Raw genomic sequence first — 72,089 nt, 5'->3', positions numbered from 1 at the left:
AATTGTGTGGAAACCCAAGCCTCTGCCTATTGCTGAGTTGCACTTTCTCAGAGCCAAGCCAGACACCTTCCCCCTGTGCCTTTCTGTACTGTTCCTGAATTCACAGTTACAGCTTGCTGCACTACCTCAGACTGAGCAATGCCCACTCTTAACAAATAACTGTGAATGTTCTGGACTCTGCAGGGTTTGGACTTCTAGACTGGCAGGCTGAGGGAAGGGTGGACTGGGAGTTCAAAGTGGTGGGGAAAATATGTGTTCAACCTTCATGCCAGACAAGAGAATGCCCGGGGTTCACAGCAGGAACTCTCTAGAGAAGGAGTCCAAGCTTCCAGCAACTTGCTCCCATGGGTGGGTGAAGAGGACCTCTGTTCACCACTTACTAGAAGAGATCCCACAGCAAGCAAGTACGCAAATCTCTTGGGGGAGGGGATGGACGCGGGTCCTCTTTGGGGTGGGTTCTGTACCTGAAATTTGTTTTCTTGGAGTCACAGCTTGCTGAAGCAGAGAAGACGTGCAATTATCAATTTCTTCTCTCAGTTCAGTTCCCACCCTTCAGCTTTGTTGGATTCTTTCTTGCCATTATCTCTCTCTCTGGATGAGAGCTTCTGTTGAATGCTGGCTTCAGTTGGCTATCATCCTCCACTCCCCTTTGCTCTTGTTGAATGTAAAGATTGAAGTTAGGGAAAATAGCCAACCCAAGGATTTAGCAGAACACAAGGCAAATTGAAACAAAATGAACAAGTAAACAGAAAACAAACAGACACACAAACACACAAACAGAAATACACATTAAAAAAAAACCCAAAAAAAGACAAAGAAAAACAAAAACAACAAAAAAATTTGAATAGCCTGATGTAAGCATTCTCAGAAACCATAAGAGGAAGGGGAGGGCTCAGCGTCCACAGCCCAGCAATCAGGGCAACAGCCACACACACCAGAGCTGTTGGGCTCAAACCTGGCCCAGGGCCCACCAAATAACAATGACAATCACCAACGAAAAAAGCTATGTACCATGGTGGGTGCCTGCAGCCCCAGCCACTCAGGAGGCTGAGGCAAGAGAACCACTTGACCCAAGAGAGTTAGAGGTTGCCATGAGCTGCAATGCCCCAGCACTCCACCAAGGGTGACATAGTGAGACTCAGTCTAAAAAAAAAAAAGTGGGGGGGAGCAGAAAAAAATAATTAATTTTTTTTTAACAATAACTCTTACAAGAAAGAAAAAAGGAATAAAACACAAAAGAAAACAAAAAGAATGAGAAAAAAAGAAAAAAGAAACTATATATATATATATATATATATATATACATACGACTATATATATGCTATAGGGATCAACTTTAGTAGGAATATATTTATGTTGCAATATATTTTCTGGACACCAGGTGTTGCTGTAAGTGGTTCCCAGGCTTATACCTGTTTCCCCTCTTAGATTGTTCTTGGTGTCTGCCTGACCACCTGCCTAGCATCTAGACCCCGTCGAACTGTTGATTCCACCAATCTTAAAAAATCTTTACAGGTAGGTTCCACAAATTGTCCCTGCAGCAGTTCCCATGAAGTGCAGGACACCCTGGGCCAGTTCTGAGTGTAGGATGATTGTCTGCTAGTGAGACTCAAATTGCTGCTCCTGGCCCACGTGGAAAGGTGCCTGAGGCAACCACCATCTCCCAAATTTTAAAATCATGGCCTCTTCCTATCTGAGATCTTTCCCATCTGAGTGTCTCTCCTGCCCCTTAACTGTAGTGGTGCCACACCAGATCTTATCCAATTCTGGGAACCTAATTCCACTCAGGAGCCCACACTTCACCAATCTTTCCACACAACACTTAGTTTCTCCATGAACTGGAAACTGTAATCCTCTGTGGGGAGTGCTGGTTGCTGCTGCCATCAGCTGCAGCACAGAAACTTTCCTGGCAGTCTCTGCAGCTCCAGACTACCCCACAAGTCAGGTAGTCAAGTAATCTACTCCCTTGCTGCACACCTTGAACTGCCACTCCACACCAATATTCCATGCTGGGAATTTTCTAGCCCACTCACTCTCACCTGTTGCTCCAGGAGAGCTGAGCTAAACATCCTTCCCATCTGCCATCATGCTCTGTCCCTTCTTTTCTAAACATATTCCTAAAGATAACATTCTTCCATTATAGAATTTCCTTTCCATATATACTCCTTTTATTTGAGGTGTGGCATTTGGTGGCGAAACAAAAATATTTAATCCTTAAAAAGTTATGCCTATCGATCCACGAATGGATCAATAAATTGTGGTATATGTACACCATGGAATATTATGCAGCCTTAAAGAAAGATGGAAACTTTACCTCTTTCATGTTTACATAGATGGAGCTGGAACATATTCTTAGTAAAGTGTCTCAAGAATGGAAGAAAAAGTACCCAATGTACTCACCCTTATTATGAAACTAATGTAGGACCTTCACATGAAAGCTATAACCCAGTTATAACCTAAGAATAGGGAGAAAGGGGAAAGGGAGGGGAGGGAGGGGGGAGGGAGGGGGAAGGAGGGGGATTAATGGGATTACACCTGCAGTGCATCTTACAAGGGTATATGTGAATCCTAGTAAATGTGGAATGTAAAAGTCTTAGCACAATAACTAAGAAAATGCTACAAAAGCTCTGTTAACTAATGTGATGAAAATGTGTCAAACGATCTATGAACCAAGTGTATGGTGCCCCACGATCATACTAATGTACACAGCTATGGTTTAATAAAAATAAAAAAAAAGTTATGGATATTTTTACTATTACTTTATTAATATTATACATTTACCTCCTTACTTTGTGCTTTAAAACTAATTCTTGTGAAATATCAGAGAGCCTAAATGACAATGCCAGAATCTGAAAATGCAAAAATGTGCAGAATGTCCAAGGTTTGAAGTAAACTAATCCATCTGATCAAGAAAGAAAATATACATTCTAATTATACTGATTTTCCTCAAGAAATAATCATTAGTAATGTTTATCTTTTGACTTATACTATAATCAAAATTATATACTACTTTGGAGAAATACCTTAGTTCTAGAACATTTCTGTTAGAAACAAAAGTCTCTGTAATATATTTAAATTTAAACAGAAAAGATAAAGCTGGCACAAGAAATTCAAAGTGTATAAGAGGTCCTAGGATTTTTACTGTTGGCTACAGTATCCTGATTGTTGCTCCTCTTTTCTCCTTTTATTCTTTTCCATAATTTGTTTAAGTATTAACACTAGACTTTGGCTTCTTACACAGTCTTGAAACTGATTTTTTTTTTTTTTTTGAGACAAATTCTCACTCTGTCACCCAGGGTAGTGTTGCTGTCCACTGGGCTACTATCCGATGACGCAGAGACAGCACCACAGATGAAATGAATAATTTTAAAAGTGATGGCTGGTACTCGCTCAGGCAAATCCACAATCACTTGTCTTTATTCAATTTCTTATATACCCAAACCAATCAGATAAAAATAATCCAAGAATAAAGAAGACAAAAGGTAACAGAATGGTCATCAGGATTCCTTATCAGCATTAATACAGCAAAGTACATGCAAACCTTTCTAAACTAACAATATCCTGTTTGGAGATAAACAATGGAGATAAACCACAAAGGTGCTGGGTTGTCTGTTCTGTTTGCCCACTTCCCTATATGACTAACTGAAAGTTATTGTGTAAATAGAGGTAGGGAATTAAGTGCAATGGTCCATTGCCCCAGCCAGATGATCTGTCTACAGCTATGACTTGGTGAGGGCCCTCCAGCACATTCTTTCCTTTAAGGCATGACTGCCTACATTTTTCAGCAAAGCTGCATATGTGAGCTGGGGGAGAATATTTCCCAAAACTCATATCTAGCCCAAGTATTGGAAATATTCCTTCTCAGGGCTTCATACCTCAAGGAGCGAAAATGAGACTGATTCAACTCGCAAGGGTGCAGGGGATTATGCTCCTTCATTTTCCCTTTTCTAATTAATGACTATTTGCCTGCACTGCTGTCATAGCCAAAAAGACAGCAGCATTATGATCACTAGTTTTCTTTATCTGTTGGACTTTTTTGCAAATGATACAAAGTATAAAAATTATGAGGCAAAACAGGAACAGAGTACCCATGGAGGTTCCAAACAAGGCATAAATCTTATCTAATGAGTTAAGTTCAGCAATTCCATCAGAAATACCTCACAATATCTCATCTCCATTGATTTGTTCTAATTTTTGTTCAAACGTGCTGTATACCTGATGTTGTAATTCAATAATATAAGCAGTTAAATTTTCATGGTTTAGCAAATGTTTGCAGACTTTATGCCAAGGAAATATAGTTTCATTATAAAAAACAGGAGTAATACAATAAGAAAGAACATTCCAATCACATTTCAATTTCATTTGTTTTTCTAAACTATACAATTGATCTCCTAATAAAACTACTGTTTGTTCAAAATCAGCTAACTCACTATGAATTTCTGTGTCAATTTGTTTTTGAGTAAACCACAACCTTCCTGCATCTTTATGCCAATTTGATATGAATTTTTCCATCTTTACAGATTCAGTAAGGGCTATTCCAGCAGTGGTTGCCAAAGCAGTGATAGCTATAATCCCAAGAATTGCTGCTATCAGTAGACCAATAAACTACTTGGTCCTCCTCATCAGCTTCCGAGCCAGATTCATGAGAATTGAAATTGAGAGGAATTCTTCCCAAGACCTCATCATCTTCACTGGCAGCCAGACCCAAGGTCCTATCTCAGAAAAAATCAAATCTCATAGAAATGTTAAGACAAATAAACAATTGAGAAGTTCTTAACAATAGATTTCTACAGTTTTCTCATTCCATGAAATGTTGACCACAAGCCAAATGAAAGGCAGCTTTATGCAAGCCTGAGTAAAATGTACTTCTTGCCATTTAAAGTGAAAAGTATGTTGAGAATGATGGTGTGGTTCTTAAATATGGGAGCCCCTCCAGGCATGAAGGCCAAAGAGAGCTGGCCCAATTTTCTATAGATCAAGTTGGGATGGATATCCAGAAATGCCTGAGGCTGGTGGTGAAAAAAGCACTCTCCTCCCACACTAATTCCTTTGAGGATGAATATGTAATATCAATTGTGTTTCGCTGGTAACTAAGATAACTGGCACTAGGTTCAAGTCTTCCCCTAACATAAGCAGAAGGCCTCAAAATCAACAATAGATCCAAATTTAGTTTGCTGAAAGGCATACAAATGAGACCCTTGACATTTTGACCAATTAATCCAATCTGCAATATCAGTAAACACATGAAGCTTGCAGTGGGGCAGATGAGGCAACAAAGAATGCTGTGTCACCATTAATTTAGTAAAATTCATATAGAAAGCATATACATGTCTTTATTCTGGAAGTATTACTGAAACTGATGCATTTATGAGCCCCAAAAGACAAACAAGGGGGCTCAGGCCCAACACAAATAGGAGGTCCCATAACTCCTGTAGAGTAATTCTTAAGAGGTGTGCCTTCTTCCTCGGGTTTAAATGTACCAGGATCATCATTTGGCCCAGGAAGCCAAGAAGTTTCATAAACATAAATGGAAACAGAAGGCTCAAGCCAAGAGACCCCTCTAAGTAAAGGAGGGTCAGGGACATAGCTCCAATAAGTATAATTTGGGTTAGCACTTGCTTGAACATTACAAATGGCTATCATTGCATGATACAGTGCCTGGGGAGTTGCTGGATGGTTGCTCACCATCACTATTGCTCATGCTTCCCTGAATAGTTGAGAAAGTCCTCTTCATGTCATCTGAGGGAACAAGGTCTGCTTTCTCCTGTTCCACATCCTCTGGATAGGTCGTTGGCTTTGCTGGATCTCCCTGTCCTCTACTGTCAGGGAAGACATTCATACTGCCAAGTTCCTGGCCTGTCTCAGACGGCAGGACTGGATGGTCATGCCGGAGTTTGATGAATTTGTCCTGGAACCAGAACTCATTTTTTTCTGTAGAGAGAAGAGCACACCCTCTACCCCAAAACACTACCACTGCAGGCAGCCATTGATTAGAAGCCAAATCTTTATAATAAATAGGTTGATTATTCAGGGGGTGGGTGTGGCCATTTTACCCATAATTTATCGGCAGGTATATTGCCTTCAGTGTCAGAATAAGGTAAATAATGTTGAATGTAATCTATTTATAGGAGACTTATTATATATATACTGTTCCCTCTTTCTTTGAGAGCATGGTTATGTCCTTTAATAACTGCTTGACCTGTGCTATTTCCTGGTATTCCTGTTATATGTTTAATAGTATAACTTTGAAAAAATTGTTGACATTTTCGAGAAACATATGCAGACCCATTGTCTGTTTTAATAGTCAATGGCACACCCATTAAAGCAAATGCTTCTAATAAATGGGTAATAACAGAATCACCTTTTTCTGATGTAAGGGCAGTAGCCCATGAGAAACTAGAATAAGTATCAATTGAATGATGAATATATTTAGATTTACCAAATTCAGGAAATTGTGTTACATCCATTTGCCAAATTTCATTAGGTTTTTGTCCTCGGGGATTTACTCTGGGATGCAAATGGGGAATTGTAATTACCTGACAAGTGGGGCAAGAACGAATAATTTGTTTAGTATCTCTCTAAGTTATTGAATATCTCTGTTATAAGTATGAAGCATTATTATGACAGATTGTGTGTTCCTCTTGTGCCTTTTGAACAGTGCCAATTAAATGATCAATGGATTCATTACCGGGAGTTAAAAGACCAGGTAAATTACAATGAGCTCAAATATGGGTGACAAAAATTGGAACATTTGTATTATGAATTGAATTTTGAAGAATATACAAAAAGGTGAAATAATTCTGTATGATCATTGAACAAGGTGGTGGTTTCAATATTTTGAACAGCATAAGTTAAATAAACTGAGTCAGTAATAATGTTGAGAGGAATACTAGGGAAATCTTGTAATACTAATTAATATGACAGCATATGATTCTGCCTTTTGAACTGATTTAAAAGGGGATTTTTTTACTTTGTTAATATGACCATTAGTATATCCTGCCACACCGAGCTTATTAGCATCTTAAAAAATTCTGAGCATTAGGTATTGGATGAAGAGAAATATTTTTTGGGAGAATCCATGATGTCTTCTTTAAAAACTGTAAATATTTGTCTGGACGGAAATGATTATCTATAGAACCTAAATAGTCAGCTAAAGCTCTCCGCCAATCTTGGGATAGTACAAATAAATCTGAAATATGTTTATTCGTTGAAGGACCTACAATCTTTTCAGGATCTTGTCCAACTAATTGATGAAGTTGATGGTGACCTCAGATAATTAAACTAGCAATCTTTTGGACATAAGTTTGTAATTTCTTGGTAGCTTTATGGGGTAGAAAACATCATTCAATAAAAGCAGATTCTTGTGTTAGTAATCCTGTAGGGGAGTGGTCAGAAGGAAAGACATAGAAAATGAAGTTTTGATAAGTAACAGTTTGATCTAACTGTGCATCCTGAATATGTTTCAATAACCAGTGAAGCCCTTTTTCAGCTTCTATAGTCAATCTTTGAGGGCTGTTTAATTTAGGATTCCCTTACAATATAGAAAACAAATGTGTTAAAGAATTCTAATGAAGGGTGGACCCAATTGATATCACCTGAAAGTTTTTAAAAATCATTTAAAGTTTCTAAAGAATCCGTCCTAATTTGTATTTTTTGAGGTATTATTTTTTGAGCTGTTATTTTATAACCTAAATAACTCCATGTATCAGAATTCTGAATTTTCTCAGGTGCAACATGAAGCCCATAAGCATCAAAAATTTGACAAGCTTGTTTAACAATATCATTTAAAATGGACTGATATGGATGAGCAAATAATATATCATGCATATAGAGATAGAAAAGTCCATCAGGAAATTTCAAAGTTAATTTTTATAAGGATTGTTGTACATACATTTGACATAAAGTAGGACTATTTAACATTCCTTGTGGCAAAACCTGCCATGATAGAGGAATGTCAAAAAGTAATAAAATAATCACAAGGGATTAAAGATGGATTAGGGAGTCCCAACTGAAGTGGTCCCATAGCTTGGATAATTGAATTTAATTTTCTCAGGTCTGTTAACATCCTCCATCATCCTTATTTTTTCTTAAGGACAAAGATGGGTGAATTCCAGGAGCTTACAGATGGAATTATATGATTAAGTTTTAATTGCTCATCAACTAATTGATGAAGTGCCTCTAGCTTTTCCTTAGGGAGGGGCCACAGCTCAACCCAAATGGGGATATCAAATTTCCATGAAAATGGAATGGTGAGGCACTCTACAGTGGCCTCTATGGGAAATCCTCAAGGAACACAGGAAATCCAAGACTTGTACGATCTTTTCCCACTCTAACAGTTTCTGATGGTTTCGGAGTAACACTTTGAGAAGAATCAAATCCCATATCAAACATCATGTTCTTTGCAGCAGAACAGATTGTTGGGATAGATAACATGGCTCCCCACTGTTGTAATATGTCTCTTCCCCATAAAGTAATGGCAATGGGAGCCACATAAGGTTTTATTTTAGCTGGCAGTGCTTTGTTCAATATCTGACATTGTTCCAAGGCCAACAAAGGTAGCTCCAATGCATTGTTTTGGTCACTGTTGAGGCCCGGCAAAAGAAGCTGTTATAGATACATCAGCTCCAGTGTTGACTAGACCCTCTAATTTATTACCATCAAAAAATATAACCTGGCATCGGGACCGGGATTCATTTTAAAAGGCATGCCAAAAAACATGAGTTCCAGTGCTGCCTAAGCCACCCTCTCTTTTATTTTTTTATTTTTTTATTTTTATTTTTATTTATTTTTTATTTTTATTAAACCATAGCTGTGTACATTAGTATGATCGTGGGGCACCATACACTTGGTTCATAGATCGTTTGACATATTTTCATCACATTAGTTAACATAGCTTTTGTAGCATTTTCTTAGTTATTTTGCTAAGACCTTTACATTCCACATTTACTAGGATTCACATATACCCTTGTAAGATGCACCGCAGGTGTAATCCCATTAATCCCCCTCCTTCTCCCTCCCCTCCCTTTCCCCTTTCTCCCTATTCTTAGGTTATAACTGGGATATAGCTTTCATGTGAAGGTCCTGCATTAGTTTCATAATAAGGGTGAGTACATTGGGTACTTTTTCTTCCATTCTTGAGACACTTTACTAAGAAGAATATGTTCCAGCTCCACCCTCTCTTTTAATTGGTGCAGATTTTCCTTTGTGATAAGGTAAAATTAAAAGCTGGGCAATGTGCTGTCCAGGGGTCAAAGTCATTGGTTGAGTAACAGAGGCAATGATAGAAATTTCACCACGAAATTACAATTACATCAATTACACCTACATGGACTTAAAGTCCTTTTAAAGAGGAACTGCTTCATCCTAATATAATTCCAACAGTTCCCTCGGGGACAGGCCCATGCACCCCAGTAGCCAAAACATATGAGAGGTCATGGGGTACCAAAGAAACATTATTAACAAGTGGTAAATCAAAAGCTGTGCTATTACGAATAGCATGGAATAAGTCTGAAACAAGAAGTTTTTCAGTGTTTTCAGCTGGTGAAGTTTCAGGATTTTTTAGCTAGTGAATAATAGTTCCTAATTTTCCACACTTGTAACATTTTGGGGCACTGCGTTGTTTCATAGCAGCGGCCATGTGGACTCCAATCTGATCTCAAATTAAAGCTGCCTGAAAAGAACTAAAGCCTACATTTCTACAAGCTCGAATGAACTTATCAATAGATGCATTTTCTCCATGTCTAATACCAGCCAAAATGCAGCAATAGTCATCATTAGCATTTTCATATGCAAGGGAAAGCAAGAGCATGTTTTGTGTAACAGTTCCTGAATTGAATGTTTAATGGCAGAGCAGAGCCATGCAAGGAACTTGGCATATGGCTTGTATGCTCCTTGTAAAATTTTGGTAAAAAAATGTCCCCCTCAAGGCTCCTCAAGCTGAGCCCAAACATGCATGCAAATGTCTCGGATTTGAAGATAAACATGATCAGGAAGATTAATTTGCCTCTGGTGGCAGCGAAAGTTTTCTGTTCCAGTTAGCTGATCATAAGCAATATTGGGTTACTTTTATGTCGTTTATGTGCTTCATTTCTCCACCAAGAGCAAAACTGTAAATATTAAGCAGGGTATAAAGCAGTTTTGGCAATCCTTTCCCAATCTCTAGGAGTTAAAAGCCGATACTCACAATATGATTTTAAAGGTCCTTGAACATAAGAGTTGTATTTTAATATCTACATAGTTGAAAATAATACTTCTTACACATTAATATTTCTTCAAGATGAAGATACATTCAGGCTTTATAATGCAATGATCCTGTATCTTTTTAAATGAAATATCTGAATTTGAAAATTTATACTTTTGAACTGCAGATATTGCTTTCCTTAATAGTATATGCCTTTGTACCACAGAAGTGTTTTATGTCTTGAAAAGAAAGATTACTTGGAAAACAAATTGATCTTAGTAAAGAAGTAAAGTCAGTTTTTGACAACTGAGTAATAAAGGAGGACAAATGAGTGATATACCCACAAAGTCTCCTACTCTAACTTATACCCTCTTTTGATTAAAAACAGATAAAAATGGTACTACTTTTCGTTCTCTGTTAATGTAAATTTATGCATGAAAAAGTAAATAGTTTTACTTTGATTTTTTCAACTCACACAATGTACTCCATGTACTACAGTGTTCAACAGGATATTCCAAGAAGGCTTATTTGTGTGTGTATGTGTGTGTGTGTGTGTGCGCATATGCACATGCACACGTGTTTTAAGGAATATTTGTGTGCACTTTTAAGAAAATTATGAAGCTTAGAAAGTTTATTTTGCTGGCTAGTTACACAGTATATTACATAATTCCAACAACACAACATAAATCAGTCACTTACCCCTATTTTTTGTCCCTTAACATACCTGGCAAAAGCATGGATCTTTCTGTTGTGCTGAAATGGGCCCATTATGTTGGCAATCCTTGATGGCACAAAACTGCAGCTTTATGAACTTTTTATAAAATTAAGACTTTACTTTTGGAGCACTTTTACACTCTTGAAGAAGTTGACTGGAACATGCAGAGAGTAGGGCGGCGCCTGTAGCTCAAGGAGTAGGGTGCCGGTCCCATATGCTGGAGGTGGTGGGTTCAAACCCAGCCCCGGCCAAAAAAAAAAAAAAAAAAAAACATGCAGAGAGTACCACACACATTTTAGCCCCCAGGAAACACAACCTCTCTTGCATCAATATCCTGTAGCAGTGTGCTACATTTGTTACAATCAATGAACCAAAACTGACACATAATTATCAAAGTCCATTACACTCTTGTGTTATATATCCTATGGGTTTTGACAATATATATGGCATGCAAGCACCACTATAGTATCATTCAGAATAGTTTTTCTTTGGCCCAAGACCCTCTGATATCCACATATTCATCTTTCCTTCCCCTGAAAAACCTGGTGACCACTGATCTGTAACTGTCCCTTTAGTTTTGCCTTTTCCGGAGTGTCATATATTTTCCCATTCATTAACCATTTGTCTTTATCTTCCCCTCTCCACTACCCTTCCCAAACTCTGGTAATAATCATTTTATGCTCTGTCTTCATAAGATTAGGAAAATATTATATTGTCAGACTTCTCTGTCTCCATAATCGTGTGAGTCAATTTCCATAATAAATCTCCTCATATACTAATAGGAAATTATCTATCAAGCCATAAGAAGATAGGGAGGGACCTTAAATCCTTATTACTAAGGGAAAGATGCCAATCTGAAAAGGCTACATACTACGGGATTAAAATCATATGAAGACGAGACTTTCAAGCTAACCTTTCAATCATTTAAGGAGGCATAAAAGAAGAGGGAAAAGAAAAAGATAAATTATTTTGAAAGATATGTAAATACAAAAAATGTACAAACATGTAAGTCACATAAATATCCCTGAAGGAGAGTAAGAGTCTCAAAACCATGGATGCTCTACTTTTCAAGGCATGATAGTGGAAAATTATCCAAGCATTGCCAGAGACCCAGACATACGGATATCAGATAGCTATAGAACACTAGGATGACTCAGTTCTAACAATGGATATCCTAGACATATTATAATTCAATTGTCGAAAGTCAAGATGAAAGAGAAGATTATGCAAGTACCCAGGTATAAGCAGCAGTTCACCTACAAGGGCAAGAACATTAGGGTGACAGTGAACTTTTCTGTGGAAATGTTACAAGTCAGAAAAGAGTGGTCACTTGTCTTCATCTTCCCAAGCAAAACAACTTTCACCATAAGATTCTTCATCCTGCTAAAGTAAGTTTCATATTTGATTTAGAAACAATATATTTTACCAACAAGCCAATATTGAGGAATTTTGCCACTGCAAGATGAGCTTTGGAGAAAGTTCTTGGACCAGTATTTTATGCAAACCAATACAATGGACCACCAGCAAAGTAAAGATATTTGGAAACTAAAGAAAAAAGTCTAGCTTTTACAGAGGCCCAAAGCATAAAACAAGGCAATGGACCTCCATATAACAAGATGAAGAGAAACCCACACAATGTATCAATTTTCTCAATAAACATGAATAGCTTGAATTCCCCATTGAAAAGCCACAGTTTTGCTACTGTCTACAAAAGTACAAGCCAAGTCTATGCTGTCTTTAGGAACACACATCTAACGTCCAAGGACAAAGCAAGACTCTAGGTGAAGGATTGAATAACCATATTTCAGGTAAGTAGAAATCAGAAGAAAGCCGAAGTCACAATTATTTGTGTATACAATTGTCTTTAAAGCAACAAAAGTACAGAAAGACAAAGATGGACACTAAATACTGGTTAAAAGTACAATATAACAAGAAGTAATTTCAATCCTAAGTATTTATGCACCCTACTGAAATAGTCTAAGATTTATAAAAGAAACTCTAAGTGGTCTATATAATATGATATTCTACAAAACCATAACAGGAGAGCCCCCTCACCACACACTGGACCTAGCTTACTTCAACATTCCACTGATAGAACTTAACAGATCTGCTAAGCAGAAACAAAACAAAGAAACAATGGACATAAAATCAGTGTTAGAACAAATTGTCTTAACAGACATACAGAACATTCCACACCAATAATTCTGAGTATATATGTTTCTTATCATCTCAATGATAATACTCCAAACTTGACCATACCCCAGCACAGAAATCAAACCTCAAAAATTTAAAATAGTAGAAATTAGACTTTGTATTCTTTTTTGACCACAATGGAATAAAAGTAGAACTCCAACAGAAACCTTCATCCCCACACAAAGTCATGGAAATTAAACAACCTTTGGCTGAATGACAGTGGGGGTCAAGGAGATAAATAAAGTGTGGCACCTGTGGCTCAGTGAGTAGGGCGTCAGCCCCATATACCGAGGGTGGTGGGTTCAAACCCAGCCCTGGCTGAACTGCAACCAAAAAACAGCTGGGTGTTGTGGCGGGTGCCTATAGTCCCAGCTGCTTGGGAGGCTAAGGCAGGAGAATGCGGGAGCCCAAGAGCTAGAAGCTGCTGTGAGTCCTGTGACATCATGGCACTCTACTGAAGGCAGTAAAGTGAGACTCTGTCTCTACAAAAAAAAAAAAAAAAAGAAAAGAAAAGAAAAAGAAAAAGAAATCATAAAATTCCTCAAACAAAATAATGATGAAGGCACAAGCTATCGAAACCTGAGGAATCCTGCAAAAGCAATCCTAAAAAGAAAATTTATCTCATTAAAAGCCCACATTCAAAAACCAGGAAGAACACAAATACCCAATCTAATGAATTATCTCAATAAACTAGAAAAGAAAGAGAAATCCAATCCCAAACTTAACAGAAGAAAAGAAAAAAACACAACTTTTATCAGAATTAACTGAAATTAAAAATAAAACGAAAAATGGCAGATAAAATGAAAAGTTGATTCCTTGAAAAGATAAACAAAATCAATATACCTTTATCCAGATTAACTATAAAAAGCGAAATATCTAATAACCTTAATCACAAATAAAAAGGGAAATGAGAGATACAAGAGAGATACAAAAGATCATCACTGAATACTACAAAAAGCAGTATGCCCAGAAATTTGACAATGTGGAGGAAATGGACCAATAACTGGAAATATACTGCTTCCCTAGACTTAACCAGGAAGAAATAGAACTCTTGAAAATACCAATATCTAACACTAAATTGCAATAATAAAAGAAATTTCAACAGAACAAAGTCCTGGACCAGATATTTTTTATAACAAATTTCTACCAAACCTTCATACCTATTTTGGATAATCTATCCCAAAGCATTGAGAAAGAAGAAACACTTCACAAATCCTTCTATAAAGCAAATATCATCTTGATGTTAACATCAAGAAAGGACATAACAAAGACAAATAAAACTAAAGATCAATATTGTCAACGATTATCAGTGTTATAATATTCAATAAAGTACTAGCAAAAATAATATAGCTACACAATACAGATATACATTATGATCAAGTGAGCATCATCTCAGGGATACAAAGATGATTCAACACACACAATTCCTTAAATGTAATTCATCACATAAGTAGAAGCAAAAACAAAGATAATATGATCCTCTCAATAGATGTATAAGAATTATTTGACAAAATTCAGCATCCTTTTCTGATAAAGACACTTAAGAAAATAGGTATTGATAAGACATTTCTTAAACAGATTGAAGTCATCTACAACAAAAATACAACATCTTATGAAATGCAATAAAGCTTAAATAATTCACACTTAGTACTGGAACCAGACAAGGATGCCACAATTGCCATTACTATTCAATATGGGGCTGGAAGTCTTACCTGATGCAATCAGGCAAGAAAAGAAGATCAAGTGTATCCAAATAGGGACAGAGGAGGTCAAACTCTTGCTCTTTGATGATGATACCGTGTTATCCTTAGAAAACCCCAGGGACTCAAGCACAAGGCTCCTGGAAATGATCAAGGAATATAGTAATATCTCAGAATATAAAATCAATGTCCACTAGTTAATAGCCTTCATATACAACAACAAAAGTTAAGATGAGAATTAAATTAAAGACGCAATATCTTTTTCAGTATCTTCAAAGAAAATGAAATACTTTGGAATGTACTCAACAAAGGAAGTGAAGATTCTCTACAGACAGAGCTATTAAATCCAGAGGAAAAATAATCAGAAGATATTAACAAATGGAAGAACATGTCTTGCTTATGGCTAGGAAGAATCTATATGCTTAAAATCTCTCTATAGTTCAAAGCAATCTACACATTAAATGCAATAACCATTAAAATACCATTATGAACTTGAGTATTTCTTTGATTCATTTGGAACCAGAAAAAATATCTGAATCACTACCACATTCTATGAAACATAAGTATGAAACTAATTTGGGGCTTTCACATGAAAGCTATAACCCAGTTACAACCTAACAATAGGGGGAAGTGGGAAAGGGAGGGGAGGGAGGGGGGTGGTGGGTAGAGGGAGGGGGATTGGTGGGATTATACCTGTGGTGCATCTTACAGGGGTATTTGCAAAACTTGGTAAATGTAGAATGTAAATGTCTTGGCACAGTAACTGAGATAATGCCAGGAAGGCTATGTTAACCATTGTGATGAAAATGTGTCAAATGGTCTATGAATCGAGTGTATGATGCCCCATGATCATATCAACGTACACAGCTATGATTTAATAAAAAAAAGAAAAAAATAAATTAAAAAAACATAAGCAAATCAGGAGGCATCACGTTAACAGACTTAGAGTTATGCTACAAGTCTATAGTGATCAAAGCAGCATGATAATATCATAAAAAATAGAGACAAGGATCTATGGAAGAGAATTGTTTTCAATTCTGTTCCAATCCCATTGCTGGGTATTGACCCAGAAGAAAAATAAATCACTTTACCACATGGACATTTATGTTTGTTTATAACAGCTTAATTCATGATTGCAAGTGTTTGTAAACAACCCAAGTGCCCATGAACCCATGAATGGATTAATGAACTGTGGTATATGTATGCCACAGAATACTATTGAGCCATAAAAAAGATGGAGAATTTTCATCTTTTGTATTTACCTGTATGAATTTGTAGAACATTCTCCTTAGTAACAGAATGAAAAAACAAGCATCCTATGTACTCAGTACTAATGTGAAAATAGATCATATTAACAACAACAGGCTCACAGTAAAGAAAAACACAATTAAATTCAAGAAGACAGGAGTTTAGTAAGCTCCTTACTATCCAGTACAAGGTGGTGGTATATGGCACACTTTATAAGTGATAGACTCAATTATAACTCAGACTTGGGACTTTTTCTTACAAAAGCAAATAATGTAACCTAATCATATGCCCCCTCATATAAAAAACGCTGTTGTTCCTTTTTTGATATTTTTGTCTTTTAGTATTTCTAGTTAACATATGAATAGTTTATAAACTGCACTAACAGCAATAAAGTATTCTGTATTTGTGTACTTACTGTTACCAGTGAGTTGCATACTTTCAGAAGATTACTTATTGCTCATTAACGTACTTTACTTTCAGATTGAAGAACTTCTTTTGGCATTTCTTGTAGGACAGGTATAGTATTGATAAAATACGTTAGATTTGTTTTTCCAGGAAAGTCTTTATTTCTCCTTCAGATTTGAAGAATATTTCTGTTGGCTATGCAGTTCTAAGGTTAATTTATTTGTTTGTTGTTTTTCCCTTCAGCAGTTTGAATATGTTGGGTCACTCTTTTCTGGCCTGTAAGGTTTCCACTGAGAAGTCTGACACCAGACATATTGGAGCTCCTTTATATGTCTTTTTATTTTCCTTTTTCTTGCTTCTCTTAAGCCCCCTTTTTTTTTTACCCATGACCTTTGGAAACTTGATTAGAAAATGGCCTAAGGTAGTGTTGCACAGGCAAAATAGGCTTGCTGTTCTATGACTATTTTCTATCTGAATATTAATATTTTTCTATAGGTTTGGAGCACTCACTGTTATGTTTTCAATGAATGTTCCACTTCAACCTCTCTACCTGCTTTTTAGGTCAATAACTCTTAGATTTGCTCTCTTAAATCTATTTTCGGGATCTTATAAATGTACTTCATTCTTATTTATTCTTTTTTTTTTTCCTGTTTGACTGTGGATTTTGAAATAACCTCTCTTCAGATTCACTAATTTTTTCTTCTGCTTAGTAAATTCTACTTTTGAAAGAATCTGATGCATTCTTTAGTTTGTCAATTGAATCCTTAAGCTCTAGAATTTCTATTTCTTCTTTTTATTATTTCTATGTCTTTGGTAAATTTTTTTGATGAACTTCTGAATTATTTTCCTTTGTTGTTTTGAAGTTCATTGAGCTTCCTCAGGACAGGCAATTAGAATGCTTTTTATGAAGTTTTTTCTTTTTTTAATCTCTGTCACTCAAGGATTGGTCACTGGTACCTTATTTAGTTTGTTTGATGAGGTCATGTCTTTCTGGAATGTCTTGATACTTGTGGATATTTGTTAACGTTTTGGCATTGATGAGTTAGGTATTTATTTTAATCTTAATAGTCTGGGCTTACTTGAATCTATTCTCCTTCAGAAAGATTTCTGGACCCTCAAAGGGCATTGAGTGCTATGATCTAAGTCTCTGTTCACTGCAGCTGTAATGCTATGATTCTTGTAGACTCCTTGTGTTCCTGTCTTGGTGAGCTTGGGTAAGATACAAAATAATTTGCTGATTAACCAGGCAAGGTCTCTTACTCTTTTCTCTTACTTTCTGTGCTGGGCTTCTGAAGTTGGGGAGGAATGATGAGAATACACTCTGTGGCCAACAGCACAAGGTCACTCCTGACCAGTCTAGTCAGACCAAAAGCTACTGATGACTGTTGCCTGACTAACTCTGATATTTATGCAAAGCTCAAGAGTTCTCTAGTCAGAATGAGGTGGATCCCATCAAGATTAAGTTATTTCCTTCAAAGTAGCATTCTGTTCTCTGGCCTAGGGTTGGTTCAGAAATGCCATCCAGGATCTAAGTGTGGACTCAGAGACCTCAGGAGTTTAGTTAATAACTTTATTTTACCACAATTAATCTGGTACCCAAGTTGCAAAACACAGATTCTCCCTGAGCCACACTGCTTATGGTTAGAGGAGGTGAGAAACAGACAGCATAGCTTCTGTTACTGGTATTTTCCTGTATCATGTAGACTTTAAGTCCACTAGCTCTGAGCAGCACAACCACAGGAATTGCCCAAGGGCTATAGCTCTGTGGCCTGACTGCATTATGAATTTAGTCCAGGATCTAGACTGCTCTTTGTCTACCAGAAGTCAGGCTAATAGGTACTTGGGCTTTGGGACAGATGATTTTTCCCTCTGGTTGGACTGGTCCAAATACTCCCTCCATGGCACATATACTCTGTTATGTGTTCACTTGAGTCAGAGTGTTCCTGAGTTTCAATTTAAAGCTCCATAATCACTTCCCTCTTACTCATCCAAGTACACTGATTATCTGTCCACCTGGCAAACTAGTATGGCACTGCAAAGGGATGAGAGAAGGATGACATAGACAATGCAAGACTGTCTGCTCTGCTTTCTTCATTACCTTTTTTCTACATAAAATATTAAAACCAAGTAGAATGATTGGTCCCCTGATTTTTGATTCTTCTGGAGATGCTTCCTTGTGTGGATAGTTTTGAATTAAATGTAGAGGAATGATTGCTGTAGATTTCTTTTTGGCCATCTTGTTCTTCCTAATGTTTCCCTTTCATTTCTTTTTTTTTTCTCTCTCTCTTTTTTAATTTCAGATTAATGTGAGGGGAAATATAATTAGTTTACATTATTAGTGTTTGTTAGATAAAGTCCAAGTTATATTTGATCCCTTCGCCCAGGAGGTGTGCTGTATGCTCTTACATTGTGCCCATTAAATATGTTATTGCCAATTCCCCTTACTTTCCCCTCACTTCTTCATACTCCTCCCTACCCCCCCACTCAAATTATGTTTTTATTCCTTGTGGGTCTGCAATTGCTAATCTGCTGGTCTTATATTAGCAATGAGTACACTGGATACATGCTTTTCCATTCATGCAATACTTTACTAAGGAGAATGTTCTTCAACTCCATCCAGGTTAATAAAAATGTGGTAAAATTTTCAACTCTTTACGGATAAATAGCATTCCATGGTATACATATACCACATATTAATCCATTAATGGGTTGATGGGCACTTGGGTTGATCAACATCTTGGTGATTGTGAACTGAACTGTGATAAACATTCTAGTGCAAATGTTCGTATGATAAAACATTTTTTTTTTTCTGGGTAGATACATAGCAGTGAGATTGTGGAATAAAATCAAAGGTCTACTTTTAGTTCTTTGAGCATTCTCTATCCTTTCTTTAGAGGCTGTCTTAGTTCGCAAGCCCATCAGCAATATAAAAGTGTTTTGTCCTCTCCACAGCCATGCTAGCAACTGCTGCTTTGGGACCTTGTCATGTGGGCTACTCTCTCTGGAGTTATGTGATATCTCAAGGTGATTTTGATTTTCATTTGTCTGATGATTAGGGGCGATGAGCATTTTTTCATATTTGTCTATGGCTCATCTGTCTTCTTCAGAGAAGGATCTATCCAAGTCTCTTGCTCACTAATAAATGGGATTGCTTCCTCTTTTATTGTGGATTAGTATGTGTCCCTGTATATTCTAGTTATTAGCTCTTTTTAAAAACATTTTAGCACACAGATATCTTCCTTCGTTTTGAAAGTTGTGCGATTGTTTTAGTTGTTGTGCTTTTATCTGTGCAGATGCTTTTTAGCTTGACTATGGCCTATTTATTTATTTTGTGTTGGTGCAATTACCAATGAGGTCTTCTTTATAAAATATTTTCATATGGTGGGATTACACCAGTGGTGCATCTTACAAGGGTATATGTGAAACTTGGTAAACAGTCTGTGAAGCTAGTGAATGATGCCCCATGATTATATCAATGTACACAACTATGATTTAATAAAAAATAAATAAATAAAATAAAATATTTTCATAGCCAATATTGTCAAGAGTTTTTTTCCACACTTTCTTCTAGAGATTCTATAATTTTGTGCCTTATATTTCAATATTTTATCCAGCATGAGTCAATTTTTATAAGTTGTGAGAAGTATGGGTTCATTCAGTCTTTCAGTCTTCTACAATGGCTAACCAGTTCTCCCACAAACATTTTTTAATAGGATTTATTTCCCCCAAAGTATGAATTTTGTTGTTGTTGTTGTTGTTTATTAAAGTTCAAATGTCAACATATGGCTTGTTTCTTCCCTAGGTTCTCTATTGTATTCCATAGATCAGTGATTTTCAACCAGTGTGCCACCAGGACATACATTATTTTTTAGGCCTTTTTTGTTGATCATCATAATTTAAGTGTGCTACGGAAGATTAATTATAAGTTCAAGTGTGACCTGAGATAAAAATTTGGAAAAACACTGTTCTAGAACATTAGTAATCCTGCTTGGTATGAGTTGTTGTAGTATTATATTTACCTTAATTATAAGACATGTAATATTGTGCAATATCCTGTATTGCCAACATACTCTTTATTATTTCCATTGTGAAGAAGTCTAATTTCTCACTGGTAGTCATGATCAATAACCTAGTTAAGCTAGTATTTATTTTTTCTTTTCTTGTTTACTCAGAGATATGAGAAGCCCAATGTGGTCAGGTAGAAGACTTAATTTTTAGTCCAGTGAAATCATTGTCATATTTTTGGTGGTGATCCTTCTCCCTCTGGAACTATGACCTCTAAGACAGCAGAACATAAAGTTGTGGGAACATAAGTAAAATTTTTGCTAGTAGGTTACCCTAGGAAATTGTGAGTGGTGATACCCAAATTTTCATCACTTTATTCTTGGTCCTAGAAACCTTATATTTGGGGAAATTGCACTATATATTAAATGTTAATGCAGAGAATACAGAGGCCTCTGGAAATCTTGTCCAAACCTTACAAATAATTGCCACCTAGCTGGTTCTGAAAGTGATACATTAAGTGGCTATTTCATCAATACATTAAGCCAGATGCTGATTAATCAGAGTATGGTAAAACAAATGAACTCCATGAGAATGAATTAATTTTCACACTACAATCTCTCTGAAGTGGTTTCCTTGATAATCAGTGCTGTATAGAATTTTGTGATAATACCATGTTACTTGAGAAGACATTCGGTAGGTACAGGATGGTAGTTTCAGAAGAAGCATTGTATTCAGGGGAAAAAAGCACATATCTAATTTTTTCCATTTCAATAATAATGACGCACTTCTCTAGAGGATAAAAGGGATCTAAGGGAATCAGTCTACTATTGTAAGATAGAACATAGGGTTAAAAGTTCTAAGCATAGGGACAGAGTGATCTAGGAAAAAGCCAAGCATCATGACTGACCTTGAGTCCTAAAAGCAATACTCATGAGACACAGCATACTATTCCAGCCCTAAGTCATATATTAATGGTGATAAGAAAAAGGCAAGACAAAAGTGCAGTAACAGGATGTGTTAAGAATTCAATCATGCAGATAAAGATAAACTCCTTGTTATTTATTTATTTTTGTCGTTGTTGTCGTTGTTTGGCAGGCCTGGGCAAGGTTCGAACCACCAACCCCGATGAATGTGGCTGGCAACCTAGCCACTGAGCTACAGGCCCCAAGCCAACTCCTTGTTTTTTAAACTTTACTCTTGTTGAAGATTTCTGCTGTGCTGTATTTTCTCATGGCTGAGATTTCAATTAAAGGCACTGAGGAATGTTGGAGGTGGCTGCACCCTTGTGTTCCCTTGTGGAATGCTTGCTGTTGTTTGCTTTCCCAGATTCCTCAGTTCAATGCAAATGGACCAAATGGGCATTATTCATTTTGCATTGAGTCATACCAATAAGTGGTGCCCCATGTAAGGAAACATGAATGCTGCTCTGTGAAACAGATGTGAGAAATCTGTGAAGAAGATTCTGCAAGCTACTGACTTGATCTCACTAAACCCAGTAATGGGAAAAGGATGTCTACTCATCCCAGTAAAGGGATTGATGGAAGCCAAAAGAACTAGCCTTGTACTTGCTTGGTGAGATTGAATTTAGGGACTGACCCATGGGATATCTTTGCCTTGCCACATTGTTTTCACTTTCTTTCCTTTTTTCTATCTGACTAATTTTTCTGGCTGATTTTTGTTAATATGAGATAGTATGTCTTGTGTGACCAATATGTCCATGTTCCCATTATCTCCAGAAGGGGATCTGAGAGCATCAACCACTTTTTACCAAGGAAGGTAAACTTGGAAGTGGTATCCCCATGTAAAACCCATCAAAAAACTCAATTCAGCTGGGAATCCAGACAGGAGGAGGTATATTTCACTGATTTATTTTCAATGATTTCTTTTTATTGGTTGCCATGCTGAGATTTAAGATTGCTGGACTTTATGATCTACATTCTGCCTGCTCTCACCATTCTCACTTTTCTCATGTGTCTTTTTTAACTCATTCATTCCAAATTTAGATCCTGACACTAGGGAGGAACAATCTGTCCTTCGCAGTACAAGTCAGTTCCTGATACTTGTTAGAAACTCCAAAAGCTTGTAAAGGAGCCTCAGACTCCACAAGAGGAGTTCCAAACCTGACCTTTAATGGTCTTTGCTAACTAGATGGAAACAGAGAGAAGAGAGGGAGGAAACGGGGCTGGCTATAGGCCTCAGGGGCAGAAAAATTACTTTTCAAATGGTGACTAACACTGTGGTAGAAATGTATCAGAGACAGAGTTACTTTGGATGCTCAGGCAAGAAGACATCAAGAATGTGCCTTTCACTGGGGAATGCACCTTGCTTCCTCTGTAGCCAGCTGGATCACTGGAGAGAAATGCACCAGGGATTGAAACTTGCATCTGGAACTGCTGAAGCCCCTCCTGAGCCAATCTCCTCCACATGTATATACCCTTGAGGACTACTTCAATCAGATTGAGAGACCTCAGCCTCAGAACAAGCTCAACGTCATCACATCAGAATGGCTGAGACTCGAGTAACACTTTCTCTGTTGCAGGTAAGCAAAGTTATTTTAATAACACCAAAGCTATTTCCTCTGTTCTTCCTCAATTTTCGGACCTATTTTTTTCTCTCCTATCTACATCTTTAAAGAAGAAGATAAAATTCACCCTCCCCTGTGTATTCCACAGCTTCTCTGCCACTGGGAGATCAAGTCTAATTACTCTACCCCACTGTCTGAATGGAATCTTAACTAAATTGAAACCTAACTCCTTTAACATCACATGGTTTCTTTCTAAGATTCTTGGAGAAGCTTAACTGAGATTTTTATGTACACTCTTTATTTTTTTCTTTTTTTAAGCTTTATAGTTAATATAAAAGGAACAAGTAAGTAGGGAAGAAATTGATGCGTAGAAAGACATGGGCATAAACATGTACTTTTAGTAAGGAAGAATAAAAGAAAAGAATAGTCTTGTAAAGGAAAGAATGTTGTGTTAAAACTATTTGTCCTAAAGGAACAGGTGGTTTAAGAAGGAAAATTTAAGAAAAGAATGAAGGACTTAAAAATGTCAAAAGTTTAACTGTGTAAGTGGCAAAAATTCATAAAGGGGAACTTAGAAAGCATGTGGTTAAATTTGTTATAATGAAAAGGGAATCCCTAGTTAAAACAATGAAGATTTCTGTTCTCAGTTTAAAAGTCTTATGTTTGAAGTCTCTTAAATTTCTGTTCTTATACAAAAGTTTAAAGTAAGGGGAAAATGTATCAAAATTTCAGAACTCAAAGAGTGAATCTGTCATAGAGTTAAAAATGGAAAGTTTGTTGAATTGTTTCTCTTTTGTGCCTGCTAAAAACTGTGGTTGCTGTGTTATGAGTGTCCTTGAGATAAGTTACTAGCATTCAGTGAAAGACTTAAGGTCAGTTGCTAATATAGAACTAAAGGGAAAAAAGTCCACTTTACTTATTTATTTTTAATTTTTCAATTTTTTTATTGATAGAGATTCATTGAGGGTACATAGATTTAGGTTACACTGATCATATTTGTTAGATAAAGTCCATCTTATAATTGTGTCCTGCCCCCAAGAGGTGTGCCATTATACCATGATCTCCCAACCTTCCTCCTCCTATCCTCTCCCAATTTTCTCATTCCACTATACCATCCTTGTATTAGTTAATCTACTGCTTTCATGTTATAATAGAGTACATTGAATTATTTATTCATTATTGTGATGCTTTATTAAGAAGAAAGTGTTCCACCTCTATCCAGATTAATACAAAGATGTGAAGTCTCCATCCTCTTTAGTGGCTGCATAGTATTCCATGGTATGTGTGTGTGTGTATATATATATACATAGCTTGTTAATACATTCCTGTGGACATTTTAAGCTATTTCCACACTTTGGCATTTGTAAATTGAGCTGTGATAAACAGTCTAGTGCAAATGTCCTTTTATCCTTTATGATAAAATGATTTTTTTTTGCCTTCTTGGTAGTTGCCTAGTAATGGGACTGCAATACCAAACGGGAGGTCTAATTTGAATTCCTTAAGGAGTCTCCATACTTCCTTCCAAAAAGGTTGTATTCATTTTCAGTACAACTAGCAGTGTAAAAGTGTTCCCTTCTTTCCTCATCCGTGACAACACCTGCAGCTTTGAGATTTTGTGATGTGAGCCATTCTTATCGGGGTTAGGGTAGATTTGATTTGCATTTCTCTGATGATCAGGGGTGATGAGCAATTTCTTTATATGTTTGTTAGCCATTTGTCTGTCTTCTTTAGAGAAGGTTCTATTCATCTCTCTTGCCCAGAGATATATGGAATTGTTGGGTCTTTTTTTTTTTTTTTTTTGTTAATTTGAGTTCTCAACAGATCCTAGTTATCAACCTTTTGCCTAATTCATAATATGCAAATATCTTATCCTATTCTGAAAGTTGTCTGTTTGCTTTGGTTGTTCTTTCCTTAGCTCTACAGAAGCATTTCAGTTTAATTAAGTCCAATTTGTTTATTTTTATTGTTGTTGCAATTGCCATGGAAGTCTTCATACAATCTTTTCCCAAGCCAACACCTTCAAGTGTTTTCCCCACAATTTCTCCTAGGATTTTTATTGTTTCATGCCTTAGATTCAAATCTTTTCTCCATCTTGAATCAATTAATATAAGTGAAGAAAGGTGCGGGTCCAATTTCAGCCTTTTATGTGTGGTTATCCTGTCCTCCCAAAACCATTTATTGAATTGGTATTCTTTTCCTCATTGTATGTTCTTGTTTGTTTTATCAAAGATCAGGTAGCTGTAAGATGTTAGTTTCATCTCATGGTTTTCTATTCGGTTCCAAATGTCAATGTCTCTACTTTTGTGCAAGTAGCATGCTATTTTGATCACTATGGCCAAGTAGTATAGCCAAAAGACTGGTAATATAGCCAAAGCTGGGCTTTGTTTTTAATACCAAAAATTGCCTTTGCTATATGAGTTTTTTCCTGGTTCAGAACAAAACGAAGAATTACTTTTTTTCCAATCTTGAAAGTATGATGATGGTATTTTAATGGGGATTGCACTGAATCTGTACATTGCTTTGGGTAGTATAGACATTTTAATGATGTTGATTCTTCCCATCCACGAGCATGGCATGTTCTTCCATTTGTGAATAACTTCTGCTATTTCTTTTCTGAGTGTTCTGTAATTTTCACCTTTTTTGTTAGGTATATTCCTGGGCATTTCATTTTATTTAGATACTGTGAAGGGAATTTTGTCCTTGATTAGCATCTCGGCTGTTAGTGACATATAAAAAGGTTACTGATTTGTGGACATTGATTTTATATCCTGAGAAATTGATGTACTTTTTGATCATTTCCAGGAATCTGGGAGTTGAGTCTTGGGGTTCTCTAAGTATAGGATCACATCATCAGCAAAGAGCTCAAGTTTGACATCCTGTACACCCATTGAGATGCCCTTTATTTCCTTCTCTTGCATGATTGTATTGGCTAGAATATCCAGCACTATGTGGAATAGTAGTGATGATAGAGTATAACCTTGTCTGGTTCCAGATCTAAGCAGAAAAGGTTTCAGTTTTGCTCCATTAATTATAATATTAGTTGTGGGTTTATCATAGATGGCTTCTATTAGACTAAGAAATGTGCCACCTATGACTACATTCTTAAATTTTTTTAAGTAGCATTTTATTTTTATTTATTAAATAATAAACACATAGATCATGTATACATTAATGCACTTATGGGGTACAATATGCTGATTTTATATATAATTGGGAGCATTCAGATCACACTGGTTAATATATACCTCATCTTATTTACTTAATTATTGTGTTAAGACATTTGTACTCTACAATTAATAGATCCAACATGTACCCTTGAATTATGCACATAGGTGTGATCCCACTATTCACCCTCCATCTATCTGGAAAAGGATGCTGAATTTTTTTTTTTTTTTTAGGATGCTGAATTTTAACAAATGCTTTTCCTGCATCCATTGAGAAGATCATATGGTCTTTGTTTTTGCTTCTGTTAATATGGTGAATTACATGTATAGACTTGCATATGTTAAATCAGCCTTGCATCCCTGAAATGAAACCTACTTGATTGTGATAAATGATAGTTTTAATGTGTAGCTGTGATATAGTGCCTACAATTTTATTGAGAATTTTTGCATCTCTATTCATTAGTGAATTTGTTCTCAAATCTTCCTTTTTATTTGGGTCTTTTCCTGGTTTTAGTATCAGGGTGATGTTTGCTTATTACAACATGTTGGTGAAGATTTCTTCCTTCCCAATTTTTTAGAACAATTTCTGCAGTATGGGTATAAGTTCTTCTTTGAAGCTTTGATAGAATTCTAGTATGAAACCATATGGACCACGGATTTTTTTTATTATTGTTGTTGGGAAATTTTTTAAATTGTTTTTTTGATCTTTTTTCTTGCAATTGATCTGGTCAAGAGATTTATTTCTTCTTGATTAAGTCTAGGGAGAGAATGTGATTTCAGGTATTGATCCATTTCCTCCACATTGTCAAATTTGAGGGCATTGAGTTCTTTTAGTATTCAGAGAAGATCTTCTGTATGTCTGACAGTGGCATCTTTTGTTATATCCCTTTTATGATCTCTGATTAAGGTTATTAGAGATTTTACTTTTCTGTTTCTAGTTAATCTGGCTAAAGATTTCCCTATTTTATTTATTTTTTCAGAAAACCAACTTTTTGCTTTGTTAATTTACTGAATCATTCTTTTGTCTGCAATTTCATTAATCTCTGATTAAATTTTGGTTATTTATCTTCTGCTGGTTTTGGAATTAAATTGTTCTTCTTTCTCCAATTCTGTAAGATGGCTCATGAATTTGTTGAAGTGCTCTCTTTCTGTTTTTTGAAATTAGGTGTATAATGTGATAAATTTCTCTCTTTAAGACTGCTTTTGCTGTATTCAGGATTTAGGTTTTGGTAACTTGTGTCTTTATTGTTATGTTTAAGGAATTCAACAATTTCTTGTTTAATCTCTTCCTTAATCCAACTATCATTCAGCAAAACGTTGTTTAATTTCCAAGTCTTTTTGTGGGAACACACTTTTCTTTGGAGTTGAGTTCCACCTTTACTGCCTTGTGTTCTGAGAAGATAGAAGATATAATTTCTTTTCTTTTGGTTTTGCTGAGTTTTGATTTATATCTATCAATTTTGAAGCTTGATTTAGCAGGATACAGAATTATGGGCTGAAAATTGTTTTGTGTAAGAATGTTGTAGGGGGATGACCATACTCTTCTGGCTCAGAAGGTTTCAGTTGAAAAGTCTGCTGTCATCCTAATGGCTCTGCCTTTGTAGATCAGTTGGTGCTTACTCCTGGCTGCATTCAGAAGTTTTTCTTTCATCTTGACTTTGGATAGGTTTATTACAATGTGTCTTCAAGAAGCTCTGTTGAGTTGAAAATATCCAGAGCTGGACATTCATCAGAAAAGAGTGTGTCAGGATCTTTAGTACAACTTGGGAAGTTTTCATTTGTGATAGTATCCAGTAGGGCTTCCATTCCTTTGGGAAAATCTTCCCATTCAGGAATACCTATTATTCATATGTTTGAAACCTTCATGGTGTCTTGTCATTCTCTAAGCACCTGTTCTCCTTTCTCTTCTTTCCTGCCTCTTTAACTACCCAGATTAAATCGAAAACTTGATCCTCTAGCTCTAAGGTTATTTCTTCTCCTTGGTCTAACCTATTTTTTATATATTCCACAGCATCTTTACATTCCCTGGTTGTCTCCTTCATTTTCTTAAGCTCTGCCATATCTTTCTATATTCTACATATTTTTCGTCTGAATTTTGATTCTATCTTTCCTTTTTCTTGTCCATTCCTTTTATTGTCTTTGTCATCCATATTTTAAAGTTCCTTTCTGTCAAGTCCATTCTTTATGAGTAGAGTCTTCTGTAGTAGCTGCCTTATGGTTCCTTGGGGGAGTTCCTCTGTTTTTGTTTTTCATGTTGCCTGAATTTTTCTGTTGGTTCCTCCTTACATGTTCTTTCTTCTTGTTCACCTTCTTGTCCTTTTTCCTTCTTGCTACCTACCTTCTTTGCTTCAAATTACCTTGTCTCAGAGCTTAGGTCTTGAAGTAGCCTTAGCCTGAGCAAAACCAAACCCTTCCTGGTGGCTATGTAAACAGAAGTTCTTTCTCTTGATGACAGTATGTTGCAATATGTTGTCAGGACACCAAGTGATACTGTGGCTTTTTTAGAAGATAGACAGCACAGCCAGACACCTCTATGGTTCTTATTCCAAACTTAGTTGCCTTTAGTGATCTCCTGCTTGTTTCCTCAGCATTCATACCCTGCTTGTTTGGGAACTTAAAGCTCACAAAAATTCTTCAGTGACAGGTCTCACAATGTCCTCTGACTCCAGTTCCCATGGGGTGCAGAAGTCCCTCAGCCTGTCTCAAGAGTGGAGTTCTAATCCTGGTGGAACTCCACTTCTTTATTAAATTGTCAGTGTTCTGTGTGGCTCTTACAGTAACTGAGCATATTCTTAACATTCTTAATCCTGGGATTAATATCACTGTGCCTTAGGGCTCTGGTAAGACCTTTTCACAACCTGCCCACAATGGCATCCCTCTGGCCACTGAGATCTCAGTATGGCTGCCTCACCAGCCATCAAACCTATGGCAAATACACCCCAAATAGCATTCAGATCTGGTTACCATATACTGTTTGAGTCAATCCACTCTTCCAAGCTTTCCACTCTTCCAAGCTTTCCACTCAATGCAGTTTCCTCCAACAACTGAAAACTCAGGAAAGGAAAGGCTTCCTCCAATCCCGAACATCTGTGGGATGCCAGCCAATCTCAGCTGGTCACAATCACTTGCATAATTAATTAGATTTCCACCCCTCTGGATTATATGCTGTATCCAGCCCACCACCTCCTCACTGTGTTCCCTGAGCTATGACTCTGGGTAAGGTTCCCATGGCAGGTGTGACTGAGTTCTCTCTCTTCCCCCAGTCATTTTTGGAGAGCTCAGATGACTGATCCTTTTGGTCTGTCATCTTGTTCTGCCCACTCCAAGTACTCTTTACTTTTTAAAACAACAGCCAGTTTTTTGTGGCTCTTACAGTTCTCTGTTGGTTCTAGTTATCAAGTTTTTGTCTGATTCAAAATATGCAAATATCCTTTTCCATTGTGTAGGTTGTCTGTTTGCTTTGGTTGTTGTCGTCTTAGTTGTACAGAAGCTTTCAGTTTAATTAAGTCTCATTTGTTTTTGTTTTTGTTTTGTTATTATTTATTTATTTATTTATTTTGGTGGTGCAATTGTCACAAAAGTCTTTTTCATAAAGTATTTTCCCAGGATGATATCTTCAAATGTTTTTCCTATGCTTTCTTTGAGGATTTTTATCATTTCATGCCTTAAATTTAGGTCTTTTATTCATCTTTAATCAATTTTTGTTAGTGGAGAAAGATGCAGGTTCAATTTTAGTCTTTTACATGTGGATATTCACTTCTCCCAGCATCATTTATTTAATAGGGATTCTTCCCCCTAGCATACATTCTTGTTTGGTTTATCAAGGATTAGGTGGCTATAAGATGTTAGCTTCATTTCTTGGTTTTCTATTTGATACCAAATGTCTATGTCTAAATTTTTGTGTCAGTACCATGCTGTTTTGACCACTATTGCCTTGTAGTACAGCATAAAGTCTGGTAGACTGGTGCCTCTGGCTTTGTTTTTATTTATTAAAAATGGCCTTAGCTATACGAACTTTTTTTTCTGGTTCCATACAAAATGAAGAATTATTTTTTCCAAGTCTTGAAAGTATGATGTTGGTGTTTTAGTAGGGATAGCATTGACTCTGTAGATTGCTTTGGGAAGTATAGACATTTTAACAATGTTGATTCTTCGTAGCCATTAGCATGGTATGTGCTTTCATTTGTTAATGTCCTCTGCTATTTCTTTTCTTAGAGATTCATAATTTTCTTTATAGACGTCCTTCACCTCTTTTGTTAGGTATATTCCTAGGTATTTCATTTGCTTTGAAGCTATAATGAAGGGAGTTGTGTCCTTAATTAGGCTCTCATGTTGGCTATTATTCATGTATACAAAGGCTACTGACTTGTGGACATTGGTTTTGTATCCTGCGACATTACTATAATTTTGATCACTTCCAGGAGTCTTATGGTTGAGTCTTTGAGGTTCTCTAAGTATAAGATCATATAATCAGCAGAGAGGGAGAGTTTGAGCTACTCTGCTCCCATTTAGATGCCCTTTATTTCCTTCTCTTGCCTAACTGTATTGGCTAGAACTTCCAGCACTATGTTGAATAGTAGTGGCCACAGAGGAAAACCTTGTCTGGCTCCAGGTCCAAGTGGAAAAGCTTTCAGTTTAACTCCGTTCAGTAAATATTAGCTGTGTGTTTGTCATAGTTGGTTTCAATCAATTAAAGAAATGTGCTATCTATGCCTATACTATTCAGAGTTCTAATTAGAAAAGGATGCTGGATTTAATCAAATGCTTTTTTTGCATCAATTGAGAGGATCATATGGCCTTTGTTTTTGCTTCTGTTCATAATGTGAATAACATTTATAGACTTGTGTATGTTAAACCAGCCTTGTATCCCTGGGATGAAACCTATTTGGTCATGATGTATGACTTTTTTGATGATAAGCTGTAATCTATAAGGTAGGATTTTGCTGAGAATTTTTGCATCTATATTCATTAGTGAAATTGGTCTGAAGTTCTCCTTTTTATTTTTATTTTTCCCGGTTTTATTATCAGGGTTATGTTTGCTTCATAGAATGTGTTGGGGAAGATTCCTTCTTCCTCAGTTTTTTGGAATAATTTCTGCAGTATGAGAATAAGGTCTTCTTTGAAGGTTTAATAGAATTCTTGTGTGAAGCCTTCTGACCAGGGCTTTTTTTTATATTAGGAGAGTTGTATTGTTTCTTTGATCTCAGTGCTTGAAATTGGTTTATTCAAGAGATGTATTTTTTCCTGGCTAAGTCTAGGAAGAGGTTGTGATTCCAAATATTGATCCATTTCCTTCACATTGTCAAATTTCTGGGCATAGAGGAGTTTCTTGTAGTATTCAGAGATAATCTCTTGTATCTCTGTGGCATCTGCTATTACTTCTCCCTTATTATTTCTGATTGAGGTTACTAGAGATTTTACTCTTCTATTTCTAGTTGGTCTGATCAAAGGTTTATCTATTTTTTTTTTTTTTTTCAAAAAACCAACTTGTTTCATTGCTTTTCTGAATCTTTTTTTTTTTGTTTTCAATTTTTCATTAATCTCTGATTTAATTTTGGATATTACTTTTTTCTTCTGGGTTTAGACTTAGATTTTTCTTCCTTTTCCATTTCCATAAGATGGTGTGTGAAGTTGTTGATATGCTCTCCATCTGTTTTACAGATGTAGGCATCTAAAGCAATAAATTTTTCTCTCAGGACTGCTTTTGCTGTATTACACAGATTTCGGTAGCTTGTGTCTTCATTGTTGTTATGCTTTAAAGAAGGTAATTATTTCCTCTTTTATATCTTCCTGCACCCAACTGTCATTCAGCATAAGGTTGTTTAATTTCTATCCCTTTGTGTGGGGTTGAGCATTTTTGTTGGAATTGAGTTCCAAATTTAATGCCTCATGTGGCCTGAGAAGATACGTGATAAAATTTCTTTTTTTTTTTTTTTTTTATTCTGTTAAGGTTTGTTTTGTGTCCTAGGATATGATAAATTTTGGAGAATGTTCCCATGGGACAATGAAAAGAATGTATATTCTTTAGCATTGGTATCAAGTGTTCTATATACATCTATCAAGCACAGTTGTTCTAGAGTTTAATTTAAGTCCCTTATATCTTTGTTTAATTTTTGTTTAAAGATTTTTCCAGGGTGGCACCTGTGGCTCAATGAGCAGGGCGCTGGCCCCATATGCTGAGGGTGGCAGGTTCAAACCCAGCCCCGGCCAAACTGCAACAAAAAAATAGCCGGGCATTGTGGCGGGCGCCTGTAGTCCCAGCTACTTGGGAGGCTGAGGCAGGAGAATCGCCTAAGCCCAGGAGTTGGAGGTTGCTGTGAGCTGTGTGATGCCACGGCACTCTACCGAGGGCAATAAAGTGAAACTCTGTCTCTACAAAAAAAAAAAAAAGGATCTGTCCAGCTCTGTATGAGGAGTGTTAAAGTCCCCTGTTATTATGGTGTTAAAGGATATCAGATTGCTAAGACTAATTAAGGTTTGTTTCAAGAATCTGGGTGCATAATATTTAGAATTGAAATGTCTTCTTGTTGTATTTTTCCCTTGACCTATATGAAGTGTCACTTCCACCCTATATGAAGTGACCTATGTGAAGTGTCCATCCAAAAAAGTGTCTTTTTTTACTTTAGTTGCTTTAAATCCACTCGTATGTGAAAATACATTGCAATCACTCTTTGCTTCTGAGTTTTGTTTGCCTGAAAAATTGTCTTCCAACCCTTAACTCTGAGTTTTAATTTGTCTTTTGAGGGTAGGTGAGTTTCCTGCAAACAAAAAATGGATGGTTTGTGTTTTTTTATCCAATCATCCAATCTGTGCCTTTTCAGTGGGGAATTCAAGCCATTAACAGTTATTGAGATAATTGATAAGTGGGCTGGCATTCTATTAATCTTATTTTGTGAAAATCCATTTCTTAGTTTTATCTTTTGCATCATTGTGGAAGCTAGGTTCTGTCCTTTAATTTCTGGATGCTTACTTTGCTGGTTGTCTGTTGTGATGGTCAGTGTGTAGAAAAGGTTGAAATATTTCCTGTATATCTGTTCTTGTTTTAAGAATTTTCCTCAATGTTTGCATGTAAATAAAACATTTGATTTCTCTGGCAAACCATGGAATATTATGCAGCCTTAAAGAAAGATGGAGACTTTACCTCTTTCATGTTTACATGGATGGAGCTGGAACATATTCTTATTAGCAAAGTATCTCAGGAATGGAAGAAAAAGTATCCAATGTATTCAGCTCTACTATGAAGCTAAATTATAGCTTTCACATGAAGGCTATAACCCAATTATAGCACAAGACTATGGGGAAAGGGCCAAAGAAGCAGAAGGGAGGGGGGAGGTTATACTGGAGGGAGGGTAATGGGTGGGGCCACACCTACGGTACATCTTACAATGGGTACAGGCAAAACTTACTAAATGCAGAATACAAATGCCTACATACAGTAACTAAGAAAATTCCATGAAGGCTAAGTTGAACAGTTTGATGAAAATATTTCAGATTGTATATGAAATCAGCACATTGTACCCTTTGATTGCACTAATGTACACAGCTATGATTTAACAATAAAAATAAATAAATTGATAAAAAAGAAAATCTGACTAACAAAAAAATCCCTTTCTAGTAATTTAATTATTTTCCAAATGTTTCCTCTCCTAATACCATCATACTGACAGGATTTTGTAATGCTTTTCCTTCCCTCACTACTCCAAATTAATATGTTGGGATTCTGTCTTTTTTTTTTTTTGTAGAGACAGAGTCTCACTTTATGGCCCTCGGTAGAGTACCGTGGCCTCACACAGCTCACAGCAACCTCCAACTCCTGGGCTTAGGCGATTCTCTGGCCTCAGCCTCCCGAGTAGCTGGGACTACAGGAACCGGCCACAACGCCCAGCTATTTTTTGGTTGCAGTTCAGCCGGGGCTGGGTTTGAACCCGCCACCCTCGGTATGTGGGGCCGGCGCCTTACCGACTGAGCCACAGGCGCCACCCCAATATGTTGGGATTCTAATCATTGATAATATTAGGATATGGGTCTCTAAGCCCACATTTATATCATGAGAGTGGAACTTTCATGAATGGATTAGTTCATTTATAAAAGAAATTCCAGAAGGTTCTCTCACTCTCTTTCCACCATGTGGGGAGTCAGTGATAAAATAACCATCTGGAAACTAGAAACAGGAGCTCATCAGACTCTGAATCTGCTATTACCTTGTTGTTGGAGTTAACCAGCTTCTTAAACTGTGAGTAATAAAGTTGTTTAAGTCATGCAGTCTCTGGTAAACTGTTACAGCAGCCAGAACTTGGTTAATACAAATTTTAGTTCTAATAAGTGGGATTACTTCTAAAACAAATACTCAAAAATGTGTAAATGGCTTTGGAACTGTGTACAGAGTAGAAAATGACAGATTTGTGGGTGAATACTGGTAAGGTACTAGATTTTCCTGCATATATATTTTTTAATTTCAAAATGTTAGGGGATACACATGTTTCATTTGCATACTTTGTTGTTGTACAGATTGAGTCAAATTTATATGTGTGTCCTTCATCCAGATAGTGTGCACTGTACCTCACAGGCATGAATTTACCCATCTCCTCTTCCTTCCCTCCTCCACCCAAGTTGATTTTCATTGAGATTTCCTTCCATATGTGCACTTAAGTGTTTATTGATTAGTTGCAATTTGCTATTGTACATGTGTTTGTTTCTCTATTTTTGTAATGTTTCATTTAGAAGAATGGTTTTAAGTTCCATCTAGGTTGTCACAAAAGATACTATAGCACCACTTTTTATGGCTGAGTAGTACTCCAGAACATGCATATACCATATTTTATTGATGCATTCATGAATTGGTGGGCACTTAGGTTGTTTCCACACCTTTGGGACTGTGAATTGTGTTACTATAAACATTTGAGTGCAGGTTTTCTTTTTATGATATGTCCTTTCCCCTCCTTTGAATTGCTGAATCAAGTGGAGGTCCACTTTAAGGAACAACCCAACAACCCCATCAAAAAGTGGGCAAAAGATGTGAACAGAAATTCTTCAAATGAAGAGATATTAATGGCAAACTAGCTCATGAAAAATGTTTAACATCACTAATCATTGGGAATATGCAAATCAAAACCACCATGAAATATCATTTAACTCCAATGAGAATAGTTTATATTAAAAAGTCCAAAAACAACAGATGCTGCTGTCAATGCAGAGAGAAAGGAAATCTTATACACTATGGATGGGACTTCAAACTAGTACAACCTCTGTGGAATACTGTAGGGCAATACCTCAAAGAACGTACTGTAGATCTACCTTTCATCCAGGCCTGTATCAATTTATAGAGAAAATTATAATGGAAATTCAGGAAGAAAAAAGAATGCTCTACTGAAAGCTTTATTCTTTTGAAGAATACCTAAGAATTAAAAACACAATAGTGGTAAAAACATGAATATTAAAGACCATTTCCGTGAGATCTAAGTAAAGAGGAACACACAATTAGAAACCCAAGGGAAAGTCATCTTTATTATAAAGTTGTAAAAACTTAGCTGAATTTTGTTGTTGTTTTAGTGTTTTGTGGAAGGTAGGCTTGAGAATGATGAAACTTGGTATTCAGCTGAGAGGATTAACTTGGTTCTTCTCACTTTTTGTAGTAAAATTCTAAAAGAAAGAAATGCTTTGAATCCAGAATTATTAAGTAAAATGGAACCAGAACTTGAAATTTTAGAAAAATTCTTAGCTTATGCATATTGCCAAAAGGTTGAAAGGATGTTTGAAAGAGAGCACTGAGACTGTGGCCAAACAATTTTCTAATAACATGATTATTAAAGAAATAAGTTACAAACCCAATAAACCATGTCAACAGAAGCCAGACACTATTCATTCTTCAAGGAATTAGAGGAATGACTTCACTAAGGAGATTCAGAGATCATTAGAATTTCCACTCCTTACCACAAGCCCAGAGTATCTGTTGAGGTGGGGTTTGGAGGCAGCAGATGTAGGTCTCTTGGGTTCAAGTAGGCCAGGACGTCCTTGCCTAGTGCTGCAGGGTGGACTGTAGACTGTATCCAGCAGAGCTGTGGGAATGGATCCACCTAGAGTCAGAATCCATGAATCAAGCCAGAGATAGCCTCAAATGGGGAGAGCTGTGGAGGTTAAGGATCAACTGCCCAAGTTGATCCAGGCGCAGGACATTTAGCCAAACAGAATTATCAATGGAGTTTGACTTCTCAGGCTTTAGACTAGCGTGGGACTCACAATTCTATTCTTATTTTCATTTTTTTTCCCGTTTAGAATGGCACTGTCCATTCTGTACAGATTCCACCATTATATTTTGGAAGCACATAACTTGAGTACACAGGTTCATAGTTGTAGAGTAATTTTACTTCAGGGAAAATCATTCATAGTTGATTTAGATGGTATTTAAGTGACACTTGACTTCAGATTTTAGAGTTGATGATGAAAGGAGTTAAGACTTTTATGGTTGTTGAGATGGAGTGGACATACTTTTTATGTGAGAAGGATATGGATTTGGGAAGCCAAGGGTGAAATGGTATGGATTGAATGTGTCATCTACAAGTACAAGTGTTGAAACACTAACTCCTAATGTGACAGCATTAGAAGGTAGGCCTTTAGGACAGTAGGTTATTAGGATGGAGACGTCATAAATGAAATTAGTGCCTTTAACTTCTTTGTTTTGTAAGTCATTTATTGGATAAGAATCTAGTATCCAGAATATTTAAATAACACTTTAGCTAAACAACAAAAGGATGAGGAATCCAATTTTATTTCATTTTTATTTTAATTAATATGAGGGTGTGATTAGGTTACATTGTTTGCCTTTGTTAGGTATGGTTCAAGTTGTGGTTGAGCCCTTCACTCAAGAGGTGTGCTGTATACCCTTCCATTGTGCCCATTAGATGATAGCTTACCAATAACCCTCCCACCTCCCATCAACCATTTCCTCCCCTACTCTTGAATTTAATTGTTTTTCCTTCATGTGTGCATGTAATTATTTATCTATTGGTTTACTAATAACATAGAGTGAATTTAACGCATGCTTTTCCATTCATGTGATACTTTACTGAGAATGTTCTTCAACTCCATCCAGGTTAATATAAAAAATTAAAAGTCTCCATTTTTTATATAGCTGAATATAATTCCATAGTATACCTATACCACAGTTTATTAATCCATTCATGTGTTGATGGGTACTTGAGTTGATTTCACAACTTGGCAATAGTGAACTGAGCTGCAGTGAACTTTCTACTGCAAATGTCCTTTTGGTAAAATGACTTAAACTCCTGTGTAGATACCTAGTAATGAATTGTGGAATTAAATGAAAGATTTACTTTAAGATTTTGAGATTTCTCCATACTTCTTTCCAAAGAGAATGTATTTGTACTCCCACTAGCAGTGTAAAAATGTTCCCTTCCCTCCACATCCACTGCTGAATCTGCAGCTTTGGGACTTTGTGATGTGGCTACTCTCACCGGGTTTAGGTGATATCCTAGGATGGTCTTGATTTGCATTTCTCTGATGATGAGGGACCACGAGCATTTTTTTCATATGTTTGTTTGCCATTCAGCTGTCTTTTTTTCTCTTAACATTTTTTTTATTAAATAATGACTGTGTACATCAATTCATTTATGCGTTACTGTGTGCTGATTTATATACAATTTGCAATGCTTACATCAAACTGATTAACATATCCTTCACCTCACTTACTTAATTATTGTTTTAAAATATTTATACTCTACTATTAATTGATTTGACATGTACCCTTGCAATATGCACCATAGGTGAGGTCCCACCAATTATCCTCCCTCCACCTGGCCACCCTCTATGCTCCCTTCACCCTCCTCTTCCCTCCTTCATGCTGGGCTATAGATGTGTTTTATTTTTTATATTAAAGTGTTTTTGGTTATATATTGGTGTTGTAATAGTATTGAGTACATTGGATACATTTAATTCCATTCTTGAGATACTTTACTAAGAGGACCATGTTCCAGCTCCATCCAGGTAAACATAAAAGATGTAAATTTTCCATCTTTTTAATGGCTACATAATACTCTATGTTATATATATATATACCACAGTTTATTAATCCATTCATGGGTCGATGGGCACTTGGGCTTCTTCCATGACTTAGCAATTATGAATTGGGCTGCAATTTGTGACATTCTGGTGAAGATATCTTTATTGTAAAATGATTTTTGGTCTTTGGAATATATTCCTGGTATAGTAATTGCAGGATTGAAGGGCAGGTCTACTTTTAGTTCTCTAAGTGTTCTCCAAACTTCTTTCCGAAAGGAACATATTAGCTTGCATTCCCACCAGCAGTGCAGAAGTGGTCCCTTTTTCCCACATCCAAGCCAACATCTGTATTTTTGGGATTTTGTTATGTGGGCTACTCTTACTGGAATTAGATGATATCTCAAAGTGGTTTTGATTTCCATTTCTCTGATGATTAAAGATGATGAGCATTTTATCATGGGTCTGTAGGTCATGTGCCTGTCTTCTTCAGAGAAGCTTCTGTTCAAGGCTCTTGCCCATAATTAAATGGGATCACTTGATCTTTTCTTATTAGTTTGAGTTCTCTGTGGACTCTAGTTATCAAACCTTTGTCAGAAACATAACTTGAAAACATATTTTCTCATTCAGAGAGCTGTCTTATTACTATACTTACTTTGTTCTTGGCTGTGCAGAAGCGTTTGATCAGATCCCAGTAATATATTTTTGGTGTTGCTTCAATTGCCAGAAGGGTCCTTCTCCTAAAATATTCTTCAAGACCAATTTCTTCAAGTGTTTCCCCTGCACTTTCTCCAAGTATCTTTATAGTTTCATGACTGAAGTTTAAATCTTTTATCCAGGGAGAGTCAATTTTGTTAATGGTGAAATGTGTGGGTCCAGTTTTAGTCTTCTACAGGTTGCCAGCCTGTTCACCAAGCACCATTGGTTAAGCCTTTCCCCTACTGAATGTTTCTGTTAGGCTTATCAAAGATCAAATGAAAATAAGTGTCTGGATTCATTTCTTGGTTCTCTATTCTGTTCCATAAATCTACATCTCTATTTTTGTGCCAGTACCAGGCTGTTTTGGTCACTATAGATTTATAGTATGGCCTGAAGTCTGGTAGCATGATTCCTCCTGATTTGTTTTTATTTCTGAGTAATGTCCTGGCTATTTGAGTTTTTTTGTGATTTCATATAAAATGAAGTAATATTTTTTTGAGATCTTTAAAGTGTGACAGTAGTGCTTTAATAGGGTTGCAATAAATTTGTATATTACTTTGTGTCATGTGGACATTTTAACAATGTTAATTCTCCTCAGCCATGAGCATGGTATGTTTTTCCATTTGTTAACAACTTCAGCTATGTCTTTTCTCAGAGTTTCATACTTCTCTTTAAAGAGATCTTTTACATCCTTTGTTAGGTAAATTCCCAAATATTTCATCTTTTTTGGCACTACTGTAAAAGGAATAGAGTCCTTTAATATTTTTTCAGCTTAACTATTGTTGGTATACATAAAAGCAACTGATTTCTAAGTACTGATTTTTGTATCCCAAGACACTGCTGTATTTCTTGATCACTTATAAGAGTTTTATAATTGAGTCCCTGGTGTTTTCCAGGTGTAAAATCATACCATCTGCTAAGAGTGAATGTTTAATTTTCTTTGAACCTATTTGGATATGATCACCTTCTCTTGCCTGATTGTGATGACTAAGACTTCTATTATTATGTTGAATAGCAGTGGAGACAGTGGGCATCCTCATCTAGTTCCACATTTGAGTGGAAATGTTTTCAATTTACTTCCACTCAGTATGATATTGGCTGTGTGTTTGCTGTAAATAGCGTCTATCAGTTTTAAAAATGACCCATCTCAGACTATTTCCTTCAGTGCTTTGATCATGAAAGGATGCTGGATAGTATCAAAAAGTTTTTCTACATCAATTGAGAGAATTATATGGTCTTTGTTTTTTATGTTATTTATGTGATGTATTATATTTACAGATTTGCATACTTTGAACTGACATTATAACCCGGGGATAAAACCAAATTCATCATGGTGTATAATTTTTTGAATTGTTGTTGAATTGTACTAGGATCTTATTGAATATTTTGACATCAATATTCATTAATGATATTGGTCTATGATTTCTTTTCCTGTTGGATGTTTTCCTGGGTTGGGGATCTGGGTGATATTTGCTTCATGAAATGTGTTGGGAAGTATCCCTTCTTTTTCTATGTTTTAGAAAAGGTTATGTTATATAGGTTCTAGCTCCTCTTTGAAGGTTGGTAGAATTCTGATGTGAAGCCTTCTGATCTTGGACTTTTCTTTTTTGGGAGATTTTATAAAGTTGATGCTTTTTCAGTGCTTGATATAGGTCTATTCAATATTTCCGATTCTGGCTGAGTCTAGGAATGTGGCATTCTTCCAATTATTGGTCTATTTCCTCCAGATTTTCATATTTCTAAGAATAGTGTTTTTGTAGTATTAATTTTTTTTTTAATTTCTGAGGTGTCTATTGTTATTTCCTCCTTTACCATTTCTGATTGATGATATCGGGAATTTTACTTTTCTGTTTCTGGTTAGGTTAGCCAAAGATTTATCAATTTTTTAATTAAAAAATTAACAGTTTTTTGATTCATTGGTCTTCTGAATGTTTTTTGTTGTATGTTTCATTTAATTCTGGTCTAATTATTATTATTATTTTTTTTTTTGGGTTGAGTCCCAATTGTGTTGTAGTGGCAGGGGGACTGATTCTCTTCCAATTTTTGCCCATGGCGATCAGGGTGTCTTAGCTGCTGTATCTCTCCCCTACTGAGATTTCAGCCCAAAGTCACTGATTCATGAAGATTGGATAGAGGCTGGCTGAATACAAGAGAGAGCCACCTAGCTCCATCACCAAGTAGGTACCCAGAGTCTCAGGCTGCAGCAACGAAAGAGACCTTAGTATAGCTGTATGGGAAAAGCCACAGTTACCAGTCCCAGTTCTTTGGTAAAGGGATGGTTAACTACAACTCCTGGAGCCTTCAATCCAATTTCACCTTACCAGCTTCTCTAGCTAAACTGTGAAAAATTACCATGAGGTGGAACCAGAAGAAAAACTCCTGCAACATAAATAATCAGAGTAGATCAACTCCCCCAAGGAATGAAAAAGGAAATACAACAGAAGACACCATTCATAAACAAATGGCAGAAATGTCAGAAATACAGTTCAGAATACAGATGGCAAATAAGATTAATAGAATGGAAGTAAAGTTGGAATTAGAAATTCAAGAAGTATTTCAAAAGTTATCTCAAGAAATCAATGAATTCAAAGACAAAATTAACAAAGATTAAGAGGTAATGAGGAAAGAAATTGTAGACCTAAATGGAATGCAAAATACAGTAGAATCCCTCAGTAATACAATGGAACAGTCAGAAGAAAGGATCTCTGATGTTCAAAACAAAGTGTTTGAATGCTCCCAAATGCTCAAAGCGGCAGAGAAGTGGAGAACAAAAAAGTATCACTATCTGAGAGGGTTGTAGGACCACTCCAGAAAATCAAACATTTGCCTGATAGTAATTCCTGAAGAAGAGGATGGTTGTAAAGGCGCTGATGTTCTACTCCAATATATAATGGAGGAGAATTTCCCAAGCACAGCAAGAGATATAGAAATTCAGAAAACAGACAGTTTCAGAACCCCAGCACAACTCAATCCAAATAAAGCATCACCTAGACACAATGTAATTAACTTTGCCAAAGTTAATATGGAAAAGAAAATTCTACAAACAGCCAGAGGTTACAAAATCATAACCTGCAAGGGGAAGAATATTAGAATGACTGCAGATATCTCTCTTTGCAAGCCAGAAGAGGATGGTCATCGACCTTCAATCTCCTAAAACAAAACAAATTTCAGCCCAGGATCCATTATCCAGCTAAACTGAGTTTCATTTGTGATGGAGAAATCAAATACTTTACCAACTTACACATGTTGAAGAAATTTGCCATAACTAAAACAGCTCTCCAGGATATTCTCAGAACTATCCTCTATAATGATAAGCTTAATTGTCTACCACCAAAGGAATCTCACCCAGAAATCCTTGAACAAAATCTAACATCCATGATGGTAAAAGGGTTGAAAATATCCACTGGACAATTAAAAAATATGACAACAAAACACTACCATGCTTATCAATACTCTCAATTAATATGAATAGCTTAAATTGTCCTCTAAAGAGGCATAAGTTGGCTGACTGGATACAAACACTCAGGCCAGATATCTGTGACATACAAGAATCTCTTCTTACTTTAAAGTATAAAAGTAGAGTGAAGGTGAAGGGATGGTCACATATAATTCAGGCAAATGGAAATCAGAAGAAAGCAGAGGTTGCAATTTTATTTGCAGATGCAATAGGCTTTAAACCGAAAAAAAAAAAAAAAAAAGTAGGGAAAGATAAGGATGGTCACGACATATTTGTCAAGGGAAACACTCAACATAAAGAGATTTCAATTATTAACATTTATGTACCCTACCAGAATGCTCCTCAATTTATAAAGGAAACTGTAAGAGACACAAATAATTGGATATCTTTTCGCAATATAATAGTTGGAGATTTTTAACACCCCTTTGGCAGTGTTGGATCAATCCTCCAAGAATAAACTAAACAAATAAATATAGGACTTAAACTTGACCCTACAACAAATGAGCTTAACAGACATCTACAGAACATTTCATCCGAATAAAACTGAATATACATTCTTCTCATCAGTCCACGGAACATCCTCCAAAACTGAACACATCTTAGGTCACAAGTCTAACTTCAGCAAATTTAAAATAACATAAATTATTCCTTGGGTTTTCTGGGATCATCATGGAATAAAAGTTGAACTCAACAACTTGAGTTCAGTCAGAAGAAAGGATCCTCATATTCAAACAACATCTTGGAAAATAAATAAACTTATGCTGGATGGTACCTTGGTCATAGATAATATTAAGAAGGAAATTACAAAATTTTTGCAATAATATGACAATAAAGATACAAATTATTACCAAAACCTGTCAGATACTGCAAAGGCATTCCTAAGAAGGAAATTTATAACACAGCAAGCCTTCCTCAAAAGAATTGAAGGAGGAGAATTAAACAACTTAATGGGATATCTCCAGCAACTGGAAAAGGAAGAACATTCCAATCACAAACCCAGCAAAGCAAAAAAAAAAAAAAAAAAACAGGCAGGGAACTGAAGCCTGACTCTCTCCAGAGCTCATTGGAAACTGGTGAGTGTTCCACCTGAGTCTGTTCCAAGCCAGGGGTTAACATTGCAGCATGTGTTTTTCTCCCTCAGAGATCGCACCTCTGCTGCAGCAGCATTTCTCCTCTGGTATCCTTGAAGGATTAGGCCTGGGGCCCTCTAGCAGTCCAAAGAATGAGGGGAGGTGTCTCTCCAAAATTTGACCCCAGCAGGAGTGTACCACTATTGTTGCTGCTGCATTGCAGGTGCCACCCCACGGGTTTCTGCTCCCCCACCCACTCCTGATATACACATTTGTGGCACTGGGCCAGTCTCCCTCCCCCCTGATTCTTTCTCCACTTCTATTCAAGTCACAATTTCAGTGAAGTTGTGCCACCACAGCCCATGCAATGCCCAGCCCTAGCAAGAAACCGCCAGACACTCCAGTCTCTGTAAGAGGTAGGTTTCTAGACCATCAGGCGAGGGGGGAATGACACACTGGGAGTTCAGAATGGCAGGGAAAATATTTGTTCAACTTTTATTCTGGGCAAGAGCATGTCCAGACTCATAGTGGGATCCCTCTGGAGAAGGAAACTAGGCCTTCAGCAGCTTTCTTCCATGGAGTGAAATGAGAGGTCTTCTGTTCAATGCTCATGTGTAGAGATCGCACAACAAGCCACTCTCTTTGGGGAGGGGGTGGAATCTCATTCTCCTCGGGATGGATTTTGTACCTGAAATTTGCTTCCTTGGAGTCACAGCTTGCTTCAGCAGGGATGATGTGTACTTATCAATCTTCTCTCTCATCTCAGCTTCCAACCTTCATCCTTATTGGGTTCATTTTGACCATTATCTCTCCCTGTGTACAGAGGCTTCTGTTAAAAGCTGGCTTAGGTTGTCCATCTTACCTTGCCCTCCCCTCCACTGTCTTCTTAAGAGAATTTTCTGTTCATGTTGATTAGTTTAAGTTCTGTGTCGATTTTAGACATCAGCCCTTTCTCAGATTCAAAATTAATGCCTTTATAAAAGAGACTCCCAGAGAACTCTGCTATTTTTTTTCTTCCACATAAAGGTACAGTGAACAGATGGCTATTTTAAAACCAGAAAGAAAGTCTTCAATAGACAAAATAAGCTGGTTCCTTGGTTTTGGACTCACTAGGCTTAACAATTGTGAGAAATAAATTTTTGTTGGTAAGCCACCCAATCTGTCGTATTTATTAGAGGAGCCCAATCTGACTAAGAGATATTTCAACTTGTGGATTTTGGAAAAACACAAACATTTAATCTATTACACATGAAAGAAAATTTTCTACATTTATCTAAATGTATCTAAATGAATCTCCAATACTTATGTAAAAGCTCTTTCAGTACATCTACCAGTTTCACCAGTAGGGAGATGTAGTAATGTTTTTACTGGTATGAATTCACCTATTTATTGCAAATAATTTGAAGTTGTGACATGTATATATGTTGTATAATAATCAAATCAAGGTGTTTGACAAATCCATCACCTCATGTATTTATTTTTCTTTATTGTTATTCCTTTGGTTGCTAAATTTGAAAATGATAATTGAATGTTTGAGCTTAGATCTGTTTTAGAAGTGAGCTGTTCATGGATAGTACTAGTACTTCTCCGGTATTTCACACCATTGTTATTAAAAACAACTCTGTTTTGATTGTGTAAGTCTTTATAATATAAAGTTTGGTATCAGTAGTCTCATTTGCAACAGATATGATTCATGTTTGACAACCTAACCTCTATCACTAGTACATGAAACATTTTATCCCAGTCTGATAATCTTTTTTTATTATTCTCTTTATTTCTTATTTGTACAAAGAATAGGGCTATTACTTGTTACTTGAGGTTTTGATCAAGGAATTCAATACTTATTGATATACATGTAGTAGAATATTCATAAATAATTATTATAGAGAATTGGTAATTTTATGATAATTTCCTACTCTAGTGATAAATTAAAAAAAATCATGGTCAATATTTGCTGGCATTGAATACATAGTGAGAACAAAATTACTTACTTTTTCATAGTACATAAAATTTGGAAACTCAGGAGGGCTGAAAGGAGCAGGCTGAAGACTGTGTGTGTCCTTGCTCTCACCAGGCACAGGTGGTGGCATGCACTGGCTGGTGCCGAGAGGGGGTGGGGAGCAAAGACACTTGAACATGGAAATCATGCCTCTTTCCAAAAAGCATTAAAAGTGGTGGGCATAGGTGAGGTGATTGGAAAGCTCTGGCTTGCAGGAGACGGCACCACCTGTGTCACGGCTGCTCCGGTCTGGGCCATAAATCTTAAGTTCACGATGTAAATATAGACCAAAATAATATGCCTATTGGGGAGACAAGATGGCTGACTAAAGCCAGAATTCCACTGTGGCTCCTGTCCAGAAGGAGAGTTAAAGGACAGAAATTTAGCAGGTAAACTGCTGGATTAGAGCTGTGCCAACAGAGAAGGTTGAAGAATGCACATCAACCCTGCTGAGGCGAGCTGTGACCACAAGGATACAAATAAAAGGTACAAAATCCATCACCAAGTGAAGGGGTGTCTCCTCCATCATGAGAATGTCTTGGAGTACCCCATAAACAAATGAGCAGAGTTCAAAAGTCCTCCCATTATACTCCACGGAAGAGACCCTCTAAAAACTGGACTTACTTTCACTATTAGGGTGCCATGGCACTCTCCTGCCAGGCATACAACTGTATAAAACTGTACATATTGTTTACCTGCAATTCTGAGCTCCCAGCACTCCCCTCCACTCTCAATCTGAGGTCTGGAGCCCTGTCCCCCAGAAGTCCAGATTCTTGGGAGTTTTCTTGAGAGGTGTGGACAGGGCCTAGACTGGTACTGATCAGTGTTGATTCTGTGGCACGGGAGTGAGGAGAGGATGGTCGGCTGACAGGGAACCACACAGGAGCGGCAGTGCCCCGAGGCTCAGAGCAGCAGCTGTTTTTAGAAACAATAGGGCTCACTACTGGATATTCTGGAGTCACACTCCCTGTCTCTCTGGGCAACCAGAAGAGGCCGGGCATTTCTCAAATGGCAACCACCAGTGGAACAGATCTGGGACAGAAATGGAGGCCCCATGAGTAAAGGGTTTGCCTGAGGCGGTACCAGCCTGGGTGGAGTGCAGGGACTAGAATATGCATGCGTAGAGCCAGTTGATTCCCAGGGCAGGGCTGACCCAGAGGACCACTCTACTGAGCCTAAGGTGCACCCAGCCCACAGGGGATCATCAGTGTAAACAAAGGAAGGCAGGCAGAGGCTGGAACTGACAGGTAACCGTGCTGCAAATACAAACTACATCTGAGACTGGATGGTGGTACAGACAGTGCCTGAGGCACAGGTTCTGTGAACCCATAACAGCTTCTCCTCTGCAGGGGAATTTAGCAGGGACAGAAACAAATTCCACAAAGTTGTTCTGTTCTGTCAGTAATATCAATCAGGGGAGGGGATGGAACTGAGTGAATAACCCCAGACTCCATTAAACACTTGAGGTTGTCAGGCCTCACCTCTCCTTGCTGGATAGTGGCAGAGAGCAGTGGCCTGGGTGAGGAGACATAGATTTCCTTGTGATTCAGGCAGGTGCAAACCATTAGAGTATCTGCTCATTGGAGGCAACTGGGTAACAGCCCTGCAGGGTTATCAGTGACTGGGTGTGACAGAGGTGCAAAGTGTGGAAAGAGGTATCAACCTACTCAGACTAATCTATTTTCTGGGTGGGTCCTCCTGACCTTACGGAGCATGGGAGCAAGTCATATTTGAGTTGTCAGCAGACCCCTGTGATCTAGTTGCCAGAGACCTTTTAAACTCTCCCACCTGAGGCAGTGCTCACTGAGACAATTGATTTGGACATTTTGAACTGAGCCAATTGCCAGAGGACTATCCAACTGGTGCCCTGGGTGTGTGGTTCGTGGAAGGTTTGATTTTCCAATTGTTGCCTGTGGGGGGAGGGTGACATAATTCCTGGTATTTCTTCACAGCTGAGATTTCCAACCAGAGTAACTGTTTCACTAGGGTCAGACAGAGTCCAGCTGAAAACAAGACAGAGCCACTTAGCCCCACCACACCAAGCAGGTCCCAAGTTTCTCAGGCCATAACACTGTACAAGTCCTCAGCAAAGCTCCAGGGGAAAAGGTACAGATACCAGTCCCAGCTTTTGGGCAAAGGGCTGGTTAATCATTACTGGAGCCCTGAACCCAACTTTTCTTTATCCACTCATCTAGTCAAATGGTGTAAAATAATCATGGGACAGAATCATCAGAAAACTCTAGTAATATGAATAACCAGAGTAGATCAACCCAGAGATCATTTAAACTCTCCCACCTGAGGCAGATGCTGACTGAGACAATTGATTTGGACCTTTTGAACTGAGCCAATCACCAGAGGACTATCGAAGTGGTGCCCTGGGTGGGTGGTTGTAACTGAAGATCCCATTCATAAACAGATGGCCAAGATGTCAGAAATTGAATTCATAATTTGGATTGCAAGCAAGATTAATAGAATAGGGGAAAATTGAGAATTAGAAATTCAAGGAGCAACTCAAAAGTTGTCTCAAGAATTCAACGAATTTAAAGAAAAAAACCACCAAAGATTTTGACATATTGAAGCAAAAATTTGCAGCCTTCAAAGATCTGAAAAGTACAGTAGAATCCCTCAGTAACAGAGTGTAGCAAGCATAAGAAAGGATCTCTGACATTGAAGACAAAGCTGTTGAAAGCTCCCAAACATTCAAAGAGAAAGAGAAGTGGAGAACAAAAATTGATCATTCTCGCAGAGAGCTCTGGGATAATTCGATGAAGGCATATCCACCTCATTGGAATCCCTGAAAGCAATGAAGTGGCTTCACAAAACACAGAAATAAAATTTCTTCTTTATGAAATTATGAAAGAGAATTTTCCAGACATGCCAAGAGATTCTGAAATTCAGATAGCACATAGTTTCAGAATCCCCAGGACTCAACCCAAATAAGACATTCCCCCAGGCATGTCATAATTAATTTCACTAAAGTTAATATGAAGGAGAAAATTCTGAAAGCAGCCAGACATAAGAAAACCATAACCTACAAAGGGAAGAATATTAGAATGACTGCAAATCTCTCTGCTGAAATCTTTCAAGCCAGAAGAGGGGGGTCATTGACTTTTAATCTCCTAAAACAAAATAATTTTTAACCCAGGATCCTGTATCCAGCTAAACTGAGTTTCATTTATGATGGAGAAATTAAATACTTTAATGAAATTCATATGTTGAAGAAATTTGCCATAACCAAACCAGCTCTTCAGGATATTCTCAGACCTATTCTCCATAATGACCAGCCCAATCCTATACCACAAAAGTAAACTCACTCAGAAACTTTTGATCAAACTGCAACTTCCGCAGTGGCTAAAGGGTTAAAAATGTCCACTGGACTTTCGAAAAACTCGACACCCTAAATTTTACTAGACTTATCAATATTCTCCATTAATGTGAATGGCTTAAACTGTCCTCTAAAGAGGCATAGGTTGGCTGACTAGATACTAAACCTCAGGCCAGATATTTGCTGCACATAGGACTCTCATCTCCTCTTAAAAGATAAATATAGACTCAGGGTGAAAGGATGGTAGTCCATATTTCAGGCAAATTGAAACCAGAAAAAAAGCAGGTGTTGCAATTCTATTTGCCGACACAATAGGCTTTAAACCAACAAAAGTAAGGAAGGGGAAGAATGGTCACTTCATATTTGTTAAGGGTAATACTAGATATGATGAGATTTCAATTATTAATATTTATGCACCCAACGAGAATATTCCTCAATTTATAAGAGAAACTCTAACAGACATCAGCAACTTGATTTCCTCCAGCTCCATAATAGTTGGAGCTTTTAACACTCTTTGGCAGTGTTGGATAGATTCTCCAATAAGAAGCTAAGCAAAGCAATTTTAGATTTAAACCTAACCATAGAACATTTGGATTTAGCAGACATCTACAGAAAATTTCATCCCAACAAAACTGAATACACATGCTTCTTATAAGCCCACAGAACATACTCCAAAAGCAATCACATCTTAGGTCACAAGTCTAAACTCAGTAAATTCAAAGGAATAGAAATTATTCCTTGCATCTTCTCGGACAACCATGGAATAAAATTTAAACTCAGTAGCAACAGTTATCTGCGTATTCATACAAAAACATGGAAGTTAAATAACCTTATGCTGAATGATAGCTGGGTCATAGATGAGATTAAGAACAAAATTAACAAATTATTGGAAAAAAAAGACAATGAAGACACGAATTATCAGAACCTCTGGGATACCACAAAGGCAGTCCTAAGCGGGAAATTTATAGCACTGCAAGCCTTCCTCAAGAGAACAGAAAGAGAGGAAGTTAACAACTTAATGGGACATCTCAAGCAATTGGGAAAAAAAAAGAACATTCCATCCCCAAACCCAGTTGAAGAAAAAAAAATAACCAAAATTAGAGCAGAATTGAATGATATTGAAAACAAAACAATTATACAACAGATCAATAGATCAAAAAGTTGTTTTTTTTAAAAGGTCAATAAAATAGATAAACCATTGGCTAACCTAACCAGGAAAAAATGAGTAAAATCTCTAATTTATCAATCAGAAATGACAAAGATGAAATAACAACAGACTTCTCAGAAATTAAAAAAATCCTTAATGAATATTTCAAGAAACTTTATTCTCAGAAATATGAAAATATGAAAGAAATTGACCAATACTTGGAAGCACGTCACCTTCCAAGACTTAGAATCAAGTAGAAATTTTGAAGAGGGCTATATCAAGTTCTGAGATAGCATCAACAATACAATATCTCCCTAAAAAAAAAAGCCAGGACCAGATGGCTTCATGTCAGAATTCTACCAAACCTTTAAAGAGGAACCAGTACCTACATGACTCAACCTGTTCCAAAATATAGAAAAAGAAAAAAATTCTACCTAACACGTTCTATGATCCCCTGATCTCCAAACCAGGAAAGACACAACAAGAAAAGACAATTATAGACTAATACCACTAATGAATATTGATGAAAAAGTAGTCAACAAGATCCTAATAAACAGATACCAGCAACACATGAAACAAATTATACATTATGACCAAGTCAGTTTTTTCCCAAGGCTGGTTCAATAAACGTAAATGTATAAATGTAATTCAGCACATTAACAAATTAAAACGAAAAGACAATATCATTGTCTCAATTGATGCATAAAAAGCTTTTGATAATATCCAGCATCCTTACATGATGAGAACACTTAAGAAAATTGGTATACAAGGGACATTTCTTAAACTGATAGAGGCCATCTAAAGAAAACCCACAGCTAATATCATATTGAATGGAGTTAAAGTGAAATCATTTCCACTCAGATCAGGAACCAAACAAGGCTGTCCATTGTCTCTACTGCTCTTTAACATTGTAAAGGTAGTTTTAGCCATTGCAATTAGGAAATAAAAGTTGACCCTATATATCCATATAGGGTCGGAAGAGATCAATCTTTCACTCTTCACAGATGACATGAAGAGTATATCTGTATATATGGAAAAAAACAGGGATTCTATTACAAAATTCTAAGAAGTGATCAAGGAATATAGCAGTGTCTCAGGTTACAAAATCGACATTCATAAATTGGTAGCCTTTATATATATCAACAATAGTCAAGCTGAAAAAACAGTTAAGGACTCTATCCCATTCACAGTAGTGCCAAAGAAGATGAAATATTTGGGAGTTTACCAAACAAAGGATGTGAAAGGTCTCTATAAAGAGAACTATGAAACTCTAAGAAAAGAAATAGCTGAAAATGTTAACAAATGGAAAAACATACCATGCTCATGCCTGGGAAGAATCAACATTGTTAAAATGACCATACTACCCTAAGCAATATTCAATTTTAATGCAATCCCTATTAAAGCTCCACTGTCATACTTTAAAGATCTTGAAAAAATAATATTTCATTTTATATGGAATTGGAAAAAACCTCGAATAGCCGAGACATTACTCAGAAATAAAAACAAAGCAGGAGGAATCATGCTACCAGACCTCAGACTATACTATAAATCTATAGTGATCCAAACATCATGGTACTGGCACAAAAACAGAGAGGTAGATGTATGGAACAGAATAGAGAACCAAGGGATGAATCCAGCTACTTACTGTTACTTGATCTTTGACAAGCCAATTAAAAACATTCAGTGGGGAAAAGATTCCCTATTTAACAAATGGTGCTGGGTGAACTGGCTGGCAACCTGTAGAAGACTGAAACTGGACCCACACCTTTCACCATTAACTAAGATAGACTCTCACTGGATTAAATATTTAAACTTAAGACATGAAACTATAAAAATACTAGAAGAAAGTGCAGAGAAAACTCCTGAAGAAATTGGTCTGGGTGCATATTTTATGAGGAGGACGCCCTGAGCAATTGAAGCAGCTTCAAAAATACACTACTGGGATCTGATCAAATTAAAAAGCTTCTGCACAGCCAAGAACACAGTAAATAAAGCAAGAAGACAGCCCTCAGAATGGGAGAAGATATTTGCAGGTTATGTCTCCGACAATGGTTTCATAACCAGAATCCACAGAGAACTCAAATGTATAAGCAAGAAAAGAACAAGTGATCCCATTGCAGGCTGGGCAAGAGACTTGAAGAGAAACTTCTCTGAACAAGACAGGTGTATGGCCTACAGACATATGAAAAAAAATGCTCATCATCCTTAATCATCAAAGAAATAAAAATCAAAATTACTTTAAGATATCATCTAACTCCAGTATGTTTAGCCCTTATCACAAAATCCCAAGACCAGAGATGTTGGCGTGGATGTGGAGAAAAGGGAACACTTCTACACTGATGGGGGGAATGCAAACTAGTACACTCCTTTTGGAAAGATGTTTGGAGAACTTTTAAATATCTAAAATAGGCCTGCCATTCAATCATATAATTCGTCTACTAGGTATATACCCAGAAGACCAAAAATCACATTATAACAAAAATATATGTACCAGAATGTTTATTGCAGCCCAATTCATAATTTCTAAGTCATGGAAAAAGCCCTATTGCCCATCGATCCATGAATGGATTAATAAATTGTGGTATATGTACACCATGAAATATTATGCAGCCTTAAAGAAAGATGGAGACTTTACCTCTTTCATGTTTACATGGATGGAGCTGGAACATGTTCTTCTTAGTAAAGTATCTCAAGAATGGAAGAAAAAGTATCCAATGTACTCAGCCCTACTATGAAACTAATTTGTAGCTTTCATGCGAAGGCTATAACCCAATTATAACCTAAGAATATGGGGAAAGGGGAAAGGGAGGGGAGGGGATGGGGAGGGTGGGTGGAGGGAGGGTGATTGGTGGGATTTCACCTTTGGTGCATCTTACAAGGGTACATGTGAAACTTAATAAATGTAGAATATAAATGTCTTAACACAGTAACTAAGAAAATGCCAGGAAGGCTATGTTAACCAGTGTGATGAAAATTTGTTAAAAGGTATATAAAACCAGTGTATGGTGCCCCATCATCACATTAATGTACACAGCTTTAATTTAATTAAAAAAAAGGAAGAAAAAATTTGGAAACTCACCTTTATTCAACTCATCTTACCTCAAGTTCAGTATTTACATTAAAAATTGTAAATCCTTGGCATTTAAACCACTTTTTAAAAAGTATCAAGTTGGTCTGAGATAAGGGAAGAAAACTGAACAGAAAGAAAGGATACAAATTGTTAAAAATATAGAAACAAAATGTGAATGGAAAAACATTTTTAAAACATGGAGTTAAAAAATTGGAAATTCATAGATGTATAACCACAAGCACTATATTAAAAATGCTTTTCATAGTTCAGACATTGTAGGGAAGAATTTTGTTATGTATTTATCTAAGTCAGAGGTATATATTCAAATACCATCTTTATGTAGTTGGTATTGTGATAGACTTATTGAAAGAGATTCAATGCTCATATTGCTTGTTTTCTACTGTAAAAGCCCTTAATTAATTAAAAATGTCATAAGGGTAATTTTTATCTCATCAATAATGTTTATCTCATCAAATTTATGTGCATTACACAAATAACCTTGTAATTGGACAGAAGAATTAAAAACATTAATAAGAAATGAATCTTCTCCCCAGGGGATTCACAGATGATCAGGCTCTTGATATATATATGTGGGGAGAACAACAGACCTTAATTCAACAAGATTCCCCAGTGAATTACAATAGAGGAGATCTATATGGTAGAGAAAAAGAAATCAGATAATATTGGGTTTTACTAAGGCAGGGCATGAGGAGGAAGCACATCAATAAGTATCAGTGGGAAGCCAATGTACAGCATACAGATGCTGGCTTTTTAACAAGGTGAGAATGTGCAAGAGAGGTTACCAAAAGTTACATGAAAGGCACATAGAAGAAGCTCTGAGGGAAAGAAAAAAATATTCAGTGACTTTATAATTTTACTTATATGTCTTAATTTAAGTTTCCCATAACAGAGATCTAGGACAAGATTTCCCAGTTGTGTTCCTGTTGTTAATCCTGATCATTACAATACCTAAACAAGCTCCAGTGAATCCAGCAAATTTCATACTGCTTCTACTATATTGCAAAAATCCCATTTCCTCATAATAATCATGCTCTATAATGATTGAATGGGATCTGATTTCTTTGCCTAGTTGTTGACTGCGTTGAGAGCTCAAAGGAACCAAGTAGTTATCATAACTTTAAGACCAGTGGAATAGTTATTGGGCCTTTTGGTATAAATGTTGTCCCTATGGAAGACAAGACCTCCAAACCAAGAGAGTCCTAGTGTTGCAGTAAGAGGAAACACAAATGCTGGAGCTGGGTTAGCAGGTGTGGTTGTAAAAGAGGTAGATACTTTATCTTACTCCTGGAAACCGAAACAATGTTTTCTCAGGATTTCGGCATGAAATTATCTCAGTCATTGAGTCAATGTGCATGCTGCATTCTGTAATATATCACCTGACCCTACAAGATTATTATCTACAAACGTTGCTTTCAGTGAGACTTTATGGAATCATTAAAAAGGTTAATAAAACCAATCATTTTCAGGTAACACATAAATTCATAGGACTGGTGAATTGCCCTTTAAAATAAAATGGATGCCTTGATTTGAAGCAGTTATGTAGGATCTCATTAAGTGTCCTAGGAAAATTTCACCCCAAAGCAAGACTACTTGGTATAAAGAATACTTCAAATTAAAATCAATGGATATCAGGAAGCACTGGAAGGGGCTTTCCTTCTATCTATATGCATAAACTTGATTGACTATCAGAAGATTAAACGGGGGGTGGAAACTGGCTTTCTTTCCTCTTTCTGTTATCTCAGTATAGTGCGGGAAACATAATTAGGAATGTCATCAGACTTGGTCCAAATCATTTACAGCACAGTATTTGTCTCTCAGAAATTTAGAAGTCAATCTACTTCCCCCATCTATCATCTTTCCTAACAACCATCTGCTGCACTTATCATCCACATTGCACTCTCCATTAAAAAAGGCAGGTATGAAAATATTTGATCCTCATTAAGATATTGGGTAATCACTTGTGATTCTCTCCATGCACATGTTATTTGGAAACAAATATTTCCCTCATCAATCTGCCTTAATTGTGATTTGATATTTCAGTGAACTTTCAGAGAAAAACGGCAAGTTTTCTCTTGCCCCTACAGTTGATGTGGAAGACAAAGTTGACATGGAAGATGTCAAAATTGCACTGCTTTTCTGAAAACTACAGTAAGGAAATTGAAACTCTGACCAGTTGATAACATAGTAATATTTCTTATTTACTAGTCAGACTCCTGGTTTTTCTCTCTGTGGGCTCTAGTTGAGCAGATGACAAAAGATATTGTCCTTCCCAAATGCAAGATTAATGAGAGAAAAGTGTTTTTAGGTGACTGTTCTTGAAAGTGACTTTGGTATTGGTATGTGTTTTGTTTCCTTGTTCTGTATAAATATTCACATTGTTTGATTCAATCTCTTCTCAGAAATAACTTTTATTATTGTTATCATTTGCTGTTGTCTACTTTTTGTCAATGTTTTTGTGTTGTTTTTGTCATGAAGAAGCTTAACGTAGGGCAGAACTTTGGCCTAGCTAGTACCCCATAAGCCTAATGTTCAAGCCAGCTTTGCATAATAATCAGTTATGTGGTTCTGTTTAGTCCAGTGCCTTTTATGACAAATGTTGCAGGTCTCTGAGACAAAAACAGTTCAAAAAAAGTCTCCTTATCATCCTGTTTTTATGTCCCTGAACTTGACTTTTGACTTAGTGGGAATTCTGTCCTCAGTGTCTACCATACAAGGTTTGTATTTATTTCCCAGGAGAACATCAGGGAACAGATTTGAAAGAATTGGTAATCTAAGACAGGTAACATTCTAAGTAGCACACTGTACCAAACACATTAAGCTTTTGGGGAGCGGGTCTTTGTCTATCATAAATATATTTCTGAGAGTGAAATTTTGACACTCTTGGAAGCTACTTTTTTTCTACAAAGAAGCATTGAGTTAAACTGCCTTCTCTGAGCCCTTTTGATGATAAATCTGTAAAATTGTCACCTGGGATTTCAATAAAGAGACATTGGATTATGTTACTTCTGGAATAAATATGATATTAAGATTAATGGCCAAAATATGGACCATTTAAATGAAAAGACTTCTAAATTAAAAAAAAAATATTTTTATATATCTGTTATTTGCAACAATTGCCTTATTTTTTAATTTCATATTAATATAAAGACACAAATGATTAGGTTACATTGGTTACATTTGTTCGTTATAGTTCAAATTGTAGTTGAGCCCTTTGCCAAGGGGTGTGCGGTATACCCTATGCCCTTATGTTGTGTTTATTAAGTGAGAGATTATCAAACACCCTCTCTCCTCCCCTCTGCCCTTTATCTCCTCCTCCTACTTTCACTTGTATTTGTTTTTTTTCTCTCATGTTGGGGTATAGTTTATCTATTAGTTTCATAATAGCAATTTGTACATTAAATACCTCCTTTCCATATGGTTATTTAGTTTCCAGTATTTTATTTGAGTATTAAGATTTTTGTTGGTATTGATTTCAACTTTCATTTTGTCATGTTATAAAAAGATATATGAAATAATTTCCATTATTTTAAATTTGTTGAGGTTAGATTTGTGCCCTAAGATATGATCAATTATGGAGCATGATCCATGTACTGAGAAGAAGGATGTGTATTCAGTTTTGTTAGGAGAAAATGTTCTGTATATGTCTGTTAAGTCTTATTGTTTTAGAAATGTTTTTCTGTCCATTACTTTTTTGTTTAGTTTTTGCTTGGAGGATCACTCTATTTCTGTCAGAGTGGTGTTAAAATCTCCAGCTATGGGCGGCGCCTGTGGCTCAGTGAGTAGGGCACCGGCCCTATATGCCGAGGGTGGCAGGTTCAAACCCAGCCCCAGCCAAACTGCAACAAAAAAATAGCCGGGCATTGTGGCAGGCGCCTGTAGTCCCAGCTGCTCGGGAGGCTGAGGCAAGAGAATCATGTAAGCCCAAGAGTTAGAGGTTGCTGTGAGCTGTGTGACACCACAGCACTCTACCCGAGGGTGGTACAGTGAGACTCTGTCTCTACCAAAAAAAAAAAAAAAAAAAAATCTCCAGCTATTATGGAGCTGAAAGATATCATGTTGTTCAAATTATTTAGGGTTCAAGTTCAGGTATCTCACTCAAGGTTAAATTATAAATAAATAGAAAAATAAAAAATAGATATATATTTTTTACTTTTAATTGTTATCTTTTCATCACAAATTATAAGAAATTCTTTTGTTTTATTTTTTTGGCCATAATGGAGCATTTTCTTTACATTAATAAACAGATTAAAAATGATATATTCTTTTTTTGTACTCTGTTTCTTGATCAACATAATTTAAGTGGGGCACATAAGTTTAACTATAGGTTCAAGTGTGCCGTTAGGTAAAAAAGTTATGACCTAAGAATAGGGGGTAGGGGGAAAGGGTGGGGAGGGAGGGGGGAGGTGGGTAGAGGGAGGGGGATTGATAGGATTACACCTGTGGTGCATCTTACAAGGGTATATGTGAAACTTAGTAAATGTGGAATGTAAATGTATTAGCAAAATAACTAAGAAAATGCCAGGAAGGCTATGTTAACTAGTGTGATGAAAATGTGTCAAACGGTCTATGAACCAAGTGTATGGTGCCCCATGATCATATTAATGTACACAGCTATGATTTAATAAAAAAAAAAGAAAAAAAAAAAGAGAAACACTGCTCTAGCCTGTCCACCTGCTGTCAGTTTCTCAGTCCCTAGAGATACAGAATTTACCATGCTCCTTCCCAGGCCTGCCTGCAGCAAAGCAGCATTTGCTACTCTGTTGGCCTACCCTATGGGTTTTAGGACCTGTGAGAAAGGACGTCTGTGGGCTGATGTCAATTTCAGAGGTCCCTGCATCACAGAGTTAACTTTTCTCCTTCCTGAACCTTCCAGAAACTTAGCAATAGTTTGATTTTCTGATGGCCGCCTGGTAGGCCTTTAGGTTACTGGGGTTTAGTTCCAGCTAGCAGTTGTAACTCTCAGAGGGTCCTTAGAAATGGGGCTTGTCACATCCTTACTAAGGTATGCCCATAGAGAAGCCATAGTTTGCTGCCACACAGTTTGGGGCCTGTTGCACACAAGCCCTATCTATTCTCATGTTCAGGTCCATTTATTCTCTAAAAAAAGTACTTGGGTGAAGAATTTGGTTTTAAGTTACCAGGTATGACTATTGGTAGCCACCAGCTGATCCAATCCCCACACCCTCACCTCCCAACCAACATTGCAGTGTAGGAACATTGTGGCTTACCCTAGAGATCAGTCTGGCATCAGCTGCTAACTGAACTCCACTGTATCCACTGACTGGTACTAATGTACTGTATGGATTTTAGACAGTTCTCTGTCAGACTCAGCAGCAGTCTAAGGCTCAGCTCTCCTGGTACCAGCAGAGCATGGTGGAACCCAGACTTGTTATCTGTGACTCCACTTCACTTGTTTCCCAGGAGTTTCTACTTCATTTTTATTTTTATTATTATTTTTTTAACTCTGAGTATCTCTCCTGGGCACTCTGCATTTTCATACTGCTATTTCTATGATGATCGGTTCAAATGGAGGCAGCTGCTTGGTCTTCTTCCCAATTATCTTGGGAGCAGTGAGTATGATGGCTGCTTCTAATTGGGGATTTTTGTGCTTCTCCATAAAATATAGTTTTAATTACTGCTGTTAAACTCATGATTCCTACCAAAAGAAGAAAGATGAATATTTTAATAATACTTGTTTTTTAAACAATGTAACATCATTCTAAATCTTATCAATACATTAGACGTTTTTAGAATATCTCCTATTCAGAACAGTTTAATTAGACATCTTCAAACACCTCATACTAAATAAAATCTATTGACATTGTAAAGATCAAAGTGTCTATGTCTCTCCAGAGTTTAGCCAAACTATAGAGAATAAAGGCCACGGTTCCTAGAAAGATTTGGTGAAAGCCCACTATCATGAGGCAGATTAATTGATAGGAGACAAAATTTACAAACTTATGCATGTATACCTTCAGAATAAACATTCGGATACATTGGAAATGTCCATTTTTAAACTCAGGGTCAACAAAGTATGAAAAGTTTATGGAAATATGATTGAACAAAAAGAGTGTGATCTAATGCTAACAGGCCAAGTGGAGAACCTAGGCAGAAAATCAGAATTCTGATTTGTAAATCTAGTTTGAGAGTAGAATTGGAACAAATGGCAGCGGGACAAAACAATGTCAATAAACTTTTGCTTCTGAGGCCTTCATTTTAATGTAGTTTTCTGAGCCCCATTGACATGATATCACTGGATGTTAGACTGAGAAATTCTACAGCATCAATCCTTAGCAACTCAAACAATAAAAAAAAAAAGTTTTAACTGCTTTTTTATTACATGAAGATCAAGATAAAGCTTTTTGAAAAATATACAATATGTAAGTAATCTCAAAACAAAAATGAACCAACGTGGGTGTAAACTGGAGTACATGAAATATTTCTTTTTTTTATTTTTATTTTTATTTTTATTTTTTTTTTACATGAAATATTTCTAAAGAGTAGGACTGTGTTGAGATCCTGTTTGGATTTTAAAAATAATTTTATTCTTAATTTTAAAATAAATTATTGTGCAAAAATTAACAGTTTGGGGATTTTTTCTGGGGAAAAACTTTGTTGAAGCAAGATAATGTACAAATAACTGTGTAGCATTCCAAAAGTAAATAACACCAAGGGAAAGTTAAACTTCCAGCTTAAGCTCTGTCCTACAATTTCTAGGACAGATATAAAACTCCAATAGTATTGTTAATTCATATCACATTGTATAGTTACTTATAAACACATTCCACGTGTATCTTTCCACAGATATTGAAATCAGTGGAAGAAACTGTATATGCAATTAAGGTTAAAAGACCAAAACCAAAATATTTTTGTAAACCTGCGCTATAAATTTCTGTTTTTGTGCTCTATTTCCTTGCTATTTCATTTATTCTAATTTGCTGATGCTTTATGTTTAGGCATGTCTACATTTTTACCAAATTTAGAGACTTCAAGTTAAATACATAGGCATTTTAATTGATAATTCAGAAAACATAGCTATCATTATAAGACAAATAATATTGTATTTACCTTATCAAAAATCATGTAAATACAGATTATTTTGTCTTTAGGTGGGTTTATACTGCTATAACGTTTGTGTAAAACACTAACACCGAGGGCAGAGACAAGATGGCTAACTGAAACCAGCTTTCCACAGAGGCTCCCATCCAGAAGGAGAGTTAAAGGACAAAAATTTAGCAAGTAACCTGGTGGATTTGAGCTGTACCAAGAGAGAAGTATGAAGAACGCACATAAACCCTGCTGAGGTGAGATGCAACCACAAGGATACAAACAAAAGGTACACAATCCATCACCAACTGGATGGGAGTCCCCTCCCCCATGAGAACAGCTCAGAGTGCCCCACAAACAAATGGGCAGAGTTCAAAGGTCCTCCTACTGCACTCCATGGGAGAGACCCTCTAAAAACTGGACATACCTGCCCTACTAGGGGGCCATGGCATTCTCCTGCCAGGTATAAAACTATATAAAACTATACATATTCTCTACCTGCAAATCTGAGCTCCCAGCACTCCCCTCTACTCTCACTCTCAGGTCTGGAGGCCTGTCCCCCAGTTCAGATTCTTGGGTGATTTCTCGAGGGTTGTGGACAGTGCCTAAACTGCAGCTGGTCAGCGCTGACTCTGGGGCATGAGAGAACAGTCAGCTGAGAAGGAACCACACCAGAGCAGCAGTTCCCTAAGGCACAGTCCAGCAGCCATCTTTTAGCAGCAATACGGCCAAGCATAAAACTGTATAAAACTGTATATATTCTCTACCTGCAACCCTGAGCTCCCAGCACTCCCCTTCACTCTCACACTAATGTCTAGAGGCCTGTCCCCCAGGAGTCCAGACTCTTGGGTTATTTCTCAAGGGGTGTGGACAGTGCCCAAGCTGCAGCTGCTCAGCGCTGACTCTGGGGCACGGGAGTGAGGAGAGGATGGTTAGCTGAGAGGGAACCACAGCAGAGCAGTGGTTCCCTGAGGCACAGAGTGGCAGCTGTCTTTTGGTGGCAATACGGCCAGGCATAAGACTGTGTGGAATTGTGTATATTCTCTACCTGCAGCCCTGAGCTCCCAACACTCCCCTCCAATATCACTCTGAGGTCTGGGGGCCTGTCTCCCAGGAGTCCAGACTCTTGGGTGATTTCTCGAGGGGTGTGGACAGTGCCTGGCTTGAAGCCGGTCAGTGCTGACTCTGGAGCACGGGAGCGAGGAGAGGATGCTTGGCTGAGAGGGAAGCACACCAGAGCAGCAGTTCCCTGTGGCACAGAAAAGCAGCCATCTTTTAGCAGCAATACAGCTCATTCCCAGATATTCTGAAGCCACACCTCCTGTCTCCTTGGGCAACCAGAGGAGGCTGGGAACCACCAGTGAGTAAAGGATTTGCCTGAGGCAATACTGACTCACAGACTGGGGAAGTTCCCTAGGAAGGGCTGACCCAGCGGACTGCTTTACTGAGCCTAAGACATCCCTGGCCCTCAGGGGATCGACAGCCTATAGACAAAGGAAGGCAGCAGGATAGAACTGACAGATAACTGAATACAAACCTGCAGGAGCAAAGACAGGGCTCTGGAACTCAAAACAGCTTCTCTTCTGCAGGTCCCGCAAAGTTGTTCTGTTCTGTTCTGTCAGTAACATCAATTAGGGGCGGGTCTGGACCTGAGTGAACACCCCACAACCTTCATCAAGCACTCAAGGTTGTCAGAGCGCACCTCCTCCTGCTAGATAGCGGAAGAGCGCAGAGGCCTGGCAGGTTTCCTTGTGATTCAGGCAGGTGCAAACCCCTAGAGTATCTGTTCACTACAAGCAACTGGTTTAGCCAACTGCAGGGCTATCAGTGACTGGGTGTGACAGTGGTGCAAGGAGGGGAAGGAGGCATCCAACTTCCCAGACTGATATATTGGCTGGGTGGCTCCTCCTGACTCCACGCAGCACTGGAAGAGGACATATAAGAGTAGTCACCAGACCCCTGTGATCCAGTTGCCAGAGACCTCTTAAACTCTCCCACCCAAAACAGGTGCTGACTGAGACAATTGATTTGGACCTTTTGAACTGAGACAATCACCTGAGGACTATTCAGGTGGTGCCCTGGGTGTGTGGTTGTAGGAAGGTTTGATTTTTCTTTTCCAATTGTTGCCTGTGGTGGGTGGGGTGACTTAATTGCTGATATTTGTCCACAGCTGAGACTCCAACTCAGAGTAACTGTTTCACTAGGGTTGAACAAAAACCAGCTGAAAACAAGACAGAAACACTAACCCCCACCACACCAAACAGGGCCCCAGTTACTCAGGCCACAGAACTGTATGGGTCCTCAAAAAAACTCCGGGGGAAAAATCAAATGGAGTAAAACAATCATGGGGCTGAATCAGTGGAGAAACTCTGGTAACATGAATAACCAGAATACATCAACTCCCCCCAAGGAAAGATATGGAAGATGTAACTAAAGATCCCATTCATAAAAACTGGCTAAGATGTCAGAAATCAAGTTCAGAATTTGGATTGCAAACAAGATTAATAAAGTGGAAAAAATTTGGAATTGGAACTTCGAGCAGCAATTCAAAAGTTGGAATTAGGAATTCGAGGAGAAATTCAAAAGTTGTCTCAAGAATTAAACGAATTTAAAGACAAAATGACCAAAGACTTAGACACACTGAAGCAAGAATTTGTAGCCCTCAAAGATCTGAAAAATACAGTAGAATCCCTCAGTTACAGAGTGGAACAAGCGGAAGAAAGGATTTCTGACAATGAAGACAAAGCCTTTGAACGCTCCCAAACTCTCAAAGAGGAAGAGAAATGGAGAGCAAAACCAGATCATTCTCTCAGAGAGATCTAGGATAATTCGAAGAAGGCTAATATCTGACTCATTAGAATCCCTGAAAATGATGAAGTGGCCTCAATAGTCACAGAGGTCCTTCTCCATGAAATTAGGAAAGAATTTTCCATACATGCCTAGAGATTCTGAAATTCAGATAGCAGACAGTTTCAGGACCTCAGCACGACTCCATCCCAATAAGACATCCCCCAGGCATATCATAATTAACTTCACTAAAATTAGTATGAAGAAGAAGATTCTCAAAGCTACCAGGTGAAAGAGAGCCATTACGTACAAAGGGAAGAATATTAGAATGACTGCAGATCTCTCTGTTGAAACTTTTCAAGCCAGAAGAGGGTGCTCATCAACTTTTAATCTCCTAAAGCAAAATAACTTTCAACCTTGGATCCTGTATCCAGCTAAACTGAGTTTCATTTATGATGGAGAAATTAAATTCTTTAAAGACATTCATATGTTGAAGAAATTTTCCATAACCAAACCAGCTCTTCAGGATATTCTCAGACCTATCCTCCATAATTACCAACCCAATCCTATACTACAAAAGTAAACTCACTCAAAAACTTCAGATCAATCTCCAATTTCCACACTGGCAAAAGGACAAAAAATGTCCACTAGACCTTTGAAAAACTCCATACACAAAATTTCACCAGACTTATCAATATTCTCCATTAATGTGAATGGCTTAAACTGTCCTATAAAGAGGCATAGGTTAGATGACTGGATACAAAAACTCCGGCCAGATATTTGTTGCATACAAGAATCACATCTTAACTTAAAAGACAAATATAGACTCAGGCTGAAAGGATGGTCATCCATATTACAGGCATATGGTAATCAAAAAAAAGTATTTGTGGCAATTTTATTTGTAGGTACAATAGGCTTTAACAAACAAAAGTAAGGAAGGATAAGTATGGTCACTTCATATTTGTTAAGGGTAATACTCAATATGATGAGATTTCAATTGTTATTATCTATGCACCCAACCAGAATGCACCTCAATTTATAAGAAAAACTCCAACATACATGAGCAACTTGATTTCCTCCAGCTCCATAGTAGTCAGAGTTTTCAACACTCCTTTGGCAGTGTTGTATAGATCCTCCATTAAGAAGCTGAGCAAAGAAATCTTAGATTTAAACCTAAATATCCAACATTTGGATTTGGCAGAAATCTGCAGAAAAATTTTATCCCAACAAAACTGAATACACATACTTCTCATCAGCCCACAGAACTTACTCTAAAATTGATCACATCTTAGGTCACAAGTCTAACCTCAGTAAATTTAAAGAAATATCAATTATTTCTTGCATCTTCTTGGACCACCATGAAATAAAAGTTGAGCTCAGTAACAACAGGAACCTGCGTACTCATACAAAAACAAAGAAGTTAAATAACCTTATGCTTAATGATAGCTGGGTAAGAGATGGGATTAAAAAAGAAATTGTCAAATTTTTGGAACAAACCAACAATGAAGATATGAATTATCAGAACCTCTAGGATACTGCAAAGGCAATCCTAAGAGGGAAATTTATAGAACTGCAAGCCTTCCTCAAGAGAATGGAAAGAGAGGAAGTTAAAAACTTAATGGGACATCTCAAGCAACTGGAAAAGGAAGAACATTACAACCCTAAACCCAGTAGAAGAAAAGAAATAACCAAAATTAGAGCAGAATTAAATGAAATTGAAAACAAAGGAAAATTACAACAGTTCAATAAATCAAAAAGTTGGTTTTTTGAAAAGGTCAATAATATAGACAAATCTTTGGCCGATCTGATCAGGAAAAAAAGAGTAAAATCTCTAATCTCATCAATCAGAAATGACAAAGACGAAATAACAACAGACTCCTCAGAAATTCAAAAAATCCTTTATGAATATTACAAGAAACATTATTCTCAGAAATTTCAAAATCTGAGGGAAATTGACCAATACTTGGAAGCACGTCACCTTCCAAGACTTAGCCAGAATCAAGTGGAAATGTTGAACATGCCCATATCAAGCTCTGATATAGCATCAAGCATACAAAACCTCCCTAAAAAGAAAAGCCCGGGACCAGATGGTTTCACATCAGAATTCTACCAAACCAGGGTCTCAGGGCTAGTTCAATATACGTAAATCTATAAGTATAATTCAGGACATAAACAAATTAAAAAACAAAGACCATATGATTCTCTCAATTGATGCAGAAAAGCTTTTGATAATATCCAACATCACTTCATGATCAGAACACTTAAGAAAATTGGTATAGAAGGGACATTTCTTAAACTGATAGAGGCCATCTACAGCAGACCCGCAGCCAATATCATATTGAATGGCGTTAAATTGAAATCATTTCCACTCAGATCACAAACCAGACAAGGCTGCGTATTGTCTCCATTGCTCTTTAACATTGTAATGGAAGTTTTAGCCACTGCAATTAGGGAAGAAAAGGTGATCAAGGGTATCCATATAGGGTCAGAAGAGATCAAATTTTCGCTCTTCGCAGATGATATGATTGTGTATCTGGAAAACACTAGGGATTCTACTACAAAACTCTTAGAAGTGATCAAGGAATACAGCAGGGTCTCAGATTACAAAATCAACATTCATAAATCAGTAGCCTAGTGCCAAAGAAGATGAAATATTTAGGAGTTTATCAAACAAAGGACGTGAAAGATCTCTATAAAGAAAACTATGAAAATCTAATGAAAGAAATAGCTGAAAATGTTAACAAATGGAAAAACATACCATGCTCATGGCTGGGAAGAATCAACCTTGTTAAAATGTCCATACTATCCAAAGCAATATATAATTTTTATGCAATCCCTATTAAAGCTCCACTGTCATACTTTAAAGATCTTGAAAAAACAAGACTTCATTTTATATGGAATCAGAAAAAACCTCAAATAGCCAAGACATTACTCAGAAATAAAAACAAAGCAGGAGGAATCACGCTACCAGACCTCAGACTATACTACAAATCGATAGTGATCAAAACAGCATGGTACTGGCACAAAAACAGAGAAATAGATTTCTGGAACAGAATAGAGAACCAAGAGATGAATCCAGGTACTTACTGTTATTTAATCTTTGACAAGCTAATTAAAAACACTCAGTTGGGAAAAGATTCCCTATTTAACAAATGGTGCTGGGTGAACTGGCTGGCAACCTGCAGAAGACTGAAACTGGACCCATACCTTTCACCATTAACTAAGATAGACTCTCACTGGATTAAAGATTTAAACTTAAGGCATGAAACTGTAAAAATACTAGAAGACAGTGCAGGGAAAACCCTTGAAGAAATTGGTCTGGGCGAGTATTTTGTGAGGAGGATTCGCCGGGCAATTGAAGCAGCCTCAAAAATACACTACTGGGATCTGATCAAACTAAAAAGCTTCTGCACAGCCAAGAACACAGTAAGTAAAGCAAGCAAACAGCCCTCAGAATGCGAGAAGATATTTGCAGGGTATGTCTCTGAGAAAGGTTTAATAAAGAGAATTCACAAAGAACTCAAGCATATAAGCAAGAAAAGAACTAGTGATCCCATTGCAGGCTGGGTAAGGGATTTGAAAAGAAACTTGTCTGAAGAAGACAGGTGCGTGGCCTACAGACATATGAAAAAATGCTCATCATCTTCAATCATCAGAGAAATGCAGATCAAAACTTCTTTAAGATATCATCTAACTTCAGTAAGATTAGCCTATATCACAAAATCCCAAGACCAGAGATGTTGGTGTGGATGTGGAGAAAAGGGAACACTTCTACACTGCTGGTGGAAATGCAAATTAATACATTTCTTTTGGAAAGATGTTTGGAGAAGACTTAGAGTTCTAAAAATAAATCTGCCATTCAATTCTATAATTCCTCTAGTAGGCATATACCCAGAAGACCAAAAATCACATCATAACAAAGATATTTGTACCAGAATGTTTATTGCAGCCCTATTCATAATTGCTAAATCATGGAAAAAGCCCAAGTGCCCATAGATCCACGAATGGATCAATAAATTGTGGTACGTGTACACCGGAATATTATGCAGCCTTAAAGAAAGATGGAGATTTTACTTCTTTCATGTTTATATGAATGGAGCTGGAACATATTCTGCTTAGTAAAGTATCTCAAGAATGGAAGAAAAAGTATCCAATGTACTCAGCCCTACTATGAAACTAATTTAGGGCTTTCCCATGAAAGCTACAACCCAGTTACAACCTAAGAATAGGGGGAAGGGGGAAAGGGAGGGGAGGGAGGGTGTAGGTGGGCAGAGGGAGGAGGATTGGTGGGATTACACCTGCGGTGCATTTTACAAGGGTACATGTGAAACTTAGTAAATGTGGAATGTAAATGTCTTAGCACAATAACTAAGAAAATGCCAGGAAGGCTATTTTAACCAGTGTGATTAAAATGTGTCAAACGGTGTATGAAACTAGTGTATGGTGCCCCAAGATCACATTAATGTACACAGCTATGATTTAATCAAATAATAAAAAAAAATTAAACCAAAATGTGAATTTAAGTCTTGTGGACACAAGATGCTTCTTGCAAGTGTTATTAGTGATGGCAAAAGTTAGAAAGAACCTAAGTTCTTTCTAGATGTGTACAGGGTACAACAATAACAGACCTCCTGGCTTTAGTACATTTTTGATTTAATATTTGGTATGATTTTAATGCGATGGCTCTGAAGAGGACATGGTAAAAATTTTTGATGTTGTAACAAGTATAGAAGCAGGTATCAAAATATTCATGCACTGTACATTTACAACTGTACTTAAAATTAAAAAATAGTGACTATAATAAAAAAATGAATAAAACACTAACACCTTAAAAACATAAAAATGTTCAATAAAACTCAGGAAAAAATGTATTGTACATTGACAATTTGAAAACCTTTTTAACTCTTATTACCAATAATGCTTTTTAAAATAAAATATATTTATCAAATATCACTAAATTCACATGAACTAGATATGTATTTGTGTCTAATTAATTTATGAACACTCTCTCATTTATAAACCAATCTGGAACTACGTAGGCATACACACACATATGTATATATTATATGGACATATGTAAAACATTTATAAAAATATACACTCATACACACATGCACACAAAGTTTCAATAGATTCTACCTTAGAACTCCAATCATAAAACAGTAACACAAACTCACCAGTTCGTAAAAGATAACTTGAACCACATTTCTTCTGACAAAAACTAGAACTTATTCACATGGCAGAACTTTAGCTACTCTGACAGGTATCCTAAATATGCCTGTGGGTCAAAGTTTTGGGTAAACAGTTTCTATGGCTGTTTGATTTTTAAAACATTTTAACATTTTTATTTTTCCAGCTTAAGATGAGTGTGTTTTTGTTCCATGTTCACATTTTGTTTAAAACTGGCTGTAGGATTTCCAGGTAGCCTTCCAAATGGAGACACCATAAACAATTAGTTTGTCTCAACATTAATAGAAAAAGCTAAAAGGTTTAGGGTAGGCAGTAAATTAAAGAGTTAAAAAACCTGAGTGATATTTTAACTGTATACTAGCAGAGTTAAAATTAACTAGTAGGTTAACCATTTGAGCTCTGAATTTTCCTTGTTGTAATTTATCCTTCAGTAAAAACTTGTGTAGAAGAATTAGCCATAATCAGCTAGAGTCCTGGAAAACCTGGCATGCCTTTGAACCTTTCCATTTAACACACATACTTGCAAATAGAGGTACCATAAACCCACTATGATGCCTGAAGGTATCATTCTCTTTGTCTTTTCCTCATTTTTAAAGGATTTCTTTTTCCATGCTTTAACCAATTGAGATTAATTTTTGAAGAAAGGCAATAGAAAGACCCTTTATAAAACAACCATCTCAGAATAATACAAGGACTTACAACCAAGCATGGGAAATCTAGTGCTCAGAAGGACTTACCAGTTCTACCCAAGAATAAACTCAGAGTTGGGAGGCCCAATAGGGGGCCATATCAGTATCTGACACTGAGTTGGGGATCCTCCTCCATGAGTCCTGAGCATTATCTGAATCTCACATCTGGGCACCAATCTTGTCAATAGAAAAAAGCCATACTTGGTAAAATAATTTAAATAGGTTTAGTTTGAGCCAAATTTGTGGACCAATACTCAGAGACACACCCATGAAGTCTTGAGCAAGCAGAATCATCATGGTGGGTTTACTTTAGTTTTATATATTTCAGGGAGACAGGAACTATAGTTAAAATCGTAAATTGATACATGAAAGGCATACGTTGTTTGGCCTGAACAGTTGGGACATCTCAAAGTGAGGGATGACAGATTTTTTTTTTTTTTTTTGCAGTTTTTGGCCAGGGCCGGGTTTGAACCCATCACCTCTGATATATGGGGTCTGTGCCCTACTCCTTTGAGCCACAGGCACTGCCCAAGGGGATGATATATTAAAGGTGGGTTTAAAGATTCTTTAGTTGCTCAGCAAGTTAGTCTCTATGTAAAAGACCAGGAGTCAGCAAAAAAGTATGTTTGAGTTAAGATAAGGGTCTGTTAATTGGAAACAGACTACATGATATAGATACAGTCTCAAGTGATTTGTTATGTATATTGAGGCCTACAGGTATATCTTGCATACCCTTAGGCTTCTTAATGAGTGAAAAAGAGCATCTCTAAGAAGGGAGGGGAGCATGATGAGAGAGGTCTGATTTCCTTTCTCACTGCTAGTAACTCAGTTTAGGGGATCACCTTGGATAAGTGGCTAAGAGGGGATCCAATTGCTCAGATTCTGGATATTAGCCTTAAAATTTTATTTTATTTCATAGCTTGTTGTATCAGCATTGGGGTAGCTGAGACTAGAGAGTAGTTTACATGTAATTAAAACATCTTACTGGTTGCTGATTGTCTCTCCTTGGTGATTATTCCCTGGTGAGCATTGTTGTAAAACACCAAGATAACCTAACTCTGACCACTCCCCTATGTCCATTTCCATACATATCTTAATTGGTATTGCTTACAAAACAGAGATAAGATCTACCATATTTTTACCTACCCAGGGACATCTACATAATTACTCTTCTTTTACTCCCTTTTTCTACACAATTACTCTTCTTTTACTCCCTTTTTCCTACAAATTTCACCTTATCTTATGTAAAATGTAGAATTCTGGGGAACTAGCTAAAGTTTCAAAAGAATATAACTATTAGCTTCACTGTGCATTCTCTTCCCCCTTTTCCATTCTGCATACACTCTTCCTTCCAAAATCCTCTTTTGCTAGCACCCATCACAGATGCTTCTGTGGTTTGTGCTTTTCCTATGAGTGTGCTCAAATTTTTGTTTAATAAACCACTATTGATTGAGCACTTTGCTTCAGTTACATATTTTGGGTTATCACAATAGAAGAAAGACTGCTAACAATGTGTCCTTCACTAATAGATCTTACCTTTGGAGCCTCAACAATTTTAAACAACAATTTTTGTGTAGGGTACCATGTGAAACTCTGTAGTTCTATTTCTTATGAGTAAATCAAGTATTAACTTATTTCTGTTTTGAAAACAGTTACTTGCTTTTTAGTGGTGTTCATAAAATCCTTCAAGTATTTTATGAAACACCACCAGTATATCAATATAAGCCTCATAAAACAGTAGTGGTCTTTCCAAGATGAGTATAGTCTTGATTACACAGAAGCACTTATAATAGGACTAACAGATTTATTATTACATACATGCTGGTGACAAATTTCTCTACATTGAGAGTCATCTAATTAAAAATTGATATATAATTTTTTCTTTGCCTTTAGTTGAGGAAATCAATGAACCACCTAATTCTAGAAAATATTCATGTCAGCTTCATCTTACTGGTTATGGTTGTTATGAATGATAGAATTGCCATACACTTTATGTTTGCATATTAAGGTAGCATCTGCACAATTTGGAATACAGCTTTCAGTACTTGAATTAATGTGGGAACTGAAATAAAATCTGAAGTATTCGCCTAAGAGAGTAACTAACTGGTTCCTCCCTTTGGTCAGTAGAATCCCTAAAACTGCTAGCCAAAAAGAATATCAGACATGCCTCATCATGCTCCCTTTCTCAGAGATGACTTTGTAATTCATTAACAGGGCTAAAGCTATGCAAAACATATCTGCATGTCCTCAGTATACATAAAAAGCCACTTAAGTTTGGGAATATGCCCAGTATCTTGTCTCTGATTAACAAATACTTTATCTAAATATTAGTTTTCAATGACACCAGGTCTTGTAGACGAAGTCTAACTCTTTCAGCCAATTGTTAGCTAAAGAATCTTTAAACTCATCTATAATCCATAAGCTGCTGCTTCTAGTTGTCCCACCCTTTTAGGCCAAATCAATGTATGTTTTCCACATATCGATTTATGACCTCATCTGTAATTCCTGTCTTCCTAAAATGTATAAAACCAAAGGGTAACCCCACTACTGGAAGTCCACTTGTTCAGGTCTTCTTGGGTGTGGCTCTGGGTCACAGTTCTCAAATTTGGCTCAGAATAAACCTCTTTATTTTACACAGAATGGCTTCTATTCTATTGACAAATTTCTTTGAATTTGTGGTAAAGAAAAGTAAAGCAAAAGTCAACCAATTTTCTAAGTTAGACCCTTATGGTTAATAACGTTTGTTTAGCTGCCTGAATGAAAGATATTGGGAGGCCCGGTTAAAATTAATATTTCAGGTTGACCCCCTTCTACTGCTTAGTATCCAGAAGCTAGGTGTCTTAATTAAATGTTGTATGAAGAAAGTGTTGTGAACAAATGGTGTTACAACAATTGGATAGTTGTACCAATAAATAAACATCAACATAAACCTCACACCTTATACAAAAGTTGACTTGGAATGGATCATGGCTTTAAACATAAAACATAAAGCTATAATCATTTGCAATCATTCATAGGAGAAAAACCTTATGGCACAGGACCTATTAAAGAGCTTTTAGACTTGACACCATAAAATGCTCCACTAAAAAATATCCACAAGTTATACTTCATAACAATTAAAAATATTTTCTTTGCAGAATGCCAAGTTAAAGGGTGAAAAGACAAGCTATTGAGTGGGAAAATGTATTTGAACTATACACATTTTTAAGACCCCTAACACAGTCTCACATGAGCTCTTTATCCTCTCCTTCATCCTCCCCTCCTCCCCCTCTTCTTAATCATTTTCTTCCTTCTAAGACAAATACACAAAAGACCCAGTTAGCTCCACTACCAAAGTTTGTGCCAAAGGACCCTAACTCACCAAATCCCTTGAGTAAGCTATGAAATTTTCCCACCCCTACAGTACTTCTTATAAAAGAGGTATCCAACTGACACAAGATGC

The sequence above is a fragment of the Nycticebus coucang genome, chromosome X (genome assembly GCF_027406575.1).
Source record: "Nycticebus coucang isolate mNycCou1 chromosome X, mNycCou1.pri, whole genome shotgun sequence".
Lineage (NCBI taxonomy): Eukaryota > Metazoa > Chordata > Mammalia > Primates > Lorisidae > Nycticebus > Nycticebus coucang.
The sequence above is the reverse complement of the archived record's forward strand: the minus strand, read 5'-3'. Positions refer to the sequence as shown.